The sequence below is a fragment of the Eptesicus fuscus genome, chromosome 10 (assembly GCF_027574615.1).
Source record: "Eptesicus fuscus isolate TK198812 chromosome 10, DD_ASM_mEF_20220401, whole genome shotgun sequence".
Taxonomy (NCBI): Eukaryota; Metazoa; Chordata; class Mammalia; order Chiroptera; family Vespertilionidae; genus Eptesicus; species Eptesicus fuscus.
This window is the reverse complement of record NC_072482.1, coordinates 18,466,453-18,537,949: the sequence shown is the minus strand read 5'-3', so window position 1 is coordinate 18,537,949 and position 71,497 is coordinate 18,466,453. Positions and strand designations below refer to the sequence as shown.

The window sequence follows — 71,497 nt, the reverse complement described above, 5'->3', positions numbered from 1 at the left end:
AAAATAAATATCCTCTGGTAAGGAATAACATAAAATAAATAAAATAAAATAAATAAAATGGTAAGAAAAAAAAGAACAAAGTTGGGGTACTGATATTACCTGACTTCTAAACTTATTATAAAGCTACAGTAATCAAGACAGTGTGGTATTGATAAAAAAAAAATAGACAAATAGATCAATGGAACAGGTTAGAGAAGTCAGAAATAGACCCTCATAAATATATTCAACTGATTTTTGACAAAAGACAAAGGCAATACAGTGGAGGAAAGGCAGTCTCTTCAATAAGTGAAGTTGAAACAAATAGATATCCACATGCAAAACAATCTAGACATAGGCATTGAATTCTTCACCAAAATATGACTCAAAATTAATCATAGCCCTAAATGTAAAGTGCAAAACTCTAAAACTCTGGATGATAACAGGAGAAACTTAGATGTCCTTGGGTATAGCAGTGGCTTTCTAGGTACAACACCAAAGGCATATATCATGAAAGAAAAATTAATAAATCGGACTTCATAAAAATTAAAAACTTCTGCTCTGCAAAAGACAATGGCAAGATGATAAAATGACAATTACAAATGGGGATAAATAGTTGCAATAGACACATGATAAAGGACTATTATTCAAAATATATAAATAATTCTTAAAATTCAACAATAAGAAAATAAAAAACCCACTTTAAATGGACCAAAATTCTTAAAAGTCACATCACAAACAACTTACACAAATGGTAAATAAGCATATAAAAGGATGATCCACATATATTTTATCAGGAAAATGCAAATTAAAACAATAGTAAGATACCATTTCACACATATTAGAGTGGCCAAAATCCAGAATACTGATAACACCAAGTTATGGTGAGGCTATGGAGCAACAGGAACTCTCATGCATTGCTGGTGGAATGGCAAAATGGTACAGCCAATTTGGAATGCAGTTTGGCAGTTTCTTACAAAACTAAGTTTACTGTTACCATATGATCCAGAAATTGTGCTCCTTGGTATTTACCCAAAAGAGTTGAAAACTTATGTCTGCACACTTACAAATGGATGTTTACAGAAGCTTTATTCATCGTTTCCAAAACTTGGAAGCATCTAAGATATGCTTTAGTAGGTGAATGGATAAATAATATTCCATCTAGACAATGCAATATTATTCATTGCTAAGAAGAAATGAGCTATAAAGTTATGAAAAGACACATGGAAACCTTAAATGCATATAACTAAGGGAGAAAAATTCAATCTGAAAAGGCTATGTATTGTATGATTCCAACTACATGACATTCTAGAGAAGGCAAAACTATTAAGATAATTTAAAAAGTCAGTGATTGCCAGAGGGTTTGAGGGAGAGAAGAAGTAGAGCCCAGAGATTTTTAGAGCAGTACAAATGCTCTGTATTAAATATATAATACATTTGCCTGAACCCATAGATTGTAAACTATGGACTTTGGGTAATTATAATCTGTGAATGGAGGTTCATCTTTGGTACCTTGGTGAAAAAAAAGTGTGATGTTAGTGAATAATATTGATAATGGGGAAAGCTATTCATGTATGGAAGCAGGGGGTATATGGGGAATCTCTACACCTTCCTCTCAAATTTTTTATAAACCTAAAACTACTCTGAAAAAGAAAATCTTTAAAAACTGAAAAACACAAAAGAGCTCTTATTAATTAATGAACAATAAAAACATATGCTAATAATGTAATAAGCAAAGTATGTGAATAATTAAATAGAGAAATAAATGAAAAACTGTTCAAAACAGAAACCAAAGGCATAAAAATTAAAATTGCAATTTATTTTGGGGCAAAAGTTACATACATTGTTAGTGGTAATATGTAAGTTAAAAACTCTGAACTCTATCTCTTTTACAGCTATTTCAAATATGTGTCATGTAAATATTAAAATATGCAATGTCAATTCAATTTGTTTATCACAATGCTAAAATGTTAAAGCTTTAAGTATGACCTAGTTGAAAGATTGAATAAATTGTCTCTTGTAATTTCAAGGGAGTGTATTTTGAAGCTCTAAAAAGTCTTTAATCTTTGTTAAGAAGAGTAATATATGACAAAATTTAATTATGTGTTAATTAAAAACAAATTTCAATTTTATGGGGATATGTAATATTTTAATGTCTTCTTATTTTTTTATATTTTCCAAATTTGTTACAATGTACACATTGTATTTTTTGTAATCAGAAATAATATATTCAAAATAAGAGATCAGTAATTTCGGTTATTCTTCTTTTACTATAGCTACATGTACCTTGGTGGATCCTGAGAAGTGTTCAAAATCTTTTGGTTTCTGTAGGAAACGCTGTTTTAAAACAGAAAAGCAAATTGATATATGTTTGTCACCAAGTAAGATTTGCTGCTTTGAGAGGGCGTTTGAAGAAGATTAATCTGGAAAGGAAGATGTACCTCTAACCAAAGAAATCATGTGCTCACCAATGCAGAGAGATATAGAAACATAACTAAATAAATACATAAACCAATGTTGATATCTTCTCTTGTAGGCACTATTTATGTATTCAGTGAAATGAGGTAGCATCTTTCTTATTGTGTTTAAGCTAGAGGTTTTGGTAGAGGCATATTATGGATACCATGTTTGCTACAATTTAGGACCACTTTTGATACATTATGGTTCAACTAAACTTAAACATTTTCCAACTTAACCATGATCTCATTAGAAATTTGATTCATAAAAATTAACAACCATAGGCTTATCAATTATCTAGCTGTCATCAACATGTTAGTGATGTTAAGTGACAGGACACTTAAGTAATGTGATGAATACATAAGTAACAGCAGAGCATAGAGATACCCATTGGCCTTTGCTCTCTTCTCTCAAGTTTCTGCTCCTTCAAAAAGGCATGTTAATTGAACACTATCTGATTCTAGTATTACTAATCTGGATTTAAATACAACCTGAACTTTGGCTAAAGAATTTAGCCTCAAAATATTAGCTCAGCATTTTATGAATTAGTTCTGGATAGCATAGGAAATGCATAAGGTCTGTTATTTCAGCCTCAATATAAGGAACAGACAATCTAAATAGTCTCTTTAATACTGAAGTTAGGGAAGAAACATGGAGATTGAAATTTTTCCAGCTAGAATAAATCAACCCTTTATTAAGATTCTACCAGCTTCCCAAACATATTTGTTAATTATCATGTCCTTTTAAACTATCTGAACTACTGGTCCAAGATTATTGCTTTTTCCCCCTCCAATTAGGAATCTGGTAAGGCTAGTGGGAATTTCCACCTTAAACAGCTTGTAACTGGTCAGGCATCATTTTTAGCCACCAGGAATTTAGGAGATGTGTATCTTTAAAAAATGGTTAATTCACGTAGATTGCACAAGTTAGAGGCAAGGAGGATAACCAAAGCCTATACAATCACAAATCACATCCTCTGAGGATCAAATTTAAGTATTTCTGAAGAGAATAAAGAAAAAGCTCTAGGGGCAAGGAACAAGTTAAAAAAGTTAAGTACAATAACACATAAGGCAAAAATAATTCGATATTTACATTAAAACTGTGAAGAAAGAGATTTTGGTAAGTGGTGATGGCATCAGAGTAGCTTAAAATAGAGTAACTAAATGGTGAAGTCAAAATTCATGGAAAAATTTACAACAAACTAGGTGACAAGATATCCCGACTTACATTATCATATACATGGGAAGAGAAAAAACAACAACAACAACAACAACAACAACAAAAATCAAGAGCTTAAAGGCTTTGTGGAATCTATATCTGTGTGGGAGAAATTCAATGAAGAAAAGCAACCTTTTGATGGATCTGAGAATGGAAGATCCCCAGAGTGCCAATAGCATTCACAGGAAGGATAGCATGCCAATTTGATTAAGTGCAGCTATAACTGGAAGGAATTTTCCAATCTAAAAGGGTAAGTGAAGCGATAATAGGCAATGACTACCAGAGTTGGAGAAATCTATTCCTCTGAACTGAAACTGACAAGACAGGACTTTTATTAGAAAATCAAAACAAACAAACAAATAAACAACAACAAAACTCCTGGGAGTATGAGGGGAACGTGGCCAGGACTAGGAAAATAGCAAAGGGAAACTGAATTTTTGCCCATGCCTACTGTCAGTGGCAGATCATGTCCAGATGAGCATTTCTCAATATCCCAGTTTAGGGTGTCAATGACGAACAAAGAATTTTGTAAAAAATACACAGTCTTAAAGTGCTAACCAAGGTATTGGCTGCATCATGTACTTGATCATTATATTATGCTAGAGGCCCAATGCATGAAAATTCATGCACTGGAGGGGGGGGTCCCTCAGCCCGGCCTGCCCCCTCTCACAGTCTGGGAACCCTCAGGGGTGGGAGGCGACCGGGAAATCAGGGGAAGGCGACACCCCATCACACCTCTGCTGCTGCCACTGCTGGCAGTGCAAGTCTCGGCCAGCCCTGGTTACCTGAGCCTCTTGTGGCCCTGGGTGGCTGGGCAGCTGCCTTCCAAGGCTTGCCTGTGCCTCGGGCCAGCCTTGGGAGGCTGGGGGGCTGAAGGGACTGGGGGACTCTGGAGGCAGGGCTCTGCCATTTTGTGGCTGTGAGTGCCACCATCTTTGAGGGTGGGACAGCAATTAGCATATTCCCTCCTTATTGGCTGTGAGTGCCGTCATCTTCATGGCAGTGTGAGGGTCAATTAGCATATTCACTCTTTATTAGATAGGATTTCATTGTGTTGTGACATTTGTAGATGCTCCTTCTATAACTAGCTTTCAAGTAAATTATAAGCATTTAGGAAATATTAGATAATTTTCCTTTATCTCTCCTCAAATCTATAATAGGCTGTAACCATAATAGATATTAATCAATAAATGTTAGAAATTAATAAAACATTTATTCAAGATATTATGTCTAAAGTAGACAACATTTGTCATTTGAAATTTTATGGTTTTGGATTCATTTCAGTGCTGAGCTGTAAAACTCTGAGATTTCTGGAAGAAGGCATTTCTGGTATCAATACTAGAAGACTTACTATTGACTCAGCATTTTCTTAACTCTTGGACAAGTCACTAAACTAGTCAGTTTGCTCATCTATAAATAGTAATACAAATATATTATCATTAAATAAATACAAAGTAAGCTATGAACCTATATTATTTATGTCCTCCAAATGGGAATTTTAATCTTTATCTATATATCTCCCAACTATTTAAGATGGTCCTTATATGCACGTCAGACAAAACATTACAATTTTTTTCTTAGTTTCTATCATTCTGATACTCCAAGATGACTTCCTGTCCATGATAGTAAGAGTGGGTATGATGAAAACTAATTAAAATTTTTATTCATTTTGAAGGTAGAGCCAATGGAATTGCTGGGGACAGAATGTGAGAATGTGACTTGCAACCTTGCAAGCCAGGGATGATCTTAGCTTTTTTTTTCAGATAATTGTAAAAATAGAGTTGCCAGCCCTAACCAGTTTGGCTCAGTGGATAGAGCATCGGCCTGCGGACTGAAATGTCCCAGGTTCAATTCTGGGCAAGGGCATGTACCTTGGTTGCGGGCACATCCCCAGTAGGAGGTGTACAGGAGGCAGCTGATCGATGTTTCTCTCTTTCTCATCGATGTTTCTAACTCTCTATCCCTCTCCCTTCCTTTCTGTAAAAAATCAATAAAATATATTTTAAAAAATAGAGTTGCCATTAAATGAGTAGAGAAACTGTGGGAAGTATAAGTTTAGCAAGAGTGTGCATGTCAGGAGCTCAGTTTGGGCATGGTAGGTTAGATATTTAATAGGAAATGTCAAATAAGCAGTTAGATATTTGTCTAATGATTAAACGAAAGGCTTCAGGATGGAGATTAAAAGCTTAGAATTGCCAATGTCTAGACAACATTTAAAGTCATGATATTGACCTAAGATCTAATGGGAATGAGTACAGATAAAATTTCTGAGATTAAATCCTATATTTTTGGTGTAGCAAAATTCAAAGATTGATGAGATGTGAAACCAATATAAAGACTAATATGAAGTAACCAGAAAGTTAGGAGACAACTAAGTAATGTGATATCCTGAAACTCCATTTAAAAGCATGCATCTATTATTGCTAATATGCTAAGAAAAAGAAAGACAAAATGACCAATAAATTAATATTTGAAAATGTTAGAAGACCATTACTAGAATAATTTCAGATGGATGAAAGAGGCAAAAACCCTGTTCATGAGAAATTGAGAGGATGGAAATTGAATGAAAAATATAGAAAACTATTTTGAAGAGGTTGGCAATAAATGGAACAAAAGAAATGATGCAGTAATAGAGGTCAAATGAGGTCAAGAAAGATTTCTTTTCAACATTTATAACTGAAAAATTTAAAACATTAAAAGATTTTGTGGAGAAGAGAAAATAGATCATTAACTAGGCAAAAAGGGTGGGTCCAAATAAAAAAACAAAGATGTCATCCTTTGCTGGACTCATGGGAGCTCAGAGAATTCATCCAGAGCATAGGACTGAGGTAAGTCCCATTGGTAAAACTGGGGAACAGTAATTATGGAAGTTGATAAAGTTTTCTAATGATTGCCAAAATTTATCAGCAAAGAAGAAAGCCAGGTCTTGAGCTAGGATTTAGAAAATGGGAGAAGGCTCTGGTAGCTTCAGAGGTGAGGAGAGAGTATGAAATAATTTCCTAAAAGAGAAGTGTGACAGGAACCAGGAAATGTAATATGACTGCCAGAGAGCACTAATTAACTACTGGCAGTGATTTTATTGTGAAAATAGTCAGTGTGTTTTTGTTCTCTCATCATGTGGGGTGCAGACATAGTGTAAACTAAAAAAGGGCTTGTTCATTAGTAGATCTGGAAGTCAGATCCAAACAGGATTGTTGGATCTCTTGACTCAGCAGAAATAAAAAATGATATTGATACTAGAGGCCCGATGCACGAAAATTCATGCACTTGGGGCAGGGTGTCCCTCAGCCTGGCCTATGCCCTCTCGCAGTCCGAAACCCCTCGTGGGTTGTCCACCTGCCAGCTTAGGCCCGTTCCGTGGCAGCCCGGGACATCCGCAGTTGAACATACTTAGCACTGCTTATGAGGCGGGAGAGGCTCCTGCCACCACCTCTGCAGTTGCAGTCATCAGCTCAGCTTGTGGCTAAGTGGAGCGCCCACTGTGGGAGTGCACTGACCACCAGGAGGAAGACCCTGTATTGAGCGTTTGCCCCCTGGTGGTCAGTATGCATCATACAACCAGTCAATTTGCATATTACCCTTTTATTATATAGGATTGGGATATAAGCAGCTGGAAAGGGTTCTCTAATGGAAGTACAGCTGTAAATATTCAGCTACAATAACGATAGAGATTAATTGTTTAATTTTTTGCTAGTTTATCACTCCATTCATTCAAACATTGTTAAGTACCTAGTATGTACTTTACTATAAAAATATTGGTGAGTTGTCTTCTCGCTGTATCCTCACAAGGCCTTTCCTCTCTGGTGTCTCTTTCTCTCTTTTATAATAACACAAGCCCTATTGGATTAGGGCCCCACATTTTTTTACCTCATTTAAATTTATTTAACTCTTTAAAGGCCCAATCTCCAAATATAGTCATATTGAGTTTGAGCTTCAACAGAAGAAATTTAGAAGACCACAAATCAGTCCATAATAAAAACTGATAAAATATTGAATGGGAAAAATGCCCCATGAAATCAGGATATAATTTTCTGAAGAAATGAAGTTTAAGCTGTGCTCTAAAGATGGAGCTACAATACAAAATGTCCCATTCCGGATGCAAAATTGGGGGGCAGTTCCCAAGACTACCTTCAATTATGACTCCAATTGTAAGTCCAGGCACCCCAAAACCACCTTCAGTTTTTATTATTCTCTAGGAGGATTCACTGAATGCACTGAAAGCTGTTATATTCATAATTATGATTTACTAGGGTGAAATATATATAGCTCAAAATCAGCCAATAGAAGAGGTAAATGGAGCAGAGTCCAGGAAAGGTTCAAGTACGGAGATTCCAGTTATTTTTCTCAATGCAGTCAGGAACATTGTTACTTTTCCCCAACAGCAATGCATGACAATACATATGGAGCGTTGCCAACCTGGAAGGTTTACCTGAGTTCCAGTGACCAGAGATTTTATTGGGGTTTCATTATGTAGGTATAGTTGACTTTTCACCTGGCTGACCTGTCCCCATCCCCTCTGATGTTTGAGTTTATGCTGCATAACCTAACGCCCTCAAATTAAATCACATTCTTAGGCTGTCTTGGGTGATTCAAGATGCCCAGGTGAAACTAGACACTGCTATCAGGCATGACATTCTAAAGGGTTAGAGGAGCTAGAACACAGGCAAGACTTCTCTTAAAGCATTGTTAAGTTCTTTACCACACAACTGCTAAAGCATCGCTGAGTTCCAAATTCCTTATTTTACACCAAGGAAGCTGAGGAACAGAGAGTTATGAATCAGAAACAGTACAGACTGGTTGTGATAGAATTTGGAAAAGAATCAGAGATCTTGAACCATTTTTCTATACTTTTCTTTTATAACAGCTTTATCTTCGTAAAGTAATAAGAAGGCACATTTAAAAGAAGGAATATACCAAGAAGAACCAGGCCAAGCTAACAATAAATTATAATGATCATGATGCATATTTAAAAGAGAGATAAGAAATTACATAGAATTACTACACGGTTCATTCAAATAGCTTCAAACTGATAATGAAATGTATTTATTGAGTTCATTGAGGTTTTTAAAAATTATTGATGAATGAAAGGAGGTGAAAATAAGTACCATTATGTTTCATTGTGAGGCTATGAAAATGAGAACTTAAAATTCAAGAAAACATGACACTACCAAAAGAATACAATAATTTCTCAGTACCTGACTCCAAAGACACGGAAATTAGTAATTTACCTGGTAAAGAATTTCAAATTGAGTGTTTTAAAAACACTCAATTGACAAAAAACAAAACAAAAAAAAAAACAAGGAAAGACAATGTAACAAAATCAGAAAGTAATACATGAACAGTTTAATAGAGAAGGAATCATCAAAAAGAACCAGTCAAATCATGGAGCTGAAAAATACAATGACTTAAATGAAAATGCAATAGAGAGCATCAACAACATAATGAATAAAATATAAGAAATATTCTATGATGTAGAAAACAGGACGTTTAAAATTATCCAGGTTTCAACTGTCCAAGGGACTCAGAAGAATTCTAGGAAGGTACTCCAAAGTACAGAGGTGGTGAGGGAGTGCCCTGTATTACTCTTTAAAGAACAACAACAAAAATATGTAACGTAATTATGAAAAAAATCTAAGTTATATTCATTTATATTTTTCCTAATTCCCAGTGAATTAAATATTTTGGATAAGTATGTTGAACATTTGTATTTCTTCCCTCATGACTTCCTTTTTCATTACCATCTCAATTTTCTTTAGGACTTTGTATTTTAAAAATAATTTTGTTTATATATATATATATATATATATATATATATATATATATATATGTTTATTAACTTGTGACTGTTATATGTTAAAATATTTTATTCAAATCTTACCTGTTTTTCATTCATAAAGAAATTGTAAATTTGTATACAGTTAAATTGTATTATCTTTTGAATAGTTCTTTAGGCTTTTTTTTTTCTTTTTTAGAAAGACCCTTCCTATGATAAGATTATAAAAAGTTTGTATGTATTTTGATACATTTTATGCACACACATACATACACACACACATATATTCATACATATACAAACACATACAGACACATATATTTTACATTTATTATTTATAAGTTAAAGTATATAATGTGATATATCTGAAATTAGTGTATGTTAGGAGACAAGGATTTCTAGACATTTTTTTCTGATAGTTTTCCTATCCCAATATTATTTGTGAATATGTGATATTTTTCACAATGATTTGAGATGCTATATTCATGAAAAACTAAACTTATGAATTTACTTTTGATCCATTTACTTATATTTTTTAAAAATACCATTCCCTTTTATTTCTATAACGGTGTAGTATGATATGATATCTGGTAAGGTGCATCCTTCTTTATGCTGTTTTTGAGGTTAATCTTAATAAGATGCCCTCAATTCTATCTGTTCCACTATCAGAAATCAATGCTACGAGTCTAATATCACACAGAGTCTTACTTTCTTGGGTTCTTTAAGAAGTCTATTCTTTTGAAGAACAAAGAGACTTTGTTATTGTACTTTTGTGCAATGCTTTATGTTATGAATAGCAGGCAAAGAGATATAATTACTTAAAATACTTAGCAAGCTCAACAAATGTATTGTAGAAATTAAAAATTATTTTTGAAAACCATATTAGCAGAATTATCTATTTCAATGATTTAATAATACCACACAATTTCCTAGTATTTTACATTTACTTATGTCTTATATCATAAGCAATGAAATAAATCAGAGCAAAAGAATGTTTACACTGGGGAGATTTCAAGATAATTTAATCAGACCCTCATTATGTAGTGTACAAAGTGGTCAAGAGATGAAACACTGGGTTCAATGAGCATTTATTAACTACTAGAGGACCAGTGCACAGACTTGTGCACCAGTGAGGTCCCTCAGTCTGGCCTGAGGGGATCAGTGGACCTCAGCGCCGCCGGATCCTGGCCTTACCTGCCAGCTCATCAGGCTCCAGCCTGCTGTCCGCTTCAATTCCGCACAGCACGAAGTAGTGAGCAAAGTGACAGGCGGCTGGGGAGAAGCCCAAGCCCAGGCTGGGCGCCACACTGCTCCCACTCATCCCGGACCTGCTGTGCCTGCTGCCGCTCAGGTGCGCAGGGGGAGTGTCCGTGGGAGAGGCTCATGTTACTGCAGCTGTGCTCGCCAGCCATGAGCCCAGCTTCTGGCGCCAGTCTATCAGCTGAGCAACACTCTGCTGTGGAAGCACACTGACCACCAGGGGGCAGCTCCTGCATTGAGCGTCTGCACCCTGGTGGTTAGTTTGCATCATAGCTACCAGCCGGTCATCCTGTCTTCGGGTTGTTTGGTCACTTAGGCTTTTATATATATACTAGAGGCCTGGTGCATAAAATTCGTGCATGGGGGCGAGGGGTGTCCCTCAGCCCAGCCTGCACCCTCTCCAATCTGGGATCCCTCTCACAATCCAGCCTGCTCACCAGCCTGCCTGCCTGACTGCCCCTAACTGGCCCCCCTGCCAGCCTGATCACCCCTAACTGCCTCTGCCTGCCGGCCTGATAACCCCCAACTGTCCCGCTGCTGGCCTGGTTGTCCCAAATGTCCCCTCCGCTGGCCTGGTCGCCCCTTACTGCCCCCCCTGTTAGCCTGGTTTCCCCCAACTGCACCCCTCTGACAGCCTGGTCACCCCCAATTGCCCCCCCCAGCCAGACTTGTCGCCCCCAACTGCCCTCCCTTGCCGGCCAGATCTCACACCCAACTGACCTCCCTTGCTGGGCTGATTGCCCCTAACTGCCTCTGCCTTGGCCCCATCACCATGTCTTTGTCCAGAAGGAAGTCGGCTATCCGAAAGATGGCTAGTCAACCCGGTCTAATTAGCATATGACCCTTTTATTAATATAAGTAGATTATATAGGATAGGATTGCTTAAATATGGGGGGGGGGAGCCTTTTTCAGCAGGAGATGCTCTTGGCAGAAAAAAATACATAATCCTTATATGTGGACTGATAGCAGCCATATGCACTATACTGCCAAACCGGTCATTAAAAAGTCGAACCACTTTCTTATACCTTACGCCAAACAGCTGTTGCCCTTAAAATCCATCCTCAGCCCCCACCTTAGGTTCTGCCTTTGCAGTTCACTCAAATTAGGTTCTTATTGGTCAGATACTATGCCAGTCAGCGTCAAAAGCTCCTCCTCGTAGGCAGCCATTGACTCCTCACAGTTCACCTAGATTTGGTTCTGATTGGTCCATTTCTATGCCAGTCAGAGTCTCTGGGTCTATCTCCGGGCCTGATCAGAGAGGCAGGGCTGATCAGCAGCCCCTGCAGAGTCCCTGAGAGAAAAAGAGGTGAGGCTGCTGGCCAGGCCCAGAGAGAAAGTGAGAGGTAAGGGCTGATCAACAGCTGCCACGGAGGCTACGGATCATATCCGGCCTGTCTCTTCCAGCCTCTCTCCGGGCCTGATCTGCAGCCCCTTCAGCAGTCAGTGCTGGGTCACCACGGCAACCCAGTACTGACTGCAGGACTGACTTCCGGTCAGTAGAGCCTTTGGTTGTTTTGGACGTTATGGACCCTGGGTTTTTATATATTAGGATAACAAACTGGGCAAATTCTTGATCTCTTTATGTCTCAGTTTCCACATCTATAAGTTGGAAATAATAGTTTTACCTTCCTTATAAGATGTTATAAGAATTAAATGAGTTAATGTATGTTAAGTGTTAAAAGCAGTGCCTACACAGTACATGATCAACAAATGTTAGCTCTTATTATTCAAAAGTAAGTGGTATAAAGCCCAGATAGATGACTTGACAATCCTTTGCAAGTCAGTAGCATACAGAAAAGACATCAGGTAATGTACGTCCTACACAAGCTATCTTCCCAGATACACGAGAGGCTACATGCCATGGAAGGAGCCTATAGAGGGGAAGGTGTCTAAAAAAGTCAGGGCTTTATTTTCATGTTCGTTTCCCCTTTAATCTATTTCTGCAATGCCTAGAGCAGCATAGGCAGCCTTTACATGTGACTAATGCACTAATAATGAGAACTATGTCCCCCAAAATACTAGGCTTAGCTGAGCAACAAAATTTTAATAGCAATCTTTGAACTGAATATCATATTGAATCTGAACTATCCACCTTCACCCTAAATCATTATCAAGGCTTTGAACCTACTCTAAGAGGAAAACTGGTCAGAGAACCTAATTCCATTTTTGCAAATTCATTGGAGACAAAGACTAGTCAACAGTTTCTTATATAATAGCCACTGAATAATCTAGCAATGTTCCAGGTTCCTTGGTTCAGCAATTAAGCACAACAAGGTTTATTACTTTTTTATCTTTATAAAGAAACTTTCCTTGGTCTCTAAGAGCAGAGAAAGCTAGTGCCTTTAAATTGGGCATTTCATTATTACTTCTCTTTAATGGACCATGGTAACCTCCATTTCCAATAATCTTATTAAAAACAAAAAAACAAACAAAACACACACACACACACACCCAAAACAAAACAAAGCAAAATTTGACTTGGATCTTTTGCTAACCATCCTTTTTATATAACCACAACTAATATATCTCCTATAGACACCACCCAAATAGTTCATTCTCTTATTGATACAACTTGCTATTTATTCATGGTGTCATCATTTGGCATCCTGCAAATACAATGTTACACAGATTATTATTGATCTCTATATGTTTGTGTGAGTGTATGTGTTCACTGACAAATTCTTTTATACCTATTTTGTCTCTAAGCTCTACATTGCATATGAGAAACAGCAAAAAATTATTTATTTCAGTAAGAATGGGGAAGGCTTTGATAATGACCATAGGTCATGGGGGAAAAGTGGTCTGATGGCAAAAGTAATAAATTAGGAGACAATAATTTCTGCTACTTTTAGAATTTAATAGTTCATTTACTATTAATAGCTTAAGAAAGAGAAAAAGAAGAAAAATATTAAATTCTCAAATGTATACTCCTGTGGAAAAGTCCTAGAACTGCCTGGCCAGGGTAACTCAGTGGTTGAGCATTGACTCATGGACCAGGAGGTCACTGTTGGATTCCTGGTTGGGTCACATGACAGGGTTGTGGGCTGGATCTCCGTAGGGGCTATGCAGGAGGCAGATGATTGATGATTATCTCTCATCATTGATGTTTCTATCTCTCTCTCCCTTTCTCTCTCTGAAATCAATCAAAACATTTTTTTTTTTTTAAATTCCCAGTACTTGTGGAGGCCACGGGGCCATAGGGTACCAAGGAGACAGAACTGAACCTCACATCACCCTGCTTGGCCCCGGGGGATGGCTGGTTAGCCAGAGATGGGTAAGATTCCTCAGGGAAGGAACAACCTAAGACAGGCACAGTCGCAGAGGGGCCATCAGGAGAGAACTTGGGGGTCAACAGAGGTGGGGCACAGACCCTCACCCCCCGAACTTTGCAGGGGCATGAACACTCGCCCCTTCTGAAGGAAGTCTCCTACCCCCATGGCTGCTTAACCTCCCATGCCCAGCTCAAATCGGGACCCGGGTAACAGACAGAGACTTGGCCCACAGCAGCTGCCATCTCACTGCAACAAGAATTGTTTGAGTTGTCTTGAACCCATGGTGTGGGGAAGTGGGTTTTTTATATCTAAATCCAGCCTACCACCAGGAATGCTCAGGGCCTACTCAAGAAGGCAAATAATCCTTTCCACTAATATTTACAGAGTAAAATAAGAGTAATAAATTTGACAGTAATAATATACTGTTAGAGTAATAAATTTGACAGTAAAATAGTAGTCAAGTTTTCAAGATAATTTAAATTGGCTAATTGAAACAAGCAAATATTCTAGAAAAATTAATAGTACTGGACAAAAAGCAGCTCCTAAAGTGTTAACTAAAATTTTTATTGGTAGTTCATCTCATGATAAAATTGCATAACATGTAATGAACTTAAAGCAGTCATATTATAGTGCAAAAAAATTAAAATTTAAAAGCTATCAAGACTACATTAAAAATTTTTTAAAAGCCTCCTAATATTTAAATCAAAAAAAGGGGGGGGGGAATAGTAGAAGAATATCATGTAAGGAAAAATATCCTGTAATAAATTACATCTAGAAAATTTGTACTTTAGAAAATTAATTGTAATGCTAAAAGCAAGACACCCATGAAAAACACACATAGTGTCAAAACAAGACAGAGGAAAATTATTTGGACAAAAAAAAAAATGAAAAAGGATCCCAAGTCAAATTTATAGGAAATATTCCTGTATTAACTTTTGGTCAAGAATATGTTTGTATATTTTCAGAAAACAACTCTGAGATCATGTGGATTCTGGCAACAGAGAGGAATTGACAGGATTACTCCAGCCATGAAGACAGAAAAGAAGCAGTCCAGAGATGAAAGACACTGATGTGGCCTTGCCATATTAGCAGTCAGCAGCTGTGCGTCACTGCAGGTTGCCCAGGACCAAACCACAGAGGGTCAGACCTGCATTACCACCATTTGTCCACCATCCAGAACTGAAATATCATTGCTGACATGTGCACATAAGGAATTGTTTGACATTGAAATTGGGTCTCAAAAGAACTGTTGGCCCAGAAAGAAACTCACTACAGACTGATTCATTTGCCTTTCAGCATAACCATTATTGCTTGTCTCATTTTCAGTTCTTATAAGTTTATTTCTAGTAGCACATAATCTCACTCATCTAGGGAAAATGATGAACAACATCCTATCTAATAATAGACAAATATGCAAATTGACCATACCTCCGACACACCCACAAGGCATGCCCACAAGCCACGCCCACCATCCAATCAGAGCGAGTATGCAAATTAACCCAAACCAAGATGACTACAGCCACAGAGAGCAAGGTTTCCTAGGTAACAGAGGAAGCCAAGCTTTCCACCTGCCCTAGCCAGGCCTAAGCCTCCACTCAAGCTACAAAGTTTCAATTATAGAAGGTAAACAAATTCAAACAAATGGCAGCAGAACGGAGCTTGAGAGAGCAGGCCAGGGTTGCCGCCGGCAACAGGGGAAGCAAAGCTTTCCACACACCCTGGCTGGGCCCACCCGCTTAAGGCAACAAAGTTTCAATTATAACCCCAACACAAATGGCTGCCGGCCTCCTCGGAGGGAGCCCCAGGCTTGGCTCTGCTCCAGGCTACAAAGTTTCAATTGTAGAAGGAAAATAAATTCCAGATACCAGGGCCTCTGCTTGGGTCGCTAGGGGGCATGGCCGGCCTGCAAACCACCACAGGCCCCTCGCTCAGGCCGCCCCACATCCTAAGGGAAACCCCACCTGATCCGGGACGCCCTTCAGGGCAAACCAGCTGGCCCCACCCCTGTACCAGGCCTCTATCCTATCTAATAAAAGAGTACTATGCAGATTGATCATCACTGCAACACACAATATAGCTGCCCCCATGTGGTCAAAGATCCTGCCCCCATGTGGACACAAGATGGCCACCACAAGACGGCCAGCAGGAGAGGGCAGTTGGGAGGCACCCGGCCTGCAAGGGAGGGCAGTTGAGAGGGACCAAGCCTGCAAGGGAGGGCAGTTGGAGGTGATCAACCCTGCAGGAGAGGGCAGTTAGGGGTGACCAGGCCGGCAGAGGAGGGAAGTTGGGGGCAAACAGGCTGGCATGGGAGTGGTTAGGGGGTGATCAGGCTGGCAGGCAGAAGCGGTTAGGGGCAATCAGGAAGGCAGGCAGGCGAGCAGTTGGGAGCCAGCAGTCCTGGATTGTGAGAGGGATGTCCGACTGCCCGTTTAGGCCCGATCCCGGTGGCAGTCGGACATCCCTCAAGGGGTCCCATATTGGAGAGGGTACAGGCTGGGCCGAGGGACAACCCCCCTCCGTGCACGAATTTCGTGCACCGGGCCTCTAGTAGACTGATAAACAAGAACAGACCCAGAAACAAGGAGGAATGGATCAGACTGTCGGGCCTCAGAGGGAGGGTAGGGGAGGGTGGGGATATAGGGGAGAGACCAACCAAAGGACTTGTGTGCATGCATATGAGCCTAACCAGTGGTTCGGACAACAGGGGCGTGGGGGCATGCGTGGGGAGGGGTGTGGGATGGGAATGGGGGGATGAGGACAAATATGTGATACCTTAATCAATAAAGAAATTTAAAAAAATAAAATAAAATAAATAAAAACTCACATGTTTCCCTTTAATCAAAATAAAATTGACTTTAAATAAGCAAAAATAAATAAAATAAAATAAAATAAAATAAATAAAATAAAATAAAATAAAATAAAATTCCCAGTACTATGGAATTTCTTAGACAACTAGTTATGAAAAATCATAATAACCCACTGGGGATGTCATCGCCCTTTACATTCCCACGTTAAAGAAAAGCAGTGTCCAGCACTTTTGCCTCAGGCACTGCTAAACAGGATTGTTAACTTTTGATAAACATGAATGACCAAATTCATACCACTGCAGAGAAAGGAATATAAAAAGGTACACTTTCTACTGTCCTCTTACTAAAAGACGCCAGCTGCTGATTTGACTACCTTCAAGCATGAAAATTGTGGTTTCTCTCTTCATTTTATTTTTCTTATTGGTCCCATTGCCACCAGGTAAAAATGGAAATATTATTTGAGTAGGTGTAATATCTTTCTGGAGAGAGAAGTCATGGTTGATGTTAACTGGGACAAAGGAGTGACTGAATTACCAAAGGAGTGGTTTGTGATGGTCGCAGGGATGAATTACAAAGAAGGGACTTGTGATCTTCCTAAAAAGTAAGGCTCCTGGTTAGTCATAGCATTGTGTGGGAGACAGTTTAAGGACTTGAGCAAATGCTTTGTTCTCGGTGTGGGCTCGCTGGCTAGAAAGATGAGTTGGGTAGAATATCAAAATATAATCATTTGGATCCCTGGAAAATAATGGGGCATTGTGTGTAGTACAGGAGTAGTGGGTTTTTCATGAATAAGAATGATAGATTTGGCTAAATTCTGTTGCATCATTTACTTTGAGAATTCTCATTTTTAAAAAGTTTGCACTGATTTAGAGTCTAAAAACATCTTATTATATCTTATATAATAAGATATTATGCATAAAGGGAAACATGTGAGTTTTTATTTATTTTATTTTATTTTTTTAAATTTCTTTATTGATTAAGGTATCACATATTTGTCCTCATCCCCCATTCCCATCCCACACCCCTCCCCACGCATGCCCCCACGCCCCTGTTGTCCGAACCACTGGTTAGGCTCATATGCATGCACACAATATATATAATAAGATGTTTTTAGACTCTAAATCAGTGCAAATTTTTTAAAAATGAGAATTCTCAAATTTTATTGTTTAAAGTATTATATATGTCTCCTTTTTCCATGATTGACCCCCCCCTACCAGCCAATCCCACCCTGGAGGGCAAGCCCCAACGACCCAGTGTCTGTGTCAATTGGTTATGCTAATATGCATGCATATAAGTCCTTTGGTTGATCTCCAACCCCGCCTCCCCTGCCTTCTCTCTGAGGATGGACGGTATGTTCAGTGCTACCTTGACTCTGGATCTATTTTTGTTCATCATTTCATGTTGATCATTATATCTGACAAATGAGTAAGATCATGTGATATTTATCTTTCTCTAACTGGATTATTTCGCTTAGCATAGTGCTCTCCATCCATGCTGTTGCAAAGAATTCCTTCTTTTTTTATAGCAGCGTAGTATTCCATTGTGTAGATGTCACACAGTTGTTGTTGTTTTATTTTAATGGCTCTATTACTTCAGGTCCAATTATGTAGCATTTCATATTAATCAGATAATAGAATGAACATGGCCATTGGAGTTACTGAGACCTGGGTTCAGACTGGTTTTCACTCCCTATTGACTGTGTAAATCTATCAGGTTATTTAAAGTCCTTAGGCATCAATTTCCACATCTTTGAATTAAGTGTAGTAATTAAGTTTACCTCACAGAATGATCATGAGTATTAACAACATGTAAATATGCAGAGTGTCTAATATAGACTATGGGACATATGAGGTTCTTCCTAAATATTATAATTATTTTTGCATTGTATTGAAATATCTTAGAGAAAAAAATTAAGCATTTAGTGCCTCATTTTGAAGGGAGAAACTATTCTTTGACAACTATTATGGGAGACAGTGGAGGCAATATTTTCCCAGTTGAATTTTCTGTGGTTGGGTTGTGTAGCTTGCTTTCTAATCATTTGTACTCATGGCTTGGGTTGGATTAATAGCCAAAAGAGTGTGTCCTGATGAAGATTATTAAATGAGCTATTTTGACACATTTCAGCTACTTAAAAATAGGAAAAGTATTTTTCTTGTGTACGCAAATACACTGTATAAACACATACACAAGGAAACAATTTCACTAACCTGAAAAACAAACCAAAGAAAGGACCAAAGCAAAAACTCTAGGGGCTTCCAATTTAGGAGTGGCCTAAACTTCAATACTTTAACATTTGAACACCAATTTCATGTCTTTGCAGCACAGATGAAAATCTAGCTTTGAGTTAATTTTAAAAATCAAGTACTTAAGTATTTTGGATAAAAGATTCAAATGGTTTATATTATCTTATAATTAAAATAAATTGAAAATTATGAGGATTACTAGTATTACTATACTAGAGGCCCAGTGCACAAAATTCATCCACTGGTAGAGTTCCTAACAGCTGCTGGGTGACAGCCAGATATTCCCTCTCTTCTCCAGGCCTCTTGCTGCCTCTAGGACCTACCACCCTTCCCACAGCTACCTGCTGTTGACACCAGCCAGGACCTCCCTCCCTTCTCCTGTCTGGCCCTGCCCCTGTTTGAACTCCTGGTATAGGACAGTGTAATATGAGGATGCATTTTAAATCTGGTGAGATAATGTCTTTTCCCTTTGGCATCAAAGGCAATAAATAGCATATTTCTAGATAATACAAATAAGGAGATATTGTTAATGTATACAGTGGAATAGCAATATCACATGGTCTAAAATATTTGGCAAGAAAATTCATATTTCATGGGTTTAACTTTTTTTTTCTTATAAAGTCTAGTTACCCAAAGTAACACAGATTTTATGCTAACTTAATTTCATTGAAATCAGTGGGGATGAATAGATTGGGTTATCATTATTATTACCATTGTGTCCTATATATGTTAAGATTGCTTTTACTTTGAGAGTCACCCTCCCTGAGTGACTCATTTAAAAATGCAAATAATTCTTGCAAAGGTGAAAGATTAAGTCTTCTATCCATGATATGTATGAGTGCGTTAGTTGGTTTATTTTGTGTTAATGTGGACTTGAGTACTTTATAGAGGAAAGAACTCAGAAAAGGAGACATGAGGAGATGCTGACCAAGTTAACCCTTCTTCACTGTGTGTCTAAGGCTGGTCGTGAATGGCATAGCTAGTACTCCCAGCAACCCCTTCTTCCCTGACTAGCCTCAGGTCATTGTGTGTGTTCAAAGAATCCCTGTTACCTCAGAGTCTGCTTTCTCTCCATCCTTCCTGTAAGAAAGAGTCCTAAAGGTAAAAGCAATGTAACAATTTAAACAATTAATTTTTCCATGTTTTAATTCTAAAGCCTAAAATATGTGTGTTTGATTTCTTTTGAATTAGAGGAAAAAGCAATTAGTTTGGTAGGTAACCACAGGGATATATGATGTCTGTTCCAAAACCACTCTGGTCTAACAATATCTATTTAGAAATTTTTATGAAAAACTAAGCTTTACCCACTAGTTGGTCCACCTAAAACCTGGAGAAGAAAAGTAGACAATGAAGCCAAAAATATCACAAAATAGTCATTGCCAGAAAAATAAATCACTTCTTCAATCTCTACAACAGGGGAGAAAACTGATCATATGCAGATGCTATAATAATTTTCATGTCAATGATTGCTTAATGATTAATTAGTTAATTATTAATTATCATCTCAACAAGCTTGGGACCTGAAGACACATATGATAATGCAATAATGTTAATGCTTTTCTTTCCTTCCACAGTGAAATGTGCCCTGAAAACCACCATGAGCTGTTTAATCAAGAATGGCAAGTGTAGACCTCAGTGCCTTGAACTTGAAAAAGAAATTGGTATCTGCATAAAAAAAAAAGCCAACTGTTGTAAATAGATGTCTGAAATAAAATCAGCTTCCCTGAAAAATAAAGCACAGTGAATGTAACTAATAAATGGAACTGAATTATCATCTACTCTTAACATGGTACGTGTTGCTTTCCTGGTCACACCGCATCACTTGAGGAACTAGGTTCTTTCCTAAGGATCTAGCAATAGCCAAAGATATTCACTATATAAGGTTGTTCTGTGGAAACACGCTATCATTTTGGATATAAGTTCTCTATTAATTGGCAGGAAAATGTTAAATGATACAAAAAAAACCCTATAATTATCAGGGTTCTTCAAGTCAAAGGTATTTCAACTTATCAGAACATTTCTCCAAGTGAGGGAGGAGTTGAGAGAGACCAAAGAAATGAAACAAATAGGATCTTTGGCAGGTTATGGATCAGGGGACCTGATTCAATTCGAGCAGGAAGTCCTAACATCAGTTAAACCCTTCAGTTTTTTTGCGTTTGTTTTCTCAAACAGGAAACTGAAAAAAAGAGACCATATTTAAAACTAAGCGTAGATGTATGGCAATGAAAACAGGCAACAGGGAGGTCTAATGAAAGCTGGAAGAGTCCTACAACTAAGACCTAGAGAGCAGGGGACAAAAATTCAGTTGATCACTACAAACGATAATTCTTGCTCACTAAAAAACATTAGAAACTTTATTAACAGTCATATTTCTATATTGTATATTAATGTGTGTTTTAGAAACACTTTGTGATGCAGAAATGTTTTTGACGGACACAATATGTCTAGGAAGTAATGCAGTGTTCATGACATACATCAGCAACTAACAAGACAATTGTTGTTAACAGCACAAATACTGGAACCAAATTACCAAGGTTCTAATTTGGGGGAGCAATCACTGTGGGATTTCTTAAATATCTGATTTGTTAAATAATGTTTTGAGAGTTTGTTTGGCCATATAGTTAATTACACATTTATACACGACTTGACAATAAGCTCTGTTGTACAATGAATACAATAAATTTAAACACAGATTTGAATGCATTAGAACAGCTGGAGAAAGAGGGAAAGATAAATGCAGAGTTGAAAAAAGAAACCATATCTGAAACTAAGGAGCACCCATGGACAATGAAAACAGGTAATTAGGGAGGTCTGATGACCATTTGTTTATGTTTAGCTGCTAGCACTGTAAATAAGCTTAGGAGATGAACTCTTAATTAGATTGACCTGGTAGCCAAGTAATAAATGCTTAAACTTTTATTTCTTTTTATCTGTCTCTTTTCTTATACATAAAACTTTTCAGATTCTCTGTAAGAACTGAAACTTTTATAAAGAGATAGAAAAACCAATTCTATAATTCCTCAAGCTTGTATAATAGACTTCCAAACCAATTTTCCTTTGAGTACATAATCCATACAAGGAAAAACTCACTCTCTTATAACCTAGACTATTAATTTCAAAAATTTCCACAAATAAAAACCCATTTTACACAAACTTCATAGTTCTTTCATAGGCAAATGATTACAATTTAGGGAGTTTAAAAAACTACAGTATGATTAATCTGCATATGCACACACATAATTATATTTGCATAAAGATAAGTAGTTAGGAAAGAAGCTGGGTAGATAGATGATAGATAGATTGATAGATGGATAGATAGATAGATAGATAGATAGATAGATAGATAGATAGATAAGATAGATTTATTATTCTATAGGCAATGTTTGTATGCATTTGTATTCACCAACCACTTTCCATCATTTTTCTACTGGATCCCTTAAAAAAAAAAATTGGGTAACATTGGCATAGTTTTACAAAATGTTCATAAACTGAATACCTCTCAATACCACAGTGATGGGGGCACATAAGAAAGTAAGTATGCAAGTGAATAAATAAATAAAATGTTGCTTGTCTAATCTTCATTATCAAATAAGTCATGCACCAAGGTCCACCAATAGAGCAGTCTAGTCAGCCAAGCTTGATCTATTCCAGCTCTGATGTCAGAAAATTGCTCATTATTGCAAGTTTGGAGGAAGCCACAGCCATCACAGAAAGCCACCTGCTGTGAAGTCAGAAATCTGTTGTCATAGTAACTATTATTGATACCTGATAAAGATATCATCTACAGCAGCTGCTGAAGAATTTAGCAGTGTCAGTTATAATAAAAAAGAGATAAATCAAGAGGCAGGTGGAGCAATACAGATGAGAGACAACAATGACTCAAGAAAGATTCCTGCAATGGAGAGATGAATTGAATGAAAATTAGTTATACCTGGATGATAGAATCTACAGGAGTTGAAGATTGATTTTATGTGGAAACTAGAGGCCCAGTGCATGATTGAATCATGCAGGTGTAGGGTCCCCTACACGCTTTCGCTTTTCGCGGTGGAGCTGGGTGCCTGTCCAATGGTGCACCAGGCCTTTCAGAAGCCTCCGGCTTCGCGGAGGCTTCTGAAAGGCCTGGTGCCTGAGTAGACAGGCACCCAGCTCCCACGCTTTTGATGGTCCGCGGCCGCTGAGGGGGGCTACCCTGCTGTTGAGAGGTAGCCCCTATCAACGGCCGCTGAGGGGGGCTGCTGTGGACACCTGGCTACCCTGCTGTTGAGAGGCGCAGCTGGGTGTCCAGGGCAAGCCCCCTCAGCGGCCGCGGATCTGGCCGTTGAGAGGCACCAGGGGCGGGAGTCCCGCCCCCTGCGCCTCTCAACAGTAGGGTAGCCCCCCTCAGTGGCAGCGGATCCGTGCCTCTCAATGGCCAGATAGGCCACCCCGAGTCCCGCCCCCCAGCCTCCCGCCGCCCAATCGTGGGCGAAGCAGAGTGATGGTAATTTACATGTTACTCTATTATTAGATAGGATAAGAAAATAGACCAGGAAGTTCTCACAGGCTGTGCAGTAGACCCTCCTGCTCTCTACTAGATAACAGCCTAGCTTGCTCACACCAGTCGGGTCTCTTAGTTTTGCTCAGGGGATCTATTTACAATTCTATAAACCAATGTAAGTATCAGATTGGAGATTGACTATCAAACTTAACTTTGTGTGGAAAGTTCATTTAAAGTGACTTTATAATGAAGTCATGAATACCAGTTTTAACCCGAATCCCAAGGGATAATTCCTAATCAGAGCCTCCGGCTACTTCTCTCACAAAATTTCTGCCAGGGTTATAAATTCAGCTTTGGGTATTCCTTTTGCTATTTCTAAAATCACCTTACATGTACCTCAATAATTAACAACCAACCCTCATCTGTTTTTTAAAATTACTACTGAATTGTAGATTCCATGTCATGGAATTTTAGAACAATGTTTCTTTCTTTTATGTCAATTTTGGTCTCTGATTTAGAAATACAGATGGACTCTGGACTTTTCATACTCCTTAGTTTTCATTTTTGGACCATGGAGGGCCATATGTTCTAAATGCCAAGGTAAATTATCTGTAGCCCCCATTTCTCTCAGTGTCATTTAGTAAAGAATTTATGACTTTTCATCTTGATTGGTTATATTGTAATTGCCTCTTATTTTTGCTTTTTGTTCTAATAGTTTCCTACAATATTGTCACTCTAGTTTCACCAGACTAATTTTTAGAAAAGAAATTTTCTAAAGTCACTCCCATTCTTAGACATTCTAATGATTCCTCATTTCTATACAATAGTCAGTTTCACAATGGCCTGTTCATCCTAATATTACTGTCAACTCCTCACATCTAGTGACATTCACAAATCCAGGACTGTCCTTGCATTTTTAAAAATACTGTTCTTTACTTTCAGTGTATAAAATTCCTCATTCTTCAAAATATATTATGATCGTTATGTCTCTTATGATACCCTTCCTGCTTCTCCATCATTGGGTTAAGCAAATACTTTAAACCAGTTTTTGTTATTTTTGTTTTAGATTTTTGGATAAAATAATGGTGGTGTTATGATTCCTATTGTTGTATCATAAAAATATACTTCTCATTATGTCTTTCATCCTAAAATTAAAAGTTTCTGATTATGGCATTAAAAATATTACATCACCATGAGAAATTTTTTTAGAAAACCTTTAATGTTTAAAAAAAATCATGTTTGGGTATCCTCAGACAATCTTGATTAACTCGAATTCTATTATATAAAGCCTTAGAAAATTTATATACATATATATTTATTGTACTAGTGGCCCGGTGCATGAAATTCATGCAATGGTGTGTGTGGGGGAGGCATGTCCCTCAGCCCGGCCTGCACCCTCTCCAATCTGAGACCCCTCTAAGGATGTCCTACTGCCGGTTTACAGGCAACGGGCCTAAATCAGCAGTCGGATATCCCTCTTGCAATCCGGGACTTCTGGCTCCTAACCACTCACCTGCCTGCCTGCCTGATTGTCCCTAAGCACTCTGTCTGCTGGCCTGCTAACCCCAAACTGCCCCCTCCCCCAACTGGCCTGCTCACCCCCAAATGCCCCTCCACTAGCCTAATCACACCAACTGTCCCCACTGCCAGCCTGCTTATCTCTAACTGGCCCCCTGCTGGCCTGCTTGCCCCACCTTCCCTCCCCACTGGCCTGCTCACCCCCAACTGTCCCCCCCACCGCCCTGATCACCCCCAATGCCCCCCCCCCCCACTGGCCCGATCACCCACAACTGCCATCCCATCCTGGCCTGATCACCCACAACTGCCCTCCCATCTTGGCCTCTAACCGCCTCTACCTTGGCCCTGCCACCATGGCTTTGTCCAGAAGAACATCCGGAAGGTTTCCTGGAAGGTCTCACAGTCTAATTAGGATATTACCCTTTTATTAGTATAGAGGCCTAGTACATGGGTTGGGGCCGGCTGATTTGCCCTGAAGGGTGTCCCAGGTCAGGGTGGGGGTTCCCTTGGGGCATGGGGCAGCCTGGACGAGGGGCCTGTGGTGGTTTTCAGGCTGGCCATGCCCCCATGGGGTGAGGGTCCCTGCTGGAGGAGCATGGCCAGCCTGAGTGAGGTGCTGAGGGCTGTTTTCAGGCTGGCCACACCCCCTTCAGGGTGGGGGTCCCTGCTGAGGTGCCTGGCCAGCCTAGGTAAGGGACTGAGGTCTGTTTTCAGACTGGCCACGGCTCCCGGTGACCCAGGCTCCCAGCCTCTCCTTTTTTGTTTTTTCTCTAACTCCTCCTTGAGCAGAGGCCAGGGCTGACAGGAAACTTGACTGCCTCCATCACTGGGAGCAACCCAAGCCTCGTGCTTGCTCCAGCTCTGTGGCCGTTGCCATCTTTGTTGGGTTAATTTGCATACTCACTCCTGATTGGCTGTTGGGCATAGCGGAGGGACGGTCAATTTGAATGTTTCTCTTTTATTAGTCTAGATAGCTAAGTTATAAATTGCCCTCTATGTGCTAACCTGACAACATGTGCATACAGCATTTCTGACCCCCAGAAAACTTTTCAGAGTTATTTCCTTATGTGTTTTTTCTCTGGTACAGGATTACCATCTCCTTTGGGATAGAGATCATGTCTAGATCATTTTACTATTACTCCATATTTGGATATCAACTAGTAAGTTGAATAAGTTAATAAATCCATTGCAGTATTTATCATAAGGCTATATTCTAAATAAAAGAAGCATTTTAAATGTCTACTAGAGGCCCGGTGCATGAAATTCATGCATGGGGTGGGTGTCCCTCAATCCAGTCTGCACGCTCTCCAATCTGGGACCCCTCAAGGGATGTCCGACTGCCCGTATAGGCCTGATCCTGGTGGAATCGGGCCTTAACGGGCAGTCAGACATCCCTCTCACAATCCAGGACTGCTGGCTCCCAACTGCTCGCCTGCCTGCTTTCCTGATTGCCCCTAACCACTTCTGCCTGCCAGCCTGATCACCTCATAACCACTCCACTGCCAGCCTGATTGATGCCTAACTGCTCCCCTGCCAGCCTATTTGCCCCTACCTTCCCTCCCCTGCAGGCCTGGTCACCCCTAACTGTTCTCCCCTGCAGGCCTGGTGACCCCCTAACTGCCCTCCTCTGCAGGCCTGGTCTCCCCAAACTGCTCTCCCCTAGAGGCCTGGGTCCCCCCTAACTGCCCTTCCCTGCAGGCCTGGTCACCCCTAACTGCCCTCCCTCTCTAGCCTGATCACCCACAATTCCCCTCCCTTGGAGGCCTGGTCCCTCCCAACTGCTCTCCCCTGTTGGCCATCTTGTGGTGGCCATCTTGTATCCACATGGGGGCAGGATCTTTGACCACATAGGGCCAGCCATCTTGTGTATTGGAGTGATGGTCAATCTGCATATTACTCTTATATTAGATAGGATTAGATAGGATAGAGGCCTGGTGCATGGGTGGGGGCCTTCTGGTTTGCCCTGACGGGTGTCCCAGATCAGGGTGGGGGTTCCCTTGGGGTGTAGGGTGGCCTTGTTGAGGGGCCTGTGGTGGTCTGCAGTCCAGCAATGCCCCCTGGCGACCCAAGCAGAGGCCCTGGTATCTGGGATTTATTTATCTTCTATAATTGAAACTTTGAAGCCTGGAGTGGAGGCCTAGGTCAGCAAGGGCAGGCGGAAATCTTGGCTTCCTCCATTGCCAGGGAAACCCAAGCCTCCCTCCTGCTCTCCATGGCCACAGCCATCTTGGTTGGGTTTATTTGCATATTCGCTCCTGATTGGCTGGTGGTCATGGCTTGTGGGTGTAGTGGATGTATGGCCAATTTGCATATTACTCTTTTATTAGATAGGATAGATTATATAGGATAGGATTGCTTAAATGGGGGGAGCCTTTTTCAGAAGGAGGAGATGCTCTTGACAGACGTAAATACATAATCCCTATATCTGGACTGATAGGCAGCCATATGCACTACATTGCCAATCCAGTCATTAAAAAATTGTACTGCTTTCTTACACCTTACACCAAACAGTTGTAGCCCTTAAACTCCCTCCTCAGCCCCCACCTTAGGTTCTGCTTTTTCAGTTCACCCAAATTAGGTTCTGATTGTTCAGTTACTATGCCAGTCAGAGTCAAAAGCTCCACATCCTAGGCAGCCATTGGCTCCTCACAGTTCACCTCAGTGCCACCGGAGGTTCTGATTGGTCCATTTCTATGCCAGTCAGCATCTTCAGGCCTATATCCAGGCCTGATTAGAGAGGCAGGGCTGATCAGCAGCCCCTGCAGAGTCCCGGAGAGAAAGAGAGGTGAGGCTGCTGGCCAGGCCCAGAGAGAAAGAGAGAGGCAAGGGCTGATCCACAGATGCCAAAGAGGCTACAGATCAGACCCTGCCTCTCTTTCCCAGCCTCTCTTTGGGCCTAATCTGCAGCCCCTTCAGCTGGGTCGCCACGCCTGCAGTGTGGTAGTCAGTGCTGGGTCGCCACGAAAACCCAGTACTGACTGCAGGACTGACTTCCGGTCAGTAGAGCCTTTGGTTGTTTTGGACGTTATGGACCCAGGGTTTTTATATATTAGGATAACAAACTGGGCAAATTCTTGATCTCTTTATGTCTCAGTTTCCACATCTATAAGTTGGAAATAATAGTTTTACCTTCCTTATAAGATGTTATAAGAATTAAATGAGTTAATGTATGTTAAGTGTTAAAAGCAGTGCCTACACAGTACATGATCAACAAATGTTAGCTCTTATTATTCAAAAGTAAGTGGTATAAAGCCCAGATAGATGATTTGACAAAACGTTCCTTTGAAAGTCAGTAGAATACAGAAAAGACATCAGGTAATATAAGTCCTACACAAGCACTCTTCCCAGATACACGAGAGGCTACATGCCATGGAAGGAGCCTATAGAGGGGAAGGTGTCTAAAAAAGTCAGGGCTTTATTTTCATGTTCGTTTCCCCTTTAATCTATTTCTGCAATGCCTAGAGCAGCATAGGCAGCCTTTACATGTGACTAATGCACTAATAATGAGAACTATGTCCCCCAAAATACTAGGCTTAGCTGAGCAACAAAATTTTAATAGCAATCTTTGAACTGAATATCATATTGAATCTGAACTATCCACCTTCACCCTAAATCATTACCAAGGCTTTGAACCTACTCTAAGATGAAGAACCAGTTAGAGAACCTAATTCCATTTTTGCAAATTCATTGGAGACAAAGACTAGTCAACAGTTTCTTATATAACAGCCACTGAATAATCTAGCAATGTTCCAGGTTCCTTGGTTCAGCAATTAAGCACAACAAGGTTTATTACTTTTTTATCTTTATAAAGAAACTTTCTTTGGTCTCTAAGAGCGGAGAAAGCTAGTGCCTTTAAATTGGGCATTTCATTATTACTTCTCTTTAATGGACCATGGTAATCTCCATTTCCAATAATCTTATTAAAAACAAAAAAAAAAAAAAACACACACACATACACACCCAAAACAAAACAAAGCAAAATTTGACTTGGATCTTTTGCTAACCATCCTTTTTATATAACCACAACTAAAATATCTCCTATAGACACCACCCAAATAGTTCATTCTCTTATTGATATGACTTGCTATTTATTCATGGTGTCATCATTTGGCATCCTGCAAATACAATGTTACACAGATTATTATTGATCACTATATGTTTGTGTGAGTGTATGTGTTCACTGACAAATTCTTTTATACCTATTTTGTCTCTAAGCTCTACATTGCATATGAGAAACAGCAAAAAATTATTTATTTCAGTAAGAATGGGGAAGGCTTTGATAATGACCATAGGTCACGGGGGAAAAGTGGTTTGATGGCAAAAGTAATAAATTAGGAGACAATAATTTCTGCTACTTTTAGAATTTAATAGTTCATTTACTATTAATAGCTTAAGAAAGAGAAAAAGAAGAAAAATATTAAATTCTCAAATGTATACTCCTGTGGAAAAGTCCTAGAACTGCCTGGCCAGGGTAACTCAGTGGTTGAGCATTGACTCATGGACCAGGAGGTCACTGTTGGATTCCTGGTTGGGGCACATGACAGAGTTGTGGGCTGGATCCCCATAGGGGCTATGCAGGAGGCAGATGATTGATGATTATCTCTCATCATTGATGTTTCTATCTCTCTCTCCCTTCCTCTCTCTGTAATCAATAAAAACATATTTTTTAAAATTCCCAGTACTATGGAATTTCTTAGACAACTAGTTATGAAAAGTCCTAATAACCCACTGGAGATGTCATAAGCCCTTTACATTCCCACGTTAAAGAAAAGCAGTGTCCAACACTTTTGCCTCAGGCACTGCTAAACAGGATTGTTAACTTTTGATAAACATGAATGACCAAATTCAAACCACTGCAGAGAAAGGAATATAAAAAGGTACACTTTCTACCGTCCTCTTACTAAAAGATGCCAGCTGCTGATTTGCCTCTCTTCAAGCATGAAAATTGTGGTTTCTCTCTTCATTTTATTTTTCTTACTGGTCCCATTGCCACCAGGTAAAAATGGAAATATTATTTGAGTAGGTGTAATATCTTTCTGGAGAGAGAAGTCATGGTTGATGTTAACTGGGACAAAGGAGTGACTGAATTACCAAAGGAGTGGTTTGTGATGGTCGCAGGGATGAATTACAAAGAAGGGACTTGTGATCTTCCTAAAAAGTAAGGCTCCTGGTTAGTCATAGCATTGTGTGGGAGACAGTTTAAGGACTTGAGCAAATGCTTTGTTCTCGGTGTGGGCTCGCTGGCTAGAAAGATGAGTTGGGTAGAATATCAAAATATAATCATTTGGATCCCTGGAAAATAATGGGGCATTGTGTGTAGTACAGGCACAGTGGGTTTTCCACTAACAAGAATGATAGATTTGGCTAAATTCGGTTGCATCATTTACTTTGAGAATTCTCATTTTTAAAAGTTAGCACTGATTTAGAGTCTAAAAACATCTTATTTTATTATATATATAATAAAATACTTTAATAAAATACTTTAAACAGTAATATATATATATATTACTGTTTAAAGTATTACATATGTCTACTTTTTCCCTGATTGACCACTCCCCGCCCCCCCCCCGGCCAATCCCACCCTGGAGGGCAAGTCCCCACCACCCAGTGTCTGTGTCCATTGGTCATGCTAATATGCATGCATATAAGTCCTTTGGTTGTTCTCCAACACCCCTGTCCCCTACCTTCTCTTAGAGGTTGGATGGTATGTTCAGTGCTACCTTGACTCTGGATCTATTTTTGTTCATCATTTTATGTTGATCATTATATCCGACAAATGAGTGAGATCATGTGATATTTATCTTTCTCTGACTGGCTTATTTCGCTTAGCATATTGCTCTCCAGTTCCATCCATGCTGTTGCAAAGAATTCCTTCTTTTTTTTTTTTTTTTATAGCACTGTGCTATTCCATTGTGTAGATGTACCACAGTTATTGTTTTTTTTTTATTTTAATGTCTCTATTACTTCAGGTCCAATTATGTAGCATTTCATATTAATCAGATAATAGAATGAACATGGCCATTGGAGTTACTGAGACCTGGGTTCAGACTGGTTTTCACTCCCTATTGACTGTGTAAATCTATCAGGTTATTTAAAGTCCTTAGGCATCAATTTCCACATCTTTGAATTAAGTGTAGTAATTAAGTTTACCTCACAGAATGATCATGAGTATTAATAACATGTAAATATGCAGAGTGTCTAATATAGACTATGGGACATATGAGGTTCTTCCTAAATATTATAATTATTTTTGCATTGTATTGAAATATCTTAGAGAAAAAAAATTAAGCATTTAGTGCCTCATTTTGAAGGGAGAAACTATTCTTTGACAACTATTATGGGAGACAGTGGAGGCAATATTTTCCCAGTTGAATTTTCTGTGGTTGGGTTGTGTAGCTTGCTTTCTAATCATTTGTACTCATGGCTTGGGTTGGATTAATAGCCAAAAGAGTGTGTCCTGATGAAGATTATTAAATGAGCTATTTTGACACATTTCAGCTACTTAAAAATAGGAAAAGTATTTTTCTTGTGTACGCAAATACACTGTATAAACACATACACAAGGAAACAATTTCACTAACCTGAAAAACAAACCAAAGAAAGGACCAAAGCAAAAACTCTAGGGGCTTCCAATTTAGGAGTGGCCTAAACTTCAATACTTTAACATTTGAACACCAATTTCATGTCTTTGCAGCACAGATGAAAATCTAGCTTTGAGTGAATTTTAAAAATCAACTACTTAAGTATTTTGGATAAAAGATTCAAATGGTTTGTATTATCTTATAATTATAATAAATTGAAAATTATGAGGATTACTAGTATTACTATACTAGAGGCCCAGTGCACAAAATTCATGCACTGGTAGGGTCCCTAGCAGCTGCTGGCTGCCAGCCAGATACTTCCTCTCTTCTCTTGGCCTCCTGTTGCCTCTGGGGCCTACCACCCGTCCCCAGCCACCTGCTGCTGCCACCATCCAGGGGCTCCCTCTCTTCCCCTGTCTGGCCCTGCCCCCTGGTTGAACTCCCAGAGGAACTCTCAGTCAAGGGGAGAATTTGCATACTATGCTTTTATTATATAGGATTACATTCTTTCAAATTCAGGACAAATTGAATTAAAAACAGGTTTTGTTTTTATTAACCCCAAACAATATATTTTTTTTTTCTTAAATAGAGAAGGCTGGTATATAAAACAGCCATATTTGGATAATAAAATATTATCTCCAATTATATTGTCATGATTTGCATGTGTTCCTCATGCCTTGGTTTTTAAAAATGTGAAAACCTTCATGACATTGTAAGTATCTTCTGAAACCCAAGAAACTTGAATGTAAGCATGGTCTTATCTAAAAGTTGAAAAATTTACAATTCCTTCTTATGAATAAATATGAACTTTATATGACGCAATAACTGTTATCTAGAGGAAAGCTATTTGTTGTTTTTGTTACTAATGGAAAAATGCTAATTTATAATTCCACTTAAATAATGCTATTCTTTCTCCATAATGGTGCTTGACAGCTGTCATCTTCTGTTATTTGTAAATTCTAATAAGTAAACATACATTCTTCACACTCCTGGTATAGAACAGTGTAATCTGAGGATGCATTTTTAATCTGGTAAGACAATGTCTTTTCCCTCTGGCATCAAAGTCAATAAATAGCATATTTATAGATAATAAAAATAAGGAGACATTGTTAGTTTATACAGTGGAATAGCAATGTCACATGGTCTAAATTATTTGGCAAGAAAATTCATATTTCATGGGTTTAACTTTTTTTTTTCTTATAAAGTCTAGTTACCCAAAGTAACAGAGATTTTATGCTAACATAACTTCATTGAAATCAATGGGAATCAATATATTTGTTTATCAGTATTATTACCATTGTGTCCTATATGTTAAGATTGCTTTTACTTTGAGAGTCACCCTCCCTGAGTGACTCATTTAAAAATGCAAATAATTCTTGCAAAGGTGAAAGATTAAGTCTTCTATCCATGATATGTATGAGTGCATTAGTTGGTTTATTTTTGATAATGTGGACTTGTGTACTTTATAGAGGAAAGAACTCAGAAAAGGAGAAATGAGGAGATGCTGACCAAATTAACCCGTTTTCACTGTGTATCTAAGGCTGGTCATGAATGGCATAGCTAGTACTCCCAGCAACCCCTACTTCCCTCACTAGCCTCAGGTCATTGTGTGTGTTCAAAGAATCCCTGTTACCCCAGTATCTGCTGGGATTCTCTCCATCCTTCCTGTAAGAAAGAGTCCTAAAGATAAAAGCAATATAACAATTTAAACAACTCATTTTTCCATGTTTTAATTCTAAAGCCTAAAATATGTGTGTTTGATTTCTTTTGAATTAGAGGAAAAAGCAATTAGTTTGGTAGGTAACCACAGGGATATATGATGTCTGTTCCAAAATCACTCTGATCTAACAATATCTGTTTAGAAATTTTTATAAAAAAGTAAGCTTAAGGTCCAGCTAAAAGCTGGAGAAGAAAAATAGACAATGAAGCCAAAAATATCACAAAATAGTCATTGCCAGAAAAATAAATCACTTCTTCAATCTCTACAACAGGGGAGAAAACTGAACATATGCAGATGCTATAATTTTTCATGTTAGTGATTGCTTAATGATTAATTAGTTAATTATTAATTATCTCAACAAGCTTGGGACCCGAAGCCACATATGATAACGCAATAATGTTAATGCTTTTCTTTCCTTTCACAGTGAAATGTGCCCTGGAAGACACCATTAGCTGTTTTATCAAGAATGGCAAGTGTAGACCTGAGTGCCATGTACCTGAAAAAGAAATTGGTGACTGCATAAAACGAAAAGGCACCTGTTGTAAATAGATGTCTGAAATAAAATCAGCTTCCCTAAAATATAAAGCACAGTGAATGTGACTAATAAATGGAACTGAATTATCATCTACTCTTAACATGGTACGTGTTGCTTTCCTGGTCACACCGCATCACTTGAGGAACTAGGTTCTTTCCTAAGGATCTAGCAATAGCCAAAGATATTCACTATATAAAGTTGTTCTGTGGAAACATGCCATCATTTTGGATATAAGTTCTCTATTAATTGGCAGGAAAATGCTAAATGATACAAAAAAACCCTATAATTATCAGGATTCTTCAATTCAAAGGTATTTCAACTTATCAGAACATTTCTCCAAGTGAGGGAGGAGTTGAGAGAGACCAAAGAAATGAAACAAATAGGATCTTTGGCAGGTTATGGATCAGGGGACCTGATTCAATGCGAGCAGGAAGTCCTAACATCAGTTAAACCCTTCAGTTTTTTGCGTTTGTTTTCTCAAACAGGAAACTTAAAAAAAGAGACCATATTTAAAACTAAGCGTAGATGTATGACAATGAAAACGGACAACAGGGAGGTCTAATGAAAGCTGGAAGAGTCCCACAACTAAGACCTAGAGAGCAGGGGACAAAAATTCAGTTGATCACTACAAACGATAATTCTTGCTCACTAAAAAACATTAGAAACTTTATTAACAGTCATATTTCTATATTGTATATTAATGTGTGTTTTAGAAACACTTTGTGATACAGAAATGTTTTTGACTGACACAAAATGTCTAGGAAGTAATGCAGTGTTCATGACATACATCAGCAACTAACAAGACAATTGTTCTTATCAGCACAAATACTGGAACCAAATTACCAAGGTTCTAATTTGGGGGAGCAATCACTGTGGGATTTCTTAAATATCTGATTTGTTAAATAATGTTTTGAGAGTTTGTTTGGCCATATAGTTAATTACACACTTATACACGACTGGACAATAAGCTCTGTTGTACAATGAATACAATAAATTTAAACACAGATTTGAATGCATTAGAACAGCTGGAAAAAGAGGGAAAGGTAAATGCAGAGTTGAAAAAGAAACTAATATCTGAAACTAAGGAGTAGCCATAGACGATGAAAACAGGTAATTAGGGAGGTCTGATGACCATTTGTTTATGTTTAGCTGCTAGCACTGTAAATAAGCTTAGGAGATGAACTCTTAATTAGATTGACCTGGTAGCCAAGTAATAAATGCTTAAACTTTTATTTCTTTTTATCTGTCTCTTTTCTTATACATAAAACTTTTCAGAATCTCTGTCACAACTGAAACTTTTATAAAGAGATAGAAAAACCAATTCTATAATTCCTCATGCTTGTATAATTTACTTCCAAACCAATTTCCCTTTGGGTACATAATCCATATAAGGAAAAACTCACTCTCTTATAACCTAGACTATTAATTTCAAAAATTTTCACAAATAAAAACTCATTTTACACAAAACTTCATAGTTCTTACATAGGCGAACAATTACAATTTAGGGAGTTTAAGAAACTACAGTATGATCTGAAATTAATCTGCATTTGCACACTCACATACTTATATGTGCTTGAAGATAAGTAGTTAGGAAAGAAGATGGGTAGATAGATAGATAGATAGATAGATAAGATAGATTTATTATTCTATAGACAACATTTGTATGCATTTGTATTCACCAACCACTTTCAATTAATTTTTCTACTGGATCCCTAAAAAAAAATATTGGATAACATTGGCATAAACAATTTTACAAAATGTTCATAAACTGAATACCTCTCAATACCACAGTGATTAGGGGAACATAAGTAAGTATGCAAGTGAATAAATAAATAAAATGTTGCTTGTCTAATCTGCATTATCAAATAAGTCATATGCACCAAGGTCCACCAATAGAGCAGTTTAGTCTGTCAAGCTTTCTCTATTCCAGCTCTGATGTCAGAACATTGCTCATTACTGCAAGTTTGGAGGAAGCCACAGCCATCACAGAAAGCCACCTGCTGTGAAGCCAGAAATCTGTAACTATTAAGGATACCTGATAAAGAGATCAGCTACTTAACCCTACTGCAGCCGCTAAAGAATTTAGCAGTGTCAGTTATAATAAAAAAAGAGATAAATCAAGAGGCAGTTGGAGCAATAAAGATGAGAGACAACAATGACTCAAAGAAGATTCCTGCAATGAAGAAATGAATTGAATGAAAATTAGTTATACCTGGATGGTAGAATCTGCCGGAGTTGAAGATTGATTTTATGTGGAAATAAGAAAATAGTCCAGGAAGTTCTCACAGGCAGTGCAGTAGACCCTCCTGCTCTCTACTAGATAACAGCCTAGCTTGCTCACACCAGTCGGGTCTCTTAGTTTTGCTCAGGGGATCTATTTACAATTCTATAAACCAATGTAAGTATCAGATTGGAGAGTGACTATCAAACTTAACTTTGTGTGGAAAGTTCATTTAAAGTGACCTTAAAATGAAGTCATGAATACCAGTTTTAACCCGAATCCTAAGGGATAATTTCTAATCACAGCCTTCGGCTACTTCTCACAAAATTTCTGCCAGGGTTATAAATTCAGCTTTGGAAATTCTTTTTTGCTATTTCTAAAATCACCTTACATGAACCTTGATAATTAACAACCAACCCTCATCTGTTTCTTAAAATTACTACTGAATTGTAGATTCCATGTCATGGAATTTTAGAACAATGTTTCTTTCCTTTATGTCAACTTTGGTCTCTGATTTAGAAATACAGATGGACTCTGGACTTTTCATACTCCTTAGTTTTCATTTTTGGACCATGGAGGCCCATATGTTCTAAATGCCAAGGTAAATTATTTGCAGCCCTCATTTCTCTCAGTGTCATTTAGTAAAGAATTTATGACATTTTTCATCTTGATTGATTATACTGTAATTGCCTCTTATTTTTGCTGCTTGTTCTAATAGTTTCCTACAATATTGGAAATATTGTAGGAAACTATTAGTTTCACCAGACTAATTTTTAGAAAAGAAATTTTCACTCCAGTTTCACCAGACTAATTTTTAGAAAAGAAATTTTCTAAAGTCACTCCCATTCTTAAGCATACTAATGATTCCCCATTTCTATACAATAGTCAGTTTCACAATGGCTTATTCTTCCTAACATTACTGTCAACTCCTCACATCTAGTGACATTCACAAATCCAGGACTGTCCTTGCATTTTTAAAAATACTGTTCCTTACTTTCAGTGTATAAAATTCCTCATTCTTCAAAATATATTATGATCGTTATGTCTCCTATGATACCCTTCCTGCTTCTCCATCATTGGGTTAAGCAAATACTTAACTAGGGGCAACCCAAGCCTCCTGCTTGCTCCAGCTCTGTGGCCACCACCATCTTTGTTGGGTTAATTTGCATACTCACTCCTGATTGGCTGCTGGGCATAGAGGAGGGACAGTCAATTTGTATATTTCTCTTTTATAGTGTAGATAGCTGAGTTATACATTGCCTTATATGTGCTAACCTGACAACATGTGCATACAGCATTTCTGACCCCCAGAAAACTTTTCAGAGTTATTTCCTTATGTGTTTTTCCTTGGTACAAGATTACCATCTCCTTTGGGATAGAGATCATGATTGATCATTTTACTATTCCTCCATATTTGAATATCAATTAGTTAGTTGAATAAATTAATAAATCCATTGCAATATTTATTATAAGGCTATATTCTAAATAAAAGAAGCATTTTATATGTCTATATCTTCGATTTATAAAATCTCTTTGGTTGGAATACTTCTAATAAGTATGGTTATATCTAGTAGGCTATACCTTTATATCAATTTTTGAAAAAATTGTTTCTGCAAGTATCTAGTATTGATATTTTTGAGAAATCTCTCTCTTCCCATATTTGGGTTGGAAAGGATTATAGAAAAAAGGGTGACATCTCTAGAACACATATTCTTTTTCAACCAATAAATTTCATCAATTTTGATGGAAAATGATACCCTTGATAACCTATCATTTCATAATCTCTTTAGAGACAATTCTCTGACTCCACTCTAGGTTCCCAATCTTACTAGCACATGTCAAATAGAAATAAGTCATAGTTCCAGGTTTTGGGATACATCTGTGGCTAAATCCATGAAGACGTGTTGGACTTTCCATTCTAAACAAAAATTGAGGAAAATTACAATTAAAATATTATGATTTCATCTCATTATATACATTCTCATTAGGACTCTAAGAATTGCAATACTTCCACTTTAGTATTCCCAATTCTTTTAATACATGCACTTTTCATTAAAAATGAGGGATGGATTAAATACAAATAATTAGAACTTTATCAAATTATGGGTATATGTGTGAAAATATTGTATTAATTGCCAAATATCACTGGTTCATGTCTCTCAATGGCTTTAGAGTACAACTTTAGTAGTTACAACCAAGACTCCACAGAAATACATAGGAATCTCAGAATGACATTAGACTTATTCATGGAAACAGCGTCCTTCGATTCTTCTTCCAAGTCAGGCTATCACTCTTCTTCCTTCCTTCTCTGCTGCTTGTGCTGACCACCAGGCCTAGTCAACATCTGCCAGAGGTTTCCTTGTGCCCTGGGGGAACTGAAGTTGACATCTGTCCTCGTAGGAAAGTAATTGGAATCTCTTATGCACTCTTTCGCCCCTATAAGCTTTCCTGTGTGTTGGCCTTAAGTGGTGCTAATTCAGGCCCCAGGTAACATAGCTGAACGTTACTCTACAATCAATATAATTCCACAGCTACTCTCCCTACTCTTCTCATCATATCTTCCAAGCAGTCCATCATACAAATTACAGCTTAAAGTCACCAACCCATTCCTCCTTAGGAAAATAGCTAAATTTTTACTTAGGTCTAAATCCAAAGCTCCTGTGTATATAATTTATCTAATGAGATATGACCACAAAAATCATCATCTGCTAGTCTTTCAAATGGCCAAAGTCAAAATTGCAATTTCACCTAGTTGGGATTTTATCTTTTATAATTCTTAGGAAATAGAGTGGCTTCTATATTTTTTGGAGATTGCTTTTTTTCCATCCATTCAAGTGCTAGCTCCCTTTGAATTCTATACATTCTGTGGGCTCAGAGACATTGACCTAATGTCTCTGAAATAGTGACATCTAATACTCACCGGGAATCTGAGAGAAACAGCCTCTATTCCAAAGCAGCCTAGGGGTCAATGGGGCAACATAGAGGTGCACAGGCTGATATTAAATTTAAGCTGCCAAGGTAGTGGTGGGGTGAAATAAGGAGGAGGTTAATCAAAGTAGGATAATTTGAGTCCATCCACAGTGGAATAATTAATAAGTTGAATTACATCCACACAATATAATTCTATATGGTAGTGAGAGTGAATGATCTTCAATCACACATAGAATATTTGTTTTGTTTTATTGTCAATACTAGAGGCCTGGTGCACAAAATTCGTGCATGGTGTGTGTGTGTGTGTGTATGTGTGTGTGTGTGTGTGTGTGTGTCCCTCAGTCCAGCCTGCACCCTCTCCAATCTGGGACCCCTCGAGGGATGTCCGACTGCCCGTTTAGGCCCTCTCACAATCCAGGATTGCTGGCTCCCAACTGCTCGCCTGCCTGTCTTTCTGATTGCACCTAACTGCTTCTGCCTGCCAGTCTGATCACCCCTAACCACTCCTCTGCCAGCCTGATTGATGCCTAACTTCTCCCCTGCCAGCCCAATTGCTCCTAACTGCCCTCCCCTGCTGGCCTGGTCACCCCTAACTGTTCTCCCCTGCCAGCCTGGTCCCTCCCAACTGCCCTCCCCTGACAGCCTCATCGCCTCTAACTGCTCTCCCCTGCTGGTCTGGTCCCCCCCAACTGCCCTCCCCTGCAGGCCTGGGTCACCCCAAATTGCCCTACCCTGCAGGCCTGGTCCCCCCCAACTTCCCTCCCCTGCAAGCCTGGTCACCCCTAACTGCCCTCTTTTGATGGCCATCTTGTGGCAGCCATCTTGTGTCCACTTGGGGGCAGCCATCTTTGACCACATGGGGGCAGCCATCTGGTGTGTTGGAGTGATGGTCAATTTGCATATTACTCTTTTATTAGATAAGATTGATATATTTAAAGATGAATGTCACAAAAATGTTACATGGGAGAAGTTTGATATAAAGGAATTCATGATATATAAAAGGTTTATTGTGCTACCAATAATGATTACTCTAATTATTATCATTAATTGAAATCAATGTCTACATCATTGAATATTTGGGTTAAATAATTAGTATAATATGTACTCTATCATGGATATAAATTACAAAAGCAGGCAAGGTGGCCTGTGCTGTTATAAACCAGAATAATGTTCACTCCTGGGTCTTAGGGAATGATGACTGGCAGAGATAAGAATGGTAATCATAATACTATGTTTCTGGATCTAAATAGTGGTCACGTAGGTGTTTTCAGGTGGTGAAAACTGAACTCTCCATTTACCATGCACTTTTCATGTATATATTATACTTCAACACAATATTTTTTGAGATATAAAAATATACAGAATAAAATGGAAATGTCACTTTCTTCAGACTCATCTTAAACTCACTCTTCTCCAAAGAGCAAATCAATATGGTATTTTTTGCACATTCTTTCAAGCCTTCTTTTTATATGTTTATACATACAAATGCACCTGTTACCTATATCAAATACCCATGTATCCACATCATATGCAATGAACACTTATATTGGGCTCACATAAGAAAAACATGTAAATCTCTTTCAACTTCATAGTCAGCAAATTCATGTTGGTAGCTTGAAACTGGCCATGGAAAATATTTATACCACAAAAACTAGCAGATGCTGTATACCAGAGTTTGTTTGTTTGCTTGTTTGTTTTGAAAGCTGAATGATGATATCAAATTTTTGCTATACAAAGCTTGGTATATTAAATATGAGTAACATACTAATTGAATATACAGGGTATCCCCCCAAAATGTATACATACTTTAGCAGTTGACAGCTAAATTTTGAAAATGAAATGTATTTTAAAACACATTGCCTTTATAATTATTCAAAGCGTGTATATACATTTTTGGGGGGACAACCTATATTGCTTCAATGTCTCCTTTTATCAAAGGTTGACAATGAAATCTGAGATTCAAACAATTCTTGATAATTATAGAAAAAATTCTTTTGCTCACTCTCTTGCCATCCCTGTTATGAAAATGTCTCTATATTTAGGGGGTTTGGGAATTTTACCAACATCTCTCTAAATGAGATCCAACTTTCTTATGGAATAATATCAGGGATAAGCATCCTGGTGAGAGTTGTTTAATTAGACTTCTAGTACTCAGGAAACACAAGAGGTGACAGTATACATAGTTAATTTATCTTATTTTTTATTTGTTGTCTAAAGTTTTACATATGTCTCCTTTTTCCCCACTTAATGCCCCACCTCCACCCCCCACCAGCCTTTTCCACCCTGGGCAAGCCCCCACTGCCCCGGTGTCTGTGTCCATTGGTTATGCTCATATGCATGTATACAAGTCCTTTGGTTGCTCTCTAACACCCCCTCCCCTGCCATTTGTCTCTTGATCTATTCTTGTTCATAAAATTATGTTGATCATTATATCCCCCATATGAGTGAGATCATGTGATATTTATCTTTCTCTGACTGGCTTACTTCACTTAGCATAATGCTCTCCAGTTCCATCCATGCTGTTTCAAATGGTAAAAGTTCCTTCTTTTTTATAGTGGCATAGTATTCCATTGTGTAGATGTACCACAGTTTTTTAATCCACTCATCTGCTGATGGGCATTTAGGCTGTTTCCTAATCTTAGCTATTGTAAATTGAGCTGCTATGAACATAGGGGTGCATATATCCTTTCTGATTGGTGTTTCTAGTTTCTTGGGATATATTCCTAGAAGTGGGATCACTGGGTCAAATGGGAGTTCATTTTTAGTTTTTTGAGGAAACTCCATACTGTTCTCCACAGTGACTGTACTAGTCTGCATTCCCACCAGCAGTGCACGAGGGTTCCTTTTTCTCTGCATCCTCTCCAGCACTTGTAGTTTGTTGATTTGTTGATAGTAACCATTCTGACAGGTGTGAGATGGTACCACATTGTCATTTTGATTTGCATCTCTTGGATGATTAGTGACTTTGAGCATGTTTTTATATGTCTCTTGGCCTTCCTCATGTCTTCTTTCAAAAAGTATGTATTTAGGTCGGTTGCCCATTTTTTGATTGGCTTGTTTATCTTCCTTTTGTTAAATTGTATGAGTTCCCTGTAGATGATGGAGATTAAACCCTTATTTGTGATAACATTGGCAAATATGTTCTCCCAGGCAGTGGGCTTTCTTGTTGTTTTGTTGATGGTTTCTTTTGCTGTGCAGAAGCTTTTTATTTTGATGTAGTCCCATTTGTTTATTTTTTCTTTAGTTTCCATTGCCCTAGGAGCTGTATCGGTGAAGAAATTGCTTCGGCATATGTCTGAGATTTTGCTGCCTGTGGATTCCTCTAGTATTTTTATGGTTTCCCATCTTATGTTTAAGTCCTTTATCCATTTTGAGTTTATTTTTGTGTATGGTGTATGTTGGTGCTCTAGTTTCATTTTTTGCATGTATCTGTCCAATTTTCCCAACACCATTTATTGAAGAGACTGTCTTGACTCCATTGTATATTCTTGCTTCCTTTGTCAAATATTAATTGAGCATAGTGGTTTGGGTTGATTTCTGGGTTCTCTATTCTATTCCATTGATCTATATGTTTGTTCTTGTGCCAGTACCAGGCAGTTTTGAGAACAGTGGCTTTGTAATATAGTTTTATATCTGGTATTGAGATCCCACCTACTTTGTTCTTCTTCCTCAGGATTGCTGCAGCTATTCTGGGTCTTTTTTTATTCCAGATAATTTTTGGAGAGTTTGTTCTAGGTCTGTGAGATGTGCCTTTGGTATTTTAATGGGGAGTGCATTGAATCTATAGATTGCTTTGGGTAGTATGAACATTTTAATGATGTTAATTCTACCAATCCATGAACACAATATAGCAAATCAGATCCAGCATTACATCAGAAATATCATACACCATGACCAAGTAGGATTTTTCTCGGGGATACAAGGGTGGTACAATATCTGCAAATCAATAAACATGATACATCACATAAACAAAATGAGAGATAAAAATCACATAGTCATATCAATTGATGCAGAAAAAGCATTTGACAAAACCCAGCACCCTTTCTTGATAAAAACTCTCAGCAAGGTGAGAATAGAAGAATCATACCTCAACATAATAAAGGCCTTATATGACAAACCCACAGCCAACATCATACTCAGTGGGCAAAAACTAAAACTATTTCCCGTAAGAACAGGAACAAGACAGGGATGTCCACTCTCACCACTCCTGTTTGACACAGTACTGGAAGTACTAGCCATTGCAATCAGATAAGAAGAAGAAATAAAAGACATCCAAATTGGAAAAGAAGAAGTAAAACTGTCCTTATTTGCAGATGACATGATACTGTACATAGAAAACCCTAAAGACTACATCAAAAAATTATTAGACTTAATAAATGAATTTGGCAATGTAGCAGGATACAAAATTAATGCCAAGAAATCTATAGCATTTCTACACACCAATAGTGAACTTACAGAAAGAGAGACTAAAAAAGCAATCCCATTTACCACCGGACCAAAAAAATTAAGATACCTAGGAATAAACTTAACTAAGGAGGTAAAATACCTGTACGTGGAAAACTACAGGACACTGAAAAGAAGAGATAGAGGAAGACATAAACAGATGGAAGAACATACCTAATTGAGTTTTGAGTGTGTTTAAAAATTTAAACCAGTCAAAAATTTGCTATTTAGGATGAATACCATTTATTATATTATCTGATGTGAATGCACATATTTATTTCTCTTTCACTTTTTATTTTGAAAAAAAAAATGAAGCCTACATAAAATTTCAGAGTCCAATAAATTTCCAGATGCTCTGATTTAGTGGTACTAACTATAAATTCACTACATTCACTTTCCCTTTCTTTCACTTTCAGCTGCCTCCTGCACACCCTACACTGGGGATGGAGCTCACAACCCTGGGCATGTGCCCTGTCTGGGAATTGAACTGTGACTTCTGGTTCATAGGTCAACGCTCAACCACCCAGCTATGCTGGCCAGATGGAATACAAATTTTTAATTAATTCAAGCAGTGTTAAGATTATTCAAAGGAAAATGTGGATATACCTAAAATTCTAGAATAAATCATAAATGCAGATATAGCTGTGAACTTATTGACTTGACTATTCTGGAAGATATATATTCCAGGTAAATTCTAAATGAAATCGCAGTTCCAAAGTCCTTTCCTTAACATTATAAAATAATAAAAAATAAACAAATGGCTTAGATTTTAGGACTGAGGGAACTAAAATCAGATTGGTTACCTAAAATGTGTATCTTACCCATAAAATTGAGTGTAATGATATGCTGACCCTTTATAATAATAAAATGGGTTATTTTAAGAATTATCAAAGCTACATTTAAGGAGAACACAAAAGGAATGTAAAAAATAATCTTTTCTTCCTAGGATTTTCTAGGCAATTAGCAAAGAAAGGAGGAAAGAACAGCCTGAATTGGAAATTGAGATTGGCCACATGAGAACAGCTTTCCACATTTGCAAAACACAACCCATATAATCCCTACTGAATGTTACTAAAAATGAAAAAGGAAACAATATAGTTGTAGAAAACTCTTTCAGAGAATAATATGTATTAATATATTCCTGATTCATTAATGCCTTAGTGTGTGTTTACATTTTAAAGTAAGGAGTCTTCCTACTATTTGTATACATTGCATACCTATTCTTCCTCTGATTCTTGTGACCATTTCTGGGAATTCAATGAACATTGTATTTGAAATGAACATGAAGTAGCAACAACAGCATTTCTAAATCCCTGAGGTGTGATTGAATAACAGTGTGGTGATTGCTGGAGGGAGAGGTTGGGGGGTAGAGGAAGAGGAGGGTAAAAGAAGGAGTAAGTGGTGATTAAGAAAATAAATAAATAAATAAACAAATAAATAAAGGAAAACAGTACTGTAGGTTCCTTCTGGCTTGGTATTTGTACAATGTTGCCAACCTTTGCTTTTGATCCCACTAAAAGATTAGCTATATTGCACCAGTTTGGCCCCAACTTTCTCCCAATGCTGGTATCAGCAAAGTCTGATTTCTCTTTTTTTTTTAAAGCCTGAATTCTATCAATCTTTATTGTCATCTGATTGGTTAAAATTCCAGCTAATCTGTGATTATCTGCAAGGCTGATCATTTGCTGCAGTAGGCCAGTTAGTAATCCTATATACTATATTTTCTGGCATATAAGACGACTGGGCGTATAGAATATTTTCCTGGGTTAAAAAGTCGTCTTATACGCCGGAAAATATGGTAATAAAGAGCTAATATGCAAATGGCCATCACGCCCTCTTGCAGTCATGGTGTAACTGCTCAGACACTCAACACTGGGGAGAGAGGAATGGGGACCAGCCAGGCACAAATGAGCCACGAGAGAGGATTGGGGCCCAGCCATGCTGTGGCCAGGGAGAGGGACAAGCTGCCCACCCCATGGTCCCAGGCACCTGCAGCTGCGGCCCAGGCCAAGTCGCTGCCCACTGTCCCCTGTGGCTGTGGCCGGCCCAGCTGAAGCCGGCCTGGGTCCTGAGTGTCTGCGGCCAGCCAGAGGGAGGGAAGCCAGGGTCCCGGGTGCCTATGACCAGCTGGAGGAGGGAATCCTGGGTCCTAGGTGTGGGGTGAGGCAGAGGCAGTTAAGGGCGATCAGGCCAGCAGGAGAGCAGTTAGGGCGATCAGGCAGGCAGACAGAGGTGGTTAGGAGTGATCAGGCAGGCAGGCAGAGGGGTTAGGGGAGACCAGGCAGGCAGGCAAGAGAGCAGTTAGGAGCCAGCAGTCCCGGATTGTGAGAGGCAGTCAGACATCATCCAAGCGGTCCCGGATTGGAGAGGGTGCAGGCTGGGCTGAGGGACTCCATCCCTTCCCCCATGCACAAATTTTGTGCATCGGGCCTCTAGTTGAGTATAAAGGGATAGGCCATCAAGATCATGATGAAAAAGAAAAGCAATACCACCCACTACCACTAATTGGACCTTTGAGTGTTCTGAAAGGAAGTGTGGAAGGAGATAAACTTGTGCTACTAGCTCTGTGTAGTCACGACAATTATTTGGAAAGAATATTTTCAGGAGTGAAATTCTCCAAAGCCTTTGGATGTGCCTCCCCCATAGGTGTTGTGGTATAAACTGAAAGTGCTGAATGAAAGCAGTAGCAAGGTCTACCACTCTCAACCATAAAATTTTCCTCTGCACCAATAAAAACTGCTTCACCTTCCACTCCTCCAAAACATTCTGGTATCTGCCATCTACTCCCAGCTGCATACTGACTCAGCTGTATCAGCAGGTCTTGGCTTATTTGTGAGACATTTTCTTATAATTTGCAGTTTCTAAGGCTTCCTCTTTAGCTACCTCAACCTCTTTGCTGAGCTGGGAGGGTTTCACCTCTAGGAGTTCCTCAGCCCTCTGGAAACCTGCAGGAACCAGCTTTAACCTGCACCACTGGGGTCAGAAAAAAACCGCTAAGTCCCACTGCATTTCAAAGCTGTCCCCTACATGTGCAGTCACACAGCTTATTTAGGTATTTATTGACTTAATCATTTCAGAAGAAGTTGCAGGTCTAATGATCCTTCACCTCTAAGTATTTCAGCATATATCCTCATAGAATACATTATTATAAATAGTCATAGTATGCTTATAAAATTAAAGAAATTTAAAATGATGAGATACTATTGTCTAATATAAAATTAATATTCAAATTTTGTTATATTGTATTCTTTATTAATGAAACACTTTTATTACTACTATCTAATACATAGACACAAAAGCTTTTATTTTAGGTATTTATACTTAATCCATCTATGTACACATTGGTTATTATACATATTTGAAAATTAATTTACATTGTCTTAAAAATACATTTTATAGCAATTTACCATAACAAGGATCCAATACCAAATCACACATTTTGTTCATTTTCATATCTCTTTCGTTTCCTTTAATCTGATGCCATTTCTAAGCCATTCTTTGTCTTTCCTGGTGCTGATCTTTTTAAATAATACTTCAAAATTATTTAGGAAAAGTTGTTTGGTAGCATATTCATCCTGATGAGCATCTGATATTTGATTCTTTAATTTTGCCCAAGTATTCTTTAATACTACCTAAAATGTTTTCTCTAAAGCATCTTGATGAGAGGCACATAGTGTCAGTTTTCCCCATCATCAATGATGTTCTTTGATTAGTTGTCCTCCAAATTTCTGCTAGATTAAGAATCTTAAAAAAAAACTACAATAAAACTTCTTTTGGAAACTTAGGATAAGTAGGGAAAAACAACAGGTATAACTCAGGGTTGCCAGAAACATAACTTCCAGTAGAGACTGGATTTCTTAATTGAGTATGAAGTCTCAGACTAAACATTAAAGACTTATGCTTAAAGTGGAACCAAGTTAAGGGAATCATTACAGTAAATCTAATCCTTTATGTGGCCAATGGCCCAACTGAACATTTCCTAAAGAAGTTTGCTCCCTGTGTTGTTAAAAGCTATACGTTACAGCTTGTTTAGGAAAAGACCCTTCATATTAGTATGGTGTCTTCTTCTATTTGCTGCTTAAAACACAAGTGTGACTCTTTCCCATTTAGCCCCCAGTGACACTGTGACTGACAACTACTCTTAAAAAATGAGTGCATATCTTTCTTAAGAATCTCTTTTCAAGGAGCTGCCACATCATTTTAATACAATTTTATCAGAAAGGGGCTATCTGGGTTGACTTCATTATACATTCACACATTCAATCACACCAACATCACTTTTCAAATACCATCTCCTACAAATGGACACTGTTCACTTTCTCAACAGTAAAGGCATGACATGTGATTTCCACCCATCAGTGGAGATTTAAATCACCCAACACATTACAGTTTCACGCCAAGTTAGCACCTTCATCGGGGAATGAAATTAACAGAACAAATCCTGGCTAATTGTAAAAGATGCTAATTACCCGCTCACCCTGTAAAATAAGGCAGGAGTGATGTGTGTCGAGCCCTGCACAAAGTCCTGAGCACTTGGAAATGCAACACTTAAGTAAAGCCTAAAACTGCTTATGCAGAGAGAAATGGAGACCAGACAGAGAGCAAAAATATACACATGGTCAAGGACATAAGAATGTGCAGAGATTTTTAAAATCTCATTTTAGAACTCTAGCAAGACTAGTAGCGACTTGGATGACTCCAGCAATTCATTATGAAGCCTTCACTCTGGTCTCCAGTGCATATCTCCATCTGATCATTGTGGGAACAAGTCTTCACTGGTTAATAGCTGTTCACAGCTGGGACATGAGTTAGCTGTGAAAGAGGTGACCCCAGTTCAGCTACTCCCAGGGAGGGAGAGGGGGGCGTCCACATTACAGACTGGCAGTAATTAACTCCCCTGCTGGTGGTGGGCTCTGCAGAGAGGCCAGGAGCCGAGCAGGTCACAGGATGTGAATCCTGAGCAGGCATTTCAGAAGCTGCCAAGCCTCTCCTTCCTGCTTGGTGCCCACCAGCTGGTGGAGGTGAGAAGGAAGGGTTTAGCCATGTCACTGTCAATCTGCTACCCCTCTCTGGATGGGAGACTCTTTTTCCCAATGTTGTCAATTTGTCACCTCTCACCAGCACAAGGCTCACATTAAGAAGGGAAGCATGTTCATTCATAATAATGCTGTTTAAGGGTGTGTGTGTTTAACATGCAACATCTATTACTTTTTTCCTACTCTTCTTAGCTCTTCTGAAGATCTGAGCCATCACTTAAGACTTCTATGCTATTAAACCCAAATTTAAAAATCCAATAGTTCAATTTTTCAGTTTGTCTGATAGGTCCCCCACACTAAATTTGCAATGAAAGGCAATTATCACATCACATTTAATTAAAATGTCCCTGATTAATGGCTTGTGCAAGCCACAAAGGAATTATACCATTTACAACTGCAAAGGTAACCCAGAGAAAGAGATTGTTTGTGGTTAATTTGTGTAATGATGCAAAGGTGATAAAATATTAAGTCCCCAAAGAGGCAACATGGGAATTCTCCAAAAGACAGCTTTGTGACACAATTTACACCTTCAATATGACAAAAGGAAAAGGAAAGAGAGAGGAAGAAGAAAAAATAGAAACACAAAGAAAATAAAAAGGACAAACGAAATTCCCAACTTCCAAATTATCTTTTAACAAAAAAGAATAAATTCATAATAAAATGTGTTTATATCATCATTATAAGAATTTTATATAATCTTTTTAACTACAGAAAAACCATAAAAGAAAATATTTTATTTTTAGAGTTTTATTTTTATTTATCACAAATAATAAATTCATAAGATAATGGTGATTGCGCACTTCATTACATGACTATTGTTCCCAGAATGGTTTACATGTCCTGACATATTCTATATTAATATCAATTGTTTGATTACAAACTTCAAGCCTGCACATCTTCTCAGTAGATACAGGACATAACACATAATTCTGCATAAAAAGTATTGTACACAAGAGATAATCTTATTCATTATTTTGTATAAGATAATTATTTGAGCCACTTCAGAATACAGAAATAAAGATTGCAGCATTCTTTTTCACCTGTTTTTTTCTCTGTCAACAACCCATTCCCTTAAAAATAAAAATAGAAACTTAAAATGATAATTTTTTTTCAAATAAAGATAAAGCTTTCTCTACCTACCTCAGCATGCAAAACACACTCCACACAAGCTCTACATTCCAGGTAGACTGAACTTTCTCCCTAAAATGTTCTGTGTTTTATAAACTGTGTCATACTACCAATGTTTTTCCTGTAATAAGAGCATCCTATTTCCAAATATTCCACTTGTTGAAATTCTCTTACTCTTTTAAACCTATAGCATAAAGCAGATTCTGATTCTATTTAGTAAGCCAATTTTTATTTACTCTGAACTCCAAGAGAATTTGTTTAAATATATATTTTATTGATTTCAGAGAGGAAGGGAGAGGGAAAGAGAGATAGAAACATCAATGATGACAGAGAGTCATTGATTGGCTGCTTCCTGCACAACCCACACTGGGGATTGAGCCCACAACGCAGGTGTGTGCCAGACTGAAAATTGAACCGTGACCTCCTGGTTCATAGGTCAATGCTCAACCACTGAGCCATACTGCCTAGGCATGAACTCCAAGAGAATTTGTTATGTTTATATTTTAAAACAGATTTTAGTTGTTTCTATGTGTGCCTTTATCTCCTTCTAAGGATTCTCAACTAAGACGCTTAAACCCTATCAAGATTTACCACAATACCTCACAAATAGTAGGTACTCAAAGTTGTAGAACAAGCATGTCAAGCTCAAAGGCTAACATGGGCCAAATAAACAAGGTTTAAGTTTTATGTGGGCCACAAAAAAACAAAAACTTCAATTTTCATAGAAATGTTGGTTTATTTTGATAGACATGTTGAATACAAAGGGCTGAAATAAATGAGTAATTGTTAACATAAAATAATAGAACATTTTAAATTAAATTAATATTTTTTCTTGAACATTTACTTACCAGACACTGAATAACTGCACAAATTAATAAATGTAATGCAAATAAACTTATTTTTCTTGTTCTCTGAAAGCGAAATATTTCCTGTTGCACACACCAAACAAGACAGTCCAAGACTAATGACGGGGAAATCAGCTGCTAAAATATCCGCTGCTAGTATTAATGGAGAGAAATGGTGTGCCTGTGCGTAAGGTGCGTAAGGAAAATAAATGCAATACGATTATAATAATTAGCCATTAGTGAAGGTTGTAGTTCGTTATTAATTACTAGAGGCCCGGTGCATGAATTCGTGCATGGGTGGGGTCCCCAGGGTGATTTGTGTTCCCTGTAATAGAGTTTTATTTTGCTGTTAATATGCAAGCAAATAAATATTACCTAATCAACAGTCTTAATAAGGAAAACAAATTGCAAAATATATCCTTATAATATTTATAAATTAAATCACATTAAAATTAATAGCAATTACATTCAGTAATAATTTCATAATTGATTGATCGCTGAATAATTATTTATAATGTCCTTGTTGCTGAATGCCTGTCTTGACAGAATGTTGTCAATTCTAATATAACAGATTGGGTCAGACTTGATTGGTGCCTTAATTATTCTTTACTCACATGTTTGGGGATTTGTTTTTTCTTCATTGGCTATACACACTGACTACTTGCATAAATTCCAAAGTTATCTGACTTTATATTTGCTCTGGGTAATGATGGAAAAAACTTAGTGGTAGAATGAAACATATAATTTGGGGAATGAGGTAAAAAGTTGAATTTCTTCTTAAATTCCCATTAATTTTATTTACTATTAGAAAGAATACTCTCTGTAGAAGATAAAGCACTGTGTCTACTATTCTTAGCTTCAGCCTGCCTCTGATCCCCCACTCCCCGACACCAGCTAAGAATATTTTGTGTTTGTTTCCTAGAAGATACTGAAGGGCTGTTTCAAGCAAACCTACTTGTGATTTCTTGTTCTGACAGGGACCAGGACAACAGCAGTGGTGTCCATCTCATCATCAGTATTACTGTCAGGGAAGGAAGAGTGCCAACGCTGAGCAGTCTGCTCAGACCTCTCTTGGCACCAGCAAGCGTGGTGCTGACAGCTTCTTGGCTCACGAACATTTCCAACATGGCACACAACCCACACCCTGAGGGCCTAAATGGGCTGCACCTACGTTTTTCTTTTTACTTAGCATTAAGTAGAGTCATGTATGCATAAAATGCTTTAACGAATGTTCTGTAACCAGTTAAGCTGTTGCAATAAATACATTCTTTAATGTAAAAAGTGTACTTCAATGGTCAGTTGAGCAATGACTTTTTTTTTTCTCCTAGATGAAATAGCAGTGGCCCATTTAACCTGGAGGACTCTGCAAGTGATAATAGATGGTCAGAGTTGGGTAGAAGGCTATGATTCATGGCTATTTCAAGTAGATGAGAGTTGGGACATTAGGTATTAAAGACTCTAAAGCAGTGGTTCTCAACCTTTCTAATACCGCAACCCTTTAATACAGTTCCTCAGGTTGTGGTGACCCCCAACCATAAAATTATTTTTCGTTGCTACTTCATAACTGTAATTTTGCTACTGTTAATGAATTGTAATGTAAATATCTGTGTTTTCCGATGGTCGTAGGCGACCCTGCTAGCGGTTCTCAACCTGTGGGTTGCGACCCACAGGTTAAGAACTGCTGCTGTGGAGCCTAAGACCATCGAAAAACACAGATATTTACATTACAATTCATAACAGTAGCAAAATTACAGTTATGAAGTAGCAACGAAAATAATTTTATGGTTGGGGGTCACCACAACATGAGGAACTGTATTAAAGGGTCGCGGCATTAGAAAAGTTGAGAACAACTGCTCTAAAGGCATAGGCATTTTACTTGACATTGGCTTAAATGCTTGACATATATGCTGCTCTTTTTTTCCGGCTAGCTGTGTTCCTCACAGGAAACTCATACCAATTCAGAATTTTCCAAACATTGATAGGTTTGGGACGGTTAGTCTGAATTAGGGGGAAGATACGTCATCTACTCAGGAAACTGCCATCTAATTTTAATACTTTTTGTTTTTCTACCAGGAAGCTTCAAGGCTTGGTTGAGAGTGATCCTAAGCAGAGATTAATTAGTGGGTAATAACCCTATGAAATCCCAGACTCTTTCAGGACAAAATAATCTCCACCTCTTCAATTTTGAAGTAGCCAAAGATTCCTTCTGCAAATGAGGGATCTATCTTTGAGAAACTCTATTTTCTTGTTGCTGAGATTACTAATGTGTTCTTTTTCCATATCCAACTTGATATATATCCAACTTTTTTGCTTCATAACCTTCCATTTATTTTTAGAAAGCTAGTTATTTTTTGAGAAGCTAATTCAATTTTAAGTTATTCTTAGATTACGCTTTTATTTATATTACTTTGGGAGTGATCTCTTATTGGGATCCTTCCATTAAATTAATTTTTGTGTGTGTGTGGAAGCCTTATTGGGGGAAGGGATCTCTTGGCTGGTTTGTGGTTTTCTCTCCATGCATACTCCTCACTGTTTGTTTGCTTTACACCTCAGGATTCTCAAATGAAAACCAGCTCTTACATTTCTGCTTCTAAATTGTTGTCTTAAGAAAATATAACCAGCCTGGCAAGGTGACTCAATTGGTTGGAGCATCATCCCATACACCAAAAAGATTGTGGGTTAGATTCCCAGCCAGGGCACATGCCTAGGTTTCAGGTTCATTCCCTGGTTGAGGCATGTATAGGAAGCAACTGATTGATATTTCTCTCTCATGTGGATGTTTCTCTCTCTCTTCTTCTCTCTTCTGCTCTCTCCAAAATCAATGAACATGTCCTTGGGTGAGGAAGAAAAAAAAGTGTAACCAATCTATTTCCAGAGTTAATATGTCATTTGGCCCAGTTCTTGATGGTGGGATATTTATGACCCTTCCATGACCCTCCAGAGATATTGTTCATTATAAACTACAGATCCTAACCCCAGACAAAGCTATCTCCATCCTCCACTTGCAGACCGAGTGCTCTGTTCCCTCACAGTGGTTGGAATATTGTTAGAGCTGCTTCTTGTAGGAATTAAATAAAAAGATGCTAAGAATCATTTCCAGTAGAGCAGCCCTATAGGCTTCCTCTTCCAGTTGCTCTTCTGGCAGATCATTTCATTCTGCTTATGACACAGGTATATCTTTTTAAACATGTACTAATAACGTTTCGTTTGTTCTGTGTGTTCTGAGTATGGGGATTCAGTGTGAATTATCTGTAACAATATTTATCAGAAGAAAAGCACTTTTAAAATATATTTTTATAACTTGGTACATTACAATAATTTTCATCTACTGCAAAATCCAAAGATCAGAAGGAATACAATAAAAGCATATTTATCGGAGCATGGGGTTTCTAGATAAAAGTGTGGAGAGACATGGAAAATAATTGGTAAAGTTGGTACACAGAATATTTTACAGTTTCAAGATATTTAACCCAGCCTTAGCTTGTTTGGTTCAGTGGATAGAGCATTGGCTAGAGCAGTGATGGGCAACCTTTTGAGCTTGGTGTGTCAAACTTCGCCAAAAAACTGAGCATAACTCAGGTAGTGTGTCACTTTGAGGAAAAAACATTATTTTGCAAATGTTTCATCCTCAGGAGCAGCAAATGTTTCACCCTCAGCATGCGGCCGCCTCAGCGGCCACGTGTCATCAGAAATGGCTACGCGTGTCAGTGCTGACACGCGTGTCATAGGTTTGCCATCACTGGGCTAGAGGATCCTGGGTTTGATTCTAGTCAAGTGCACATAGCATTGGTTGCAGGCTCAATCTCCAGCCTCAGATGCATGCAGGAGGCAACCAATCAATGTGTCTCTCTCACATAGATGTTTCTCTCTGTCTCTCCCCTCTCCCTTTCACTCTCTCTAAAAATTAATGGGAAAATATCCTTGGGTGAGGATTAACAACAATAACAAAAAGATATTTAACAAAACAAAAAAAGATATTTAACCCATAAATACAATCTTATCTAATAAAAGAGTAATATTCAAATTAACCACCACTCTGCTACACCCACAAGCCATGCCCACCAGCCAATCAGGAGCAAGTATGCAAATTAATCCAACCAAGATGGCTGCAGCCATGGAGTGAGCAGGAGGCTTGGGTTTCCCCCGCAATGGAGGAAGCCAAGCTTTCCACACACCCTGGCAGGCCCAGGCCTCCACTCAAGGCTACAAAGTTTCAATTATAGAAGATAAATAAATCCCCAACAAAAATGGCTGTGGCCACGGAGCTAGCAGGAGGCTTGGCTCTGCTCAAGGCTACAAAGTTTCAATTATAGAAGATAAATAAATCCCAGATACCAGGGCCTCCGCTTGGGTCGCCGGGGGAGCATGGCTGGCCTGCAAACCACCACAGGCCCCTCGCCCAGTCCACCCCACGCCCCAAGGGAGCCCCCACCCTGATCTGGGACACCCTTCAGGGTAAACCAGCTGGCCCCCACCTGTGCACCAGGCCTCTATCCTATCTAATAAAAGAGTAGTATGCAAATTGACCATCACTCCAACACACAAGATGGCTGCCCCCATGTGGACACAAGATGGCCACCAAAAGATGGCCAGCAGGGGAGGGCAGTTGGGAGGGACCAGGCCTGCAAGAAAGGGCAGTTGGTGGTGATCAAGCCTGCAGGGGAGGGTAGTTGGGGGGGACCCAGGCCTGCAGGGGAGAGCAGTTGGGGGGACCCAGGCCTGCAGGGAAGAGCAGTTAGGGGTGACCAGGCCTGCAGGGGAGGGCAGTTAGGGGCAAACAGGCTGGCAGGGGAGCAGTTGCGAGCCAGCAGTCCTGGATTGTGAGAGGGATGTCCAACTGCCCATTTAGGCCTGATCCTACCAGGATGGAGCCTAACCAGGCAGTCGGACATCCCTCAAGGGGTCCCAGATTGGAGAGGGTGCAGGCTGGGCTGAGGGACACACACCCTCATGCACGAATTTCATGCACTGGGCCTCTAGTATTTTAAATTTAAAACATACCTATTGGGATCTATCTATCTATCATCTATCAGTAGACATATATAGTGAGCATCATTTAAGGGATTCTGAGACTTGAATATGTAATTCTTGGGTGTATAATTCCTCAACAAAATAACATGCTCAGAATGCTATTAATAAAGTACAATTGTGTTTATCTTTTAAAATATTTTCAATTTATAAAATAGCTTATTGTCCTGACCAGTTTGGCTCAGTGGATAGAGCATCGGCCTGTGGACTGAAGTGTCCCAGGTTTGATTCTGGTCAAGGGCATGTACCTCAGTTGCGGGCACATCCCAGTGGGGTTGTGCAGGAAGCAGCTGATCGATGTTTCTCTCTCATCAATGTTTCTAACTCTCTCCCTTCCTCTCTGTTAAAATATCAATAAAATGTATTTTTAAAAAAATACCTTATCTTTCTCTGTAAAAATATTTTAAAGCATCATCAATTAGTTTTTTACACAAAATGTTGGTTTTAAGAATCTAATACCACACTAAATCATTTTATTGCTTTAGTTAAAAAAAAAAAAGCTTAAATTTATAATATGAATATTTGGAATAAGCCATAGTATTGTGGTAGGCAGCTAGACAGACTTGAGAAGAGCAAGAACTATGGGCCAGTTACAGAAGGTCACCGGGGCTGAAAGCTCTGAGTGCCTAACGCAAAACTGGGAAAACAAGGACCTTGTTCCCAGGGAAACCTTTCCTCCCCCAGCATATTGCTGGTCAGCCTCAGTGATATTTCAGTGCCAGGCCCAGAAAAGCAGTAAAATCGAACAAGTTGATGCCATGGCTGACATTAGAACCAGCTGCAATGACTAGTGATCCGCTCTCCTGCTGCGAACCGATCAGTAGAGGCCATGACCCAGAAGAACACAACTGGAAAGCTGATGAATATTCTATTGGGATCTTCCCCTAAGACTTTCAGATAAATATCCTCAAGACAGAGGATCCAGTGTGGCTGTCTCTATGGAGCACATGGAACATGCCCACTCCTTTCCCTATCCCCTTCCCCCAGGGTATTTTCCTTGCCTCTTCTCTTTCTCCTAAGCTCCAGGGGCCCTACTTTTGCCTCTGTAACTTGTTCCCTGAGCTCACACAGCCCAGCTGGCTCACTCTTTTTTGTGACCAGAAAGGGAACTTGACCCTTGGTGGGTCTGCCTAGGACCAGCCAGTGGTGTGTGGGTTCTTAACTTCATGCAGGAGAAATTTTACAACAGAAGTCCAGGTGACTAGGAGGGAATGTTTATTAAAGCTGGGGACAGTTAAACAAGAAAGGGCTTAGCATAGAAGAAGCAATGGGGGGCCTAGGCTAGGCTCCCTAGCTCGCTGGGAAGTCAGAGAAAGGAGGGCCTTGGGATCAGGTTCAGGGGTTGGCCTGGGATGAGCTGTCACTGCCCACTGCCCATGGCTTCCTGGATGCAAGCCTTATGGGGTCCTTTAGGATTTAGGACATGCATGCCTGTGGGGGAAGAAGACGGGAAAGGGAATGGCAGGGACTGCTTCCCAGAGGGAGAGCACACCTGGGTCCTTTGTCCTGAGGCTTTATCTATTTCTCAAAGGCAGGAACCTTAGGGGAGGTCTCCAGGGAGGGTTCCAACAGAATATTCATCAGTTTTCTAGGTGTGCTCCTTCAGGGTCTTGGTCTTCACTGATTGGTCAGGGTCAGGGCAGGGCGTCATTAGTCATTGCAGCTGGTCCTGGTATAGCCCACCTGGTTTTGCTGCTCTTCTGGGTTTGAAGCTGAAATGCAACTGAGGCCTAGATGTTATTTCTAGGGAGGTGACCTTCTGTATCTGCTGTAAATTGCTCTGTCATTTTGGTTAGCTATCTATCTCAGTTTCTCTATTTCAGTTGTCCTGGCTTACGGTTCTGTCTCACTTCCATGGCTTGCTTCTTCTATCTCTGTGACTTTCTTTTTATTTTATTTTTTATTTTTTAAATTTTTATTGATTTCAGAGAAAGGAAGGGAGAAGAAGAGAGAGTTAGAAACATCCATGATAAGATAGAATCATCGATCCACTGCTTCCTACATGCCCCCTACCAGGGATCGAGTAGCAACCTGTTCATGTGCCCCAACCAGGAATCAAACTGCGACCTCCTGGTTCATGGGTCAATATTCAACCACCGAGCCACGCTGGCCAGGCCTACCTCTGTGACTTTCTTAATAAACTTTTGCTTGTATTTGATTCTTGGCTCTGAATTTTTTCTGAGCCAGAGCTCAAGTACCAAGTTTGCTACCTAGAGGTCAAATTGCCAGTAACATTCTGATGCTGTTTTTGCCACCAACAATATGAATCAAATTTCTTGCTGGTTTATTCAATTTAAAGTTGCAGAAACCAAAATAGGAAGAATGATTTTTTCTTCATCAGAAAGAATAAATTTCAAGTATTTATGTATTGATCTTCTGTATAAGACTAACACAAGTCAAAATTTCACTGTGGCCAAACTCAAAATGTTGCATGCTAGTTTTTTTTTTTTTTTAATGAGAATGTGGCAAAATGTGTATAAATAAATTTGAACCATTCATTCACTCAGTCAATAAGTCTTTTGACATACCTACTCTGAATAGAGCACAGTTAAATTTTAAGTGCAGCACAAACTAAGATACAACTTTTGCTATACTAACCACTTGCTATTTTTATCTATACTGCATCTTTTTCTTTGAGAAATTTTCTATCTCATAGAGCACTTGAACCTGGTATATTAACTTTCACAGACTAAAGACTCTATAAATAGCTATTAAAACAAATCATTAATATTCATTCTTATCATATAATTTAAAATGAATGACAAATGTAAAAAATAACAAGAGTATAAGAAAGAAAGTATGACTTTAAGAAAATGAGAAAGCCATGAAAATGATTACATCATAGCTGATATTTAATTATTTTCTGGCTCGTAGAGAACACACAAGGTTGTTTCTATATATGTAAGCCAATAGTGAGATTTTGTCCAGCATTCAATAAGTACTGTACTTTTTGAATTTAAGTGACTACCATTTGGGGGATTCTCAGCCATCAGGACTTCTCTTCTCTCTTTTGTCTCTCTTTAAATGTATGTGCTCTACCCTTAATAATGCCTTTGAAATATGTAGATAAAGGCTTTGTTTTTTTCTTTTTGATTACATAGCATCTGCCACCACTCCATATGTCTTTTCCAGATTGCCTTTGACAGAAAATGTCAGAGATTTTATGTGTCAATATTTTTCTTAGTTGTTCCCAGTTTTATCCTTTCTATTGTCTATTTATTTAAAAATTAAACACATTTTTATAAAGGGATTATGTTGTGATTTCCAACCTTATTTTTCTTAGAAGTCTGTTCTTTCTTTCTAAAATACCAAGATTTACATACTGTTAAAAACAACATTCAGCCCAGTAAACTTGAAAATCTAATTCGCTCTATGAAAAGATTCATGGATAGTGCAGTATTTCACCTAGCCACTAGAAGGGCACTTGATGGCTTGGACAAAATGGAATGCTTTAATAGGATGAAGGGTGGGGCCAGGGAGCTATTAGCAAAAGAAAAGAAAGAATTGCTTTGAAGCCAGGAAATCTTTTTGGGGTGAAGGGACAAGCAAACGTTATATCTTGTAGATTGCTTCTTCTTTCCATGGAGAATGGATAGGACCCTTATCACAGATTACCCAATTAGTATTGACCAGAAAGTTCCAGACTGGTTGACTAATGTTTCATTTCTGGAAAAAATTTGTTATTGCAAATAGGCTAGGTATTAAATCTAGGTTTTGTATCATAGGCTTCCAGCATAAGTGAGGCTATTTGGGGCCCTTTATGTTTTTTTTTTTTCTTAAATAATATCCATATTCAGTTTTGCTGTCTTACTTTCTTTCCCCAAATTTTTACATAACAACAAGGCTAGTTCCCTTGAAGGGTAAAGTTGAGATCAAATAAATAAAAGAGATCATTGAGTTGGCAATAGCCCTTTGTTGGCTATTGAAGGTTACGCTGCTTTGATGAGATGTTTCAAATGAGAAAAAGGAGAACTCAATCATCAGACTTAATTCATTTCATTACAAAATTGCATCTTTTTATAATTATTCATCTTATTCAAACAAGACTCATAATAAATACTTTCTATCTCCAAACTCTTATTATTGTCCTGCCATCTCTTTCCCTTTTAGTTGCCAGGCTGAAAGAAATGAGTTAAAATTGCATGTAAATGTATTACTACAGATACCAAATTTAAAATACTCTGTTGGAGCCGGCAGGTGTGGCTCAGTGGTTGACCATTGACTTATGAACCAGGAGGTCACAATTCAATCCCCAGTCATGGCACATGACCGGATTTCAGGCTTGATCTACAGTTAGGGCGTGTGCAAGAGGCACTTGATGGATGATTCTCTCTCATCATTAATGTTCTTATCTCTCTCTCTCCCTATCCCTTCCTTTCTGAAATCAATTATAATATATATATATATATATATATATATATATATATGTATGTATGTGTATATATATATATATATATATATATATATATATATTATATATACTAGAGGCCCAGTGCATGATTGAATCATGCACGTGTAGGGTGCCCTACACGCTTTCACTTTCGATCACAGGGGAGCTGGGTGCTTGTCTGATGGTGCACCAGGCGCCAGAGGCTTCTGAAAGGCCTGGTGCCTGAGTGGACAGGCACCCAGATCTCACGCTTTCGCTTTCAATCACTGGTGCACCAGGCCTTTCAGAAGCCTCTGGCGTGGGGGAGGCTTCTGAAAGGCCTGGTGCCTGAGTGGACAGGCACCCAGCTCCCCCGCAATCGAAAGCAAAAGTGTGGGAGCTGAGTGCCTGTCCGCTCAGGCAGCAGGCCTTTCAGAAGCCTGCTCTGATTTGTCCACGCGGCGGGACGTCAGCTCGCTGCCCCAGAGGCCCCTTCTGTGTCACAGCACAGACATGGCGCAGACGCTGAGCTCGTACCGCTGCTGGCGACGCAGCTCAGTGTCCCGCCAGCCCAATCAGCTACCCCGGCCACCCCGAGTCCCACCCCCTCGCGCCTCCTGGCCAATCGTGGGCATAGCAAAGGTACGGTCAATTTGCATATTTGTCTATTATTAGGTAGGATATATATATATATATATACTAGAGGCCTGGTGCACAAAATTTGTGCACTGGGAGGGGGGTCCCTCATCCCAGCCTGCACCCTCTCGCAGTCCAGGACCCCTCAGGGGATGTCTGCCTTGGACAGTTGGAAATCCCTCTCACAGTCTAGAACCCCTCGCTCCTTACTGCCCGCCTGCTCGCTGGTCCTTACCACTGCTAAGAAACTTGGACTCCTTCCTCTGCATTCACACAACTCAGAAATATCTTGGCATCTGCCAACTTATGGAATTCTCCCTTCTCTCTGTTTTCCTGAGCCGGATTCCAGACATTGACTGTGGTGTTCTCTTGGTCATCGTTTTTTTCCCCAAAATGTTACCAAGTTTATATGAATATAACATACAGAGATGCAGCCTCCTTTGTAGGAACAAGGAAGGAAGGGGTGATTCAGTAAGGCACAGGGAGCTGCAGCAAGCACTAGCTGTGGGGAGGGCCAAGGAGGAGAAGAGGTTGGCACTGGGGCCAAGGTTCTAGAGCTGTTGCTGGGGAAGTTGGGATCCCTTCTGAGTGTCATGTTCTGAGGCTGACCTAATTGGTCAAGCTGAGGCAGAAGTGTGTGGCCATATCAGCCATCTTTGGTGCTGTTTGCCCTTTCTCACCTCAGTTCTGTTGTAAAACCCCAGAGCCCTGGATTCCAAAGGCCCCATCCATAGCAGAAGCCCTAGAGGGGGATGAGAGGAAGTGAGTAGGGCAAGTTTGAAAGCCGATATGCCTGTGTGCTGAGGGATGGCCGGAGACAGTGGTGAGATAGCAGGGGAAGGGCTCTCATACATACCCTTCTGTAGGGGCCACAGGTGAAGGAGGCCAGGGGAGTAGGATAGGGATGGGGCACCATGGCCCCAGCCTCTTAGGCATCCCTGTCTGTCCTCTGCAGTGCACACGGAGGAAAAGGGCTGACTCTGAGGAGGAACCAGGCCAGGCCAGGTGACCATCTTGACTTCTGGCTGAGGTGATAGTCCTCACCCTGAGATGCCATCTAACTGCTGATGGCAGAGTGCCCAGTGCCTCCTCGCTTCTCAAAGAACATGTAGTCAATGAGGAATGTGGCTCCCAGCAGTACAGCCTTCACTCTCACATCCAGATCCAGTAGGAACTGCAAGCCAAAGTCATCTGCATCCATGAGGGCTTCTTGGAGCAGTTCCCCTCCCCCCCTCGCCCCCCTGCTTGCTGATGTGGCCCACACTATGGAACTCATCCAGAGTCTTCACCTCAAAGTTGGTGTCCGTGCCACAGCCACAGGTCCAGCAGGGCCCCACCACTCTCAGGATCATAAGGCGATCGGCCTCTTGAATGGAGAACTTGAGGAGGAAGGGATGCCAGGTCTGCAGCACATGGCCAATGGTGGTGCCTGGTGGCAACTGTACTTCCATCTCTTGGTCCCCGGAGTCCACCAGACGGACACGAAGGAGCCGGTGGGCCCCGCAGCACAGATGTGCACAGCAGTTGCTCTCTTCAGCTGCCTGACACAGGGGCTGTCCAGCCCCTGAGCGCAGTTCATACCGGTTACTTGTCTCCCAGCCTGGGAGCGTTTCCACTGGCCCAGCCCTCTGGTGAATCAGAATCTGATCAATCGGCACCAAGAATTTGAGGCCAGAAGGCACCCTGGGCAGTGGCAAGAGGGGGGCAGCAGGCCCGGCAGCAGGCCCCAGGGCACTGGGGACAGGTGAGGGAAGAGAGCAAATCCGGGCACAGGGGCAGGCACGTGGGTGGGCACTGGAGCTGGTCTGGGCCCAGGATGCTACACCTGCTCCGGGTACCCAATGGTCACAGGGTAGGGAGGAGCGGGTAAAGGGGTGTAGCCTGTGGGGGGGAAGTACCCTCCCATAGGAAAGGGATGAAGGTTCAAAGGTTGTTGCTATACCAGAAGTTTAGTTCTAGAACTGGAGGCAAGCTCGGGGACAGCCTGACAGACGCAGAGACAGACACAAAGATGAACAGGCAAACTTGGAGAGGCAGCTGCACCAGGTGCCTGCCAAGGGTCTCTCGGGCGGCGCCCCTCACTTGGGGAGAAACCAAAAGTGTCAGCGGGTGGGGCAGAGTACCTGGGACCCTGGATTCCCTCTGGGGTTTGCAGAACCGCCCCCTCCCTTTGTTCTCCCATTCTCTGCAGAGGCAGCTGTTGGAAGATGGCAGGATGGATGGATCCATGCGGCTGTTGGCAGACGGCAGGATGGATGGATCCACAATCAGACCGATGGCCTGACCTCCAGGGAGGTTTTCTGACCCCTCTGCGTCCCCCGCTCACCTGAAGCACCTAAAATAGTCGGGGTGCCCAGCACTCAGAGGCTCCCGAGAGCTCATGGAGGCAGGCCCTTGATCATCGGTTTTTATTTTTTTACTACATTTCTTCCGTGTGCAGTGATCACACTTCATCTGGAGCAGGGCAGGCTCGAGTGACCCAGAGGAAGCATGGGGAAAGCAGTCACTGCTGGTTGCCCCTGGTGCTGCTGGTGGCATCCTTGCTTCCTTGTGGAGCATCTCAGGAGGGAAAGCAGCCATAGTGCCCAAGGCCAAGTTCCAGGAGGCCGGCAGCGCTATCAGGATTATGCTGGCAGCGCTGGTCCGTTGGTGCCTGGCCTGTCCTCTTGGGATTGAACCTGAAGGACTACTAAGGGAGCCAGTCCCCAGTTCTGCCCCACCTCCCCCACCGATTGATTGGAGTCTGAGAGCCAGGAGGAGGAACCAAGAAGTCTGCCTTTCAGCCACTCGCCAGTCACTGCTTGCCAGTCACTGCTGCCACTGATTGATCAGCTCCCATTCCCTCAGCTCCCTAGCCTGGCATTTGGTTGAGCCTTCGGTCATTTATATCCAAAATTTGTGCACGGGAGAGGAGGGTGTTCCTCAGCCCATCCTGCACCCTCTCCAATCTGGGACCCCTCGAGGGATGTTTGACTGCCCGTTTACAGGGATCTGGCCATGGGGGTGTGGCCAGCCTGGGTGAGGGGCTGATGGCTGTTTGCAGACTGACCACACCCCCCGGCAACCCAAGCTCCCAGCCCCTCCTTTTTTTCTTTTTTTTTTTTCCAGCACCACCTTGAGCAGAGGCCAGGGCCGGCTGGAAGTAGGTATCTGGGATTTATTTATCTTCTATAATTGAAACTTTGTAGCCTTGAGCAGAGGCCAGGGCCGGCCAGGGCGGGCAGGAAGCTTGGCTTCCTTAATCGGGGGCAACCCAAGCCTCCTGCTCACTCCAGCTCTGTGGCCACCACCATCTTTGTTGGGTTAATTTGCATACTCACTCCTGATTGGCTGGTAGGTGTAGTGTAGTGATGGTCAATTTTCATGTTTCCCTTTTATTAGTGTAGATATATAAAAAATCCAGGGTCTGTAACATCCAAATGACCAAAGGCTTGACCGACCAGAAGTCAGTCTTGCAGTCAGTGCTGGGTTGCCATGGCAGTCAGACATCCCCCAAGGGGTCCCTGATTAGAGAGGGTGCAGGCTGGGCTGAGGAAACTTCACCCCCCATGCACAAATTTTGTGTACTGGGCCACTAGTATATATATAATACTCTGTTGGGAAATAATGTGACTTGATGAATACACTGATAGTAAAAATACAAATCAAAGAATAATAAGAGCTTTCTGTAAAACTAGATTCATAAAATGATGTCAAAAGTTGATGCCCACATGTCAGTCAGTCTGGACACTCTTCATAATAAATGTCACCACTTAGAGATTAAATATTTTAAGTATCAAGATGCTATATAAAATTGCTTTAAAATAAAAGATTAAATCTTACTAGGTGGAAAAAAATCAATGAGCTTTCAATGAACAGAAATAACCATGCATCTCCAATGTCATATATTTTGGTTTAGATGCCAATCCATAATTTATTAACTGAAAGCAACGATCCTTTACTTTCCATCAAAATGATGGTGTCTAGACTTAAAAGTATAATATTGAGAAAAACAATGTCCATAAGATAAGATAATATAACGTGCTGAAAAATCATGAGTAGAAAGTACAAAACAATGGATTACAATTCTAGCTCAAGAATGTCATAGCTATATGATCTTGGGTAACTACTAAAGCTCTTTCTTCTTTCAAGCAACTTCCCTGAAGAGTTGTTGTAAGAGTTACAGATAAAGCAGCTAGCTGAGTATCTGGTAGCCAAGATACAAAATGATAAATTATATCATATTCATCATTATTATCATATAATTACTTTAAAAGTATGTGTTATTTCTCTACTAGAGGCCCAGTACATGAATTTGTGCATGGGTGGGGCCCTCGGAGTGGCCTGCTGGGATCTGACCCCAACTCATGCCCCCAGCCTCGCAGCCCCACAGCCCTGCCTGGCACCCCACCATGGCCTGGCACTGCCCCCTCACTTGCTCCACCATCCCACCTGCGGGGCGATTGCTCAGGGCCAGCCCCCCAGCCAGCTCCCCCAGCACCTGGGAGCAGGGCAGTGGCCCTGCTCTCTGCTGCCAGCACTGGTTGCTGTCTTCAGGATGATAGGTCAGGACTGGTCCCCCCGCTGCCAGCACCATGTCACTGACACCTGCCATGTTCCGTGCCACCCCCTGGTGGTCAGTGCATGTCATAGTGAGTGGTTGAACTCCTGGTTAAACAATTTGCACATTAGGCTTTCATTATATAAGGTTCCCTTCAGTCAAAATTCAGGCACTGAGATATTTTGAATATATACTTTGCTTACAACACATTTTGCAAAATTGTTACATATTCAAGACTGCAAAATAAAGTCTTCACATTATAGGTATACTCATGAAAGGAGATTTTAGGGGTGAAATAGGCAGGTTTAGGAAATTTTAAAAATTAAAGGGTCCATGGAAAAAGCACAGGGCTACAGAGCTGAAAAAGGGTGCATTTCCATAAGACAAGGGAGCTGGGAGTAGCAAAAGGTCTATATTTACAAAATAAAGAAGGAGGAAGAAAGCCCAGAAGGAATAGGAGAACAATAAGGGAGAAAACAGAGGGAACTTCACTACTTCACCTGAGGCTTAAATTTAGGAGTTGCTATAGAACCGATCTAAGGGAATAGTGACTGATCAGAGGGGATATCAAGGCACAAAGATCTGCAGTCTTTATAACTTGTAGGGAAAAGGGACTCAGTGGGACTCTTTCCCCCTCTCCAGTGGAAGTCTGTACCTTCAATAAATTTCCATTTACTATACCATCTTCCTTCCGTGGTTTCATTCTTTGACTCCGATGGACAAAGAGCCTGCTCAGAGGGAGACCATGCGTTCCAGTCCAAAATTCCCGTATCACTCATAAACACAGGCCCTTAACACTAAATGTAAAAGATTGAGTCTCTATCTTGCTAGCTAAGTTCAGACATAGTAAACATATTTTTTGAGTTACCTATAATGAAGAATGAAAAGCATGTTAGAAAGTTGGTAACTAAGAAAATCCCTCTGAACAGACAGAGAAAGCTCGGTTGATTACAAAAGCAAAAAAAAAACTCACGTAAATTTGTGTTTCTTTTTATAGCTTTCTTCAAAACAAATCCACAATGTCATTTGGGGACTGTTAACTCATTCAATAACCCATTCTGGGTCTAATTTCCTGACAAACAGCACACTCTCATGATTTATGTTTGGCATATCTACAAGTATTCATGAACACTGCCAGAAAAATGTTATTCTTATAGGAATTTTTAGAATTATTTATTTTATTTTATTGATTTTTCACAGAGAGGAAGAGAGAGGGATAGAGAGTTAGAAACATCGATGATAGAGAAACATCGATCAGCTGCCTCTTGCACAACCCCTACTTGGGGATGTGCCTGCAACCAAGGTACATGCCCTTGACCGGAATCGAACCTGGGACCTTTCAGTCCGCAGGCTGACGCTCTATCCACTGAGCCAAACTGGTTTTGGCCTTATATAGGAATTTTTAGAATTAAAATCATTTCCTTTGTTATGGTTCTTATATATAGATATAATGTAATGACCCAGGGAAATTCATGGGCAAAATAAGTTCTTAATTAGGTTGATCGCATATTTTAAAAATATTAACCATCCTATATAATAAAACCCTAATATGCAAATCGACCGAACAGCAGAACAACTGGTCGCTATGACATGCACTGACCACCAGGAGGCAGACGCTCAACACAGGAACTGTCCCCTGGTGATCAGTGCACTTCCACAGGGGGAGTGTTGCTCAGCCAGAAGCCGGGCTCATGGCTGGCGAGCGCAGCGGGGTGGCAGGAGCTTTTCCCACCTCCATTGTAGGTGGGCAGTAAGAAGCGAGGGGTTCCGGACTGTGAGAGGGCACAGGCCAGGCTGAGGGACAACCCCCCGCCACAGTGCATGATATTTCGTGCACCGGGCCTCTAGTAATTTTATAATGTGCTCTTAAAAATCAAAAGAGAAGGAAATTACAACTTTAATAAGAGGCAAGAGGAAAATTTTCTCAGGTATAACTGGGTGTTATATAGAAAGTTTATAGTTAATATCATAAATAAAAAGTGACTGCTTTGGTATTCTTCATTTAGAACACGTATTATTTTTAAGGAGATTCTGGTGGCATTTTGCTAATTATGAGTCATGTTATAACTAAAACATGGTTATTAAAAAGAAAAGAAGGCAGAAAAATCCCCCCTCTGATGTAATCATTTCAGATTTTCAGATTTTAATGCCAGAAATATAAAATCTTCATTATATTACATGCAAAGCTGAGTAATTTACAACTAGCTGTAAAAATAAAGACATATAAATGTCAGAATTACTTCTTTAAAAATCTGTGATTTGAGTACCATTTAAAAGTGAAAATTTTATAAAACTAAAATATATTGTATATAGCTTAAAGAAAATTTGGTTGAATTTTCCCCCTTAATTTAAATATTTATATAATTATGCTTATATTTGAGGCAAAGTTAAGATTTATATCATGATAACCCTGTCTTGAAATCAAAATATGGTTTTGTTGGTCGTAGATATTGAGTAACAATAGAGCTCACCAAATATTCCAGCTACTTCCTCATATTCTGCCCCCCTGACATTAGTGGGCATACAAGCATCTTCAAACATTAAACTGTGAGCAAACATGATATGAGTTATTTCTTGGTCTAATAATATAAACAAACTAATAAACAATACTTTGTTTCTTCCAAAGCCACAGTGATTCAACAATGCACATGTTGCAGTTAAGGAGCTTAAATATTGCCTTAGTCACTTTAGGTGTGTTTCATTTTGTATTCTCAGCTACACTGCAGAATAGTGTTATATCCATTTTATAAATTAGGAATTTGAGGATAAAATTTACTGTCACTGGCATGATGGACATCGTGATTAAAATAATGTATTGAGGTCAAACAGAAAGCATTCTAATCCTGTCTTTACAAATTACTTCTTATGTGGTCTTGGCCAAGTTATCTAATATCTTACAATCTCAGATACCTTCATCTGAAAAAGGAGAATGATTATAGTGCTTCCCTGTAGGATTGTAGTGGGAGTTAACACATTATAAACACTCAATAATAGGGAGCTATTTATCTTATATTGTTAAAAACCCAAGGGCTGTTTTAAATCTTATATCCTGTTAGTTTGGTCGAGACACAGGGGAAATCAGTTTTAAGATGGGGCATCTTTATGTGACAGAATAATCAGGTAAAACCAAGTTTCTCAGCATGGCACAAAGATAGAAACTTTTATTTGAGTTATATGAATAGCATTTCTTCTTCTTCTTCTTCTTCTTCTTCTTCTTCTTCTTCTTCTTCTTCTTCTTCTTCTTCTTCTTCTTCTCCTTCTCCTCCTCCTCCTCCTCCTCCTCCTCCTCCTCCTCCTCCTCCTCCTTCTCCTCCTTCTTTTTCTTCTTCTTTTTTAATGTGGGCAATACATTTTACTACTCTTGTCTAAAAGTAAAACATTGCAGAATTATCCATTCTGGGTCCCATGCTAAATTTCTAGAAAATATTTGTTTTTAATCCCTTGATTAATTAAAAAATAAATAAATAAATTTGAGGAAGTAAAATGGAGGTGTGATAAGAGTTTCGTTGTTAATATTCCTTTGTTAAGATGTCAGGGAGTTTTTGAACAATATTTGTACCTAAGAATAAGAGGGTGGATAAAGGTGAGCTTTCTAAAAAAACTAAGACTGCCAATTGCCTACATAAATCTTTCATTTTTTAATTTCCTGAATAATAAGATTCAATTTTCTTTAGCAATGAGTATTTTGATCTGTTCTTGAAACCTAGTATGACTTTGATTAAATTTAGTTTTAAATCCAAGTTCTAAAAATCATTTCCCCTTCTCATCCTCCCCGCTTCCTCCCTACCCTAGAGACCTAATCTTTCCCCCAGAGGGTCACTAACTCCCCAAGGCAGCAGAAAACAGTAGCTTGAACCTAAAAATAACATCTTGACTTAAGTTATGTTTCTGCTCCTGAGCGCTAAGGTAGAACAACCTCTTGTAATCTACAATCTCTGTTGATTCTTCAGGCGCACTCCCCATCTTCTTGTGAGAGCAAAGAGAGGGATGTGGGATCAGACCTCAGAAATGTTCTCACCTCCAACCAATCAGCTCCCAGCACTACTCAGCACCCTAACTGCAGGGGGTCTTGAGATTTGCCCAATACAATCTGTAACCTACATTCCATCAGTGAGTCAGGGCTTATCTGCCAATTCAGTATTCAATAGTTTTTCTTTCTGTTCTGCAAATTCCTGTTCATGCTTTTCTTTGGGTCAGTGCATGAAGCCACACAGACTAAAATAAATAAACAAATAAATAAATAAATAAATAAATGGAGGTCCCAGTAACAATCTCTGTTGATTCTTCAGGCCCACTCCCCATCTTTTTTTCTAGCTAGATCCATATTTACTTATCTCTCCGGTCATTACACTTGCCATTGCAGACCTGGGAATTATAGCAAATAACCCAAGTATGAATGGAGCCACTTTCAGGGATGAGTAAAGAAGTTGTTCAGAAAGTAAACCTCGATAGTCTGTAGAGAGAAGTCCAGCAGAGACAAGCAGGCAGAAACCTGGAGAAAGAGCATTTAAGCGTTTGGATCTAGCCTTAAGTGAAATTCATAAGTATCCCATCTGAATTTCCATATACAAAAGACAAATATGTCCTTTCATTTGCAACTCTACCCATTCACATAGACTTTCATTTTTCTAATATCCCCCAACCCCCTCCACCCACCCAGTGTCCTTATGGTGGGGACTCTACACTTAGTGTGCATGAGAATCCCTACAGAAGGCCATTAGTTACAGATTTGGGACTTTACTCTTAGAATGTATGAGTGAACCATTTTAGGAAAGAACCCAGGAACATGTACTTTTTTAGCCATTATCCCATGCGTTTGTTATACATCTGAAGGTTTCCATACCTTAAGGAACACTAGCTGTAAGGCTTAATAAATTATGTAATTTAGTAGTACTTAAAAAAAAATCAATAATAATGCCCGATGTGAAATATTAGCTCTCCTTCTTATTCCTGAAAGTATACACTCAGTTAATAATATTTGCTTTACTCAATCTGATTATTGGAAATATGCAATTAATGACTATTTTTAGAGAGGCATACTTCTGATCGATAACCATTGGTTGTCTTTAGCTAATACTCAACACCAGTGCACACTAACAAATGGTCACTGAAATTAATGACTTCATTTTGTACCAGGTTCAGGACAGCTGTTTCAGAATCTTCTAACATGAACTTAGACTTCTCACCACTGATGGCTGTCGTGGCCTATGCCATCACACCACCTGCTCAGCAATCACTCCCAGCAGCTGCTGCTCTTGGCACCGTCTGCCTGGCTATCTCTTCATCCATCTGTACTTCTCCTTGGCACTGCTCAAGTTACAGCACATTTCACTCTCCGCTCCTAAACACAGGAATTCCCAAGTCATTCCTCCTTTTAGATTTAGGAAAGCCCTTTGTGGAACATCCATAGGACTTGCTTCCCCTGTTGTCTCCCACTTAAAAATTTCATACTATTAATGATTTCTTAAATTTGAGGGGTACTCGATCTTGCTGGCCACAGCAGAAATACAGAGCTTCACAAATGCAATTATAATGCCAGTTAGTGTTCAGATAGTAATAATAATAATAATAATAATAAAAATAACAATAATGACAATAAAATTATTTTATTTACTTATATTTCATTTCAGTAAATGTGTAGGAAATGGTAGTGTATAAAGTGCTTCCACAAATATTGTCATTATTGAAACATAACCAATTAGAGATTTATTTCAGGATTTGCTAATGTTCATCCAAAAGGAAAGAAACCAAATACTTAAAATGAGTCACTAACAATTTACTTCTAAGTCACTCTTTTCTGGAAGTTAAAGCCCATATTTTCATTTAGGTTCTAGATTTTAAGATCTCAAAGTACCAACACTAGTGCTGCATAACCCAGATAGGAAGGTCTCTCCCTTTTCCAGAGTTGATGCAGGCTGATGGAAGAGAGGCGGTCATCTGGGGAAGTCCAAGGGAGTGTGGCTCACAAGACCTCCAGTTTGGTGAGTTAAGCTCACTGACTATACATTCAGATAGAGTTACTGTCCCACTGACTATTCAGAAACTGGGGAGCCCCCTTCCTCATCTAAATTTGTCGTGTACCAATAATATACAAAACTCATGAGTTACTCTGTGGAGACTTAAGAATTTTTGTTTCTTTCTGTGGTTTTCAAATTGTTCAGCATTTCCTAATTTCTGTCTCTCTTTCTTTTCTTGATTCTCTAAGTGACCTGAGTCCTTCGTCTGTCACCTTTTAAAGTATTCCTCTGCTTGCTATCTGTTAGTCCTTGAAAATAGATTTGCAGCCTTTGTCCTTCTTGTTTCTTTCTTGCTCTAACAACTCAAGCCTCCTCTGAATGCTTATTGAAATGGACAGATGTCTCCACCCAGACTGCTGTTGAATGTGAAGTTGGGAGGGATGAGCTCTACTTCATAGGATGATGGTGACATTTTCAATAATCCTTGCCTTGTTATTTATGCTCTTGTGTAACCTCCTTCTTGCAA

The 71,497-nt window shown here is 39.4% G+C and overlaps 1 protein-coding gene and 2 pseudogenes across 1 annotated transcript in view; 1 reads left to right on the top strand and 2 right to left on the bottom strand.

The window, feature by feature from the left end:
- Nucleotides 1-2,398, top strand: part of DEFB114 (defensin beta 114) — a 6,172-nt gene extending 3,774 nt beyond the window's left edge. The window contains exon 2 of the mRNA XM_028133924.2: nucleotides 2,253-2,398. Coding sequence (XP_027989725.2) covers nucleotides 2,253-2,398 — 146 coding nt within the window. The remainder of the gene's footprint in view (nucleotides 1-2,252) is intronic.
- A 42,251-nt stretch (nucleotides 2,399-44,649) lies between these two features.
- LOC103296658 (DNA repair protein RAD51 homolog 3-like) lies at nucleotides 44,650-51,568 on the bottom strand (annotated as a pseudogene).
- A 9,963-nt stretch (nucleotides 51,569-61,531) lies between these two features.
- On the bottom strand, nucleotides 61,532-62,380 carry LOC114226951 (phospholipid scramblase 3-like; annotated as a pseudogene).
- Between the last annotated feature and the right edge of the window lie 9,117 nt (nucleotides 62,381-71,497).